The 71,849-nt window shown below is 48.4% G+C and overlaps 2 protein-coding genes across 2 annotated transcripts in view; one reads left to right on the top strand and one right to left on the bottom strand.

Moving 5' to 3' along the window:
* LOC120843054 overlaps positions 1-23,370 on the top strand; it is a 25,236-nt gene extending 1,866 nt beyond the window's left edge. The window contains exons 2-5 of the mRNA XM_040214261.1: positions 115-130; positions 2,164-2,305; positions 17,216-17,597; positions 23,092-23,370. Coding sequence (XP_040070195.1) covers positions 115-130; positions 2,164-2,305; positions 17,216-17,597; positions 23,092-23,370 — 819 coding nt within the window. The remainder of the gene's footprint in view (positions 1-114; positions 131-2,163; positions 2,306-17,215; positions 17,598-23,091) is intronic.
* Positions 23,371-29,072: 5,702 nt separating this feature from the next.
* Positions 29,073-69,750, bottom strand: LOC120843053 (fibrinogen-like protein 1). The gene is made up of 5 exons (XM_040214260.2): positions 69,563-69,750; positions 60,368-60,498; positions 33,027-33,132; positions 31,948-32,118; positions 29,073-29,509 (listed from the first exon to the last, which is right to left on the bottom strand). The coding sequence occupies exons 1-5, from the start codon at positions 69,738-69,740 to the stop codon at positions 29,202-29,204; spliced, it is 894 nt and encodes a 297-aa protein (XP_040070194.1). The 5' UTR covers positions 69,741-69,750; the 3' UTR covers positions 29,073-29,201.
* Positions 69,751-71,849: the final 2,099 nt, after the last annotated feature.

Raw genomic sequence — 71,849 nt, 5'->3', positions numbered from 1 at the left:
GTATTATTTTTTGGTTAGTTTCTCTTTTATAATAATTGTTATTCCGAACCCCACCAAAGTGTTTACTTTTAAATATTCAGTTGCCATTAAAACATGTATGTTTATCAATTTCAGGCTTCGAAAGTTGAAGGTGAGTCGAGGCTTCTTTTCATTTTTCATTCGCATACTATTTCAACGAAATAAAGTTCATAACTCAATTCAACTTTTATTTTTGCCTTTAATAAGTGGCACAAATCTACTTAATGATGCACCTTCAACTATTGCAATCAAGAAGTATCATGAAAAATTTTACAGTACAGTAACAGACAGCCCAAGAAAACACTAGGCGTGACCGATTATCTTCAAGCTTCTTGATTCGTGGTTTGTTGTCCAACGCTCTTGTATTTTTATGCCGCAACCTCATTGGCCTTTGGGCAATAACAGCGCACCCAGAACTTGCTACGCCTTATGTTTCTTAAGATGTCAGTGACGTACTGGACAACTAGTTTCATCGTGCCCTGCGGAGTGTTATATGTGAACACCCACACGAAGTGGCTGTACTCTCGCAGCACCCTGCTGGTGTCCGCAAGGAGCTTGGAAGTTCTTTGACAAATTTGCGAATCCCAAGCAAGATTGTTTTTTCTTCGGAAAGTTTTTTTTTTTTTATTTCATCAAGGTTAATTGTGAAGTTCTGTAAACATGTTAGGATTTAGGCGGCTGTACCGTTACGTTACGCAGCCCTATTGGATACTTAACGTGATGTTAAACGGGCTTGCTTATATTTTATGCTTTGTTTTAGCATCGGTGAGGGAACAGTCAAAGCATACGTGATACCATAGCCTCCTCTATACTCACAAAGCCTGTCAGTTCGATGACGGAGCCACAGAGTGCCCGGTCGCAGATTTGGAGCGCGCAGAGGATTTAGTAGCACAGAGCATTTCTCAGAGTCTGGTATCTAGCGCACAGCTTTTGCAGCGGCGAGGACCAGAAACATGGTTTTCAAACCCAACGACAAAAGAAGCGGTAGCCCTAGGAACGCGAGAAGCAGGAGCGGACATTCCATCGCTCGGGACAAGTGTGTTCCGGCGTCTCGCCGCAGCGGGGCGCCCGTTACGTTAATCTTGTCTGCCGCTCTACCTTTTCACTTTCGGCGGCCGCGTCTCGTGACGATCTGCCAGGCTTTGCCAGTATAGAGGAGGCTATTGTGATAGACATGACCACACGAGTAAGAAAAAGCGCATCGTCACGGCATATCCACCACGCTTTACTGGTTTAGCGGGGAGTGACATACGCAGAGAAGAAAGACAAACGCCGTGACGTTGCGTTTTAGATCCTTCTTCATTGGACTCTGTCTCGTAGCACTCGCATATAGGGTTAAGCGCAGTGTAGTATTCGAAAATATTCATAAACGCTCTGCGAATAAAAAAGAAGTAAAAAAAATAATAAAGGACAGAACTATGTGCTGACAACTGAAGTTTATTCAGAAAATAAAATAGATACGCACGCATCACTTCTAACACAAATAAGCGTTATACATTCCTAAGGTCATTGTCAACATCAGGAACGCAGGACGTGTCGAGTGCAGATCATGTCAATATCGCTTCGCAACCTATGGAATTTGTGACGTTAACTGATAACAACTCCAAAAGACCAATCACGACGCCGTAAACATAATATAACACGTCCTACATTTCTTAACCTGTCGCTGACTATAGTACATGGTACAATGACATTATTATTTAATTCTCATTTCCGAGCTCGAGACCCCACTAACAAAACGAACACCGGAAAAAAAATGACAAAGAACGTAAAATGTATTTTAAAGAATGTCATCTCGTTTTTTAGCGGAACTATAGAAGTTTGGCTTACACAAGGGGATTCCTTCTTTTTTATATAATACGCGTCAACTAGCTTTCTTGATGATGGGTTTCTGTTTTAAATGTAGATCCATGTCGCTTGCTCATGCCATCTCTCTACCTTTGTCCTAGTTTCTATTCGGGTTGCTTTTACCATGAACGGTCAGCAACCGGCCCAACATTACTTTCTGGTATGAATAATGAATTTAATTTATTTTCATTTTCCCTTCTCTTCTGGATAAAGGTATTCTATATTAGGAAACATTTGGGAGTTTTATGAATAAGAACACTTCGGCCTGCTTAAATGCTTTGATTCTCTCTTCAGCAGAGGACACAGCGAAGGTCTTCACTCTCGAGGAAGCAATGAATAAGTTTGTTGATGTGTTTCAAAAAGCCTACGGTGTCGGTGTGTCGTGGACTGATATGAAGTCGGAGCATCAAGAAATGAAAAAACTCTTCGCTACTAAAAAGTAACTAAAACTCAGCCTTAACTCTCACGGAATTTGAAGTATATTAGTGCATTTTTCTTCTACGTCAAGTCTTTTTTTAGAACTTGTTTTTGCAACACGGTGTTATCCATATAGTGTAAGAACAGGTCGTTTTGCTCCTATCTGATATTCACATTGGGGGATTCGGCCGCAAAATCCAGGCATACGATTTTTGTACCTTATGGGGTATCCACACGAAGGAGAAATCCGCTCCTTTCCTCCGCGGAGCGCGCATCACGTGAGACATACGCCATCCCTTTCTGACGCCTCGCGGCGCCGTTCTCCCGTTCTCCTCCGTGGCGGAGCCGCGGAGGCTTCGTAGTTTTAGCATGAGAGCTCCGCAGGTGCGCGCGGCGGAGCCGGGGACGGAGTTTCCCGGGTTGTTGACGTCACGACATCCGACCGCGGAGTTCTCCTTCGTGTGAATACCCCTTTACTGGAGCAACAAGATATATATATATATATATATGTAAAGTCGCAGCTTTTAATACCTGGCTTACACAAAAATAAATATTTCACGCTCTAAATCAAAACAATGAGTGCGCCACAGAACCGAGCACAGCGAGCCCGAGTTGTTCGTGCAGACTCTCGCTCTGGCTCGGTCAGTGGATCTCGGGAGCCGGTGCGACAAAAATAAAAAGAAGACGAGATGCCTTTCGCCTAAGCTCCGTGCCGGACGTCTCAAATTCGTTTCCGGCAACTTCGAACACCGCCCGACATATATATATATATATATATATATATATATATATATATATATATATATATATATATATATATATATATATATATATATTAATATTGTAAGAAAGACAAAGTGGAGATAAAAAAGACCGGCTTTACTGGCCGAGCCCTGGAGCAATTCTGCCCCGCGAGCTCCAGCATGAGACACACACCGCCCGTGCAGGCGGTGCGCTGTTGTAGATGGTAATGATAGTGTGGATGTTGATGGTGATGAAGTTGCGCTGTTACAATATCCTCCCCGTAGAGGAAGATGGAGGCCTCCTGGCCGACCTTTAGGTTGGTGATGAAGTTGCGCCATGGTCGGAGCGCTGGACGAAGGGCTTCATCCGGGATACATGAACGTTTTGTAGCGCTCGGCAGCGCCGATCGGTTGACGGCGTTAGCGGGGTCACGGAGTAATTGACTGGAGATGTTTGATGAAGGACAGTATATGGTCCGAGATATTTGTGGAGAAGTTTCTCGGAGAGCCCTGGCGTGCGTACGGGTGTCCAAACCAAGACAAGGTCACCTGGATGGTATATTACGGAAGTGCGATCTTGGTCGTAACGCTGCTTTTGTTGTTGTCGGTTGTCATTGGTGCGAAGGCGAGCAAGTTGACGGCATTCTTCGGCTCGGCAAACTGTTTCTGCCACGAAGGAGTTTTGAAAGTTGCTGTCAGTGTACGGAAAAAGGCTGTCTATGGTGCAGGACACTTCCCGACCGTAAACAAGAAAGAACGGAGAGAATCCCGTTGTCGATTGGATAGAAGTGTTGTAGGCGAAGCTGAGGAAGGGAAGAATGAAGTGCCAATTCTTATGGTCGTTGGAGATATACGTGCTAAGCATTTGTGATAGGGTTCGATTGAACCGTTCGGTAAGACCGTTTGTTTGCGGGTGGTACGTGGATGTGAATTGATGAATAACCCTAGAAGCAGCAAGAACCTCTGTTACGAGAGCGGACAAAAACGCGGTGCCACGGTCGCTGAGGAGATATCGTGGCGCACCATGGCGTAAAACTATGTTGGTAAGAAAAAACTGCAATTTCTTGTGCAGTACCTGAGATGAGAGGAGCCATCTCGACATACCTCGTAAGGTGGTCTATGGCTACCACGATCCACCGGTGGCCAGCCGAACTCTTCGGTAGTGGTCCATAAAGGTCGATACCGACTCGGTCGAAAGGCCTCTCGGGACAAGGTAGGGGCATCAACTGTCCATCTGACGCGTGTCGCGACGGTTTGCGGTGTTGGCAAGGAACGCACGATTGCACATACTTCTCGGTCGTCCGATACATGCCTGGCCAGAAGTAACGGGACCGGAGGCGGGCGTAGGTCTTGTAAGTGCCCAGGTGACCCGCTGTGGGATGGTCATGGAAAGTTGCGAGGACGGTATGTCGTAACTGTTTCGGGATTACAAGTAGGTGCCGCGCGCCATCAGGGAGGTAACTGCGTTTGTAGAGGAGACCATTGAGGAGGACGAAGTTGCGTATTTTTTGGAGGAACTTGGTGTCTTGAACTGGGCTAGTGAGGGTACGAATTATCTTAGCACTCCAAGGATCTTCTGTTTGGGCAGAGATGAGATTCGTTGGTGTTAGGGAACTGACGCTAGGCAAATCGTCGTCGATGTCGTCGGTACGGGAACTCAGTGGAAGAGGGCAACGAGACAGTCCGTCGGCATCCAAGTGTTTCTTTCCACTTTTGTGAACGATAGTGAACTGATATTCTTGTAGGCGGAGGATCCACCTGGCTAGACGTCCAGATAAGTTTTTCATTGAGGATAGCCAACATAGGGCATGATGGTCGGTGACAATCGTGAACGGACGACCGTACAAATAGGGTCTGAATCGTCCGATGGCCCATACTATTGCCAAGCACTCTTGTTCAGTCACAGTGTAATTTCTTTCAGGTCTGGTTAGGGTACGACTCGCGTAAGCGATGACGTGAGAGTCACGGCTGGAGGGATGTTTTTGGAGGAGTACAGCACCCAACCCGGTTCCACTGGCATCCGTGTGAAGTTCAGTTGCTGCGTTATCGTCGAAGTGACTCAGTACCGGATCAGAAGTCAACGCGTTTCGAAGGGCGTTGAAGGATAATTCGCAGTCGGTAGTCCATGTATATGGGACACGGGGAGAAAGAAGATTATGTAATGGAGAAGCAATATGTGCAAAGCCACGGATAAAACGACGGAAATAAGAACATAGACCCAAAAAGCTTTTAAGCTGCTTTGTGTTTGCAGGGTGGGGAAACGAAGAGACAGCTCTAATTTTTTCAGGGTCCGGTCTTATGCCTTCGTGGGAAATAAGATGTCCTAAAACTTTGATTTGAGTCGCTGCAAAATTGCATTTCTTTGCATTGAGTTGTAAGCCCGCATTGGTAATACAAGATAAAACTTCTGACAACCGGACGAGGTGTTCTTCAAATGTGGACGAAAAAATAATAACATCATCAAGATAACAAAGACAAGTACGCCATTTTAAGCCACGTAGGATGGAGTCGATTGTTCTTTCAAAGGTCGCCGGCGCGTTACAGAGGCCAAATGGCATGACGTTAAACTCAAATAGACCGTCAGGTGTCACGAAGGCTGTTTTTTGTTTGTCTGATTCAGACATCGGTATCTGCCAGTATCCGGATCTTAGGTCCAACGAGGAATAATATTTTGCTCCCTGCAGAGTGTCTAGGGCGTCATCAATACGAGGCATTGGATAGCTGTCCTTTCGAGTGACGTTGTTGAGTTTTCGGTAATCTACACAGAAACGGACCGACCCATCTTTCTTTCTAACCAAAACAACAGGGGAAGACCAGGAACTGTTGGAAGGACGTATGACATTTCGTTTCAACATTTCTGGTATACCTCAGTTTCTATCTTGCTCCTTTCGACAGGAGCTATACGGTAAGGTCGATGCCGTATGGGGAAAGCGTCGCCGGTATCTATCGTGTGGTAAATAGAGTGAGCCCTGCCAAGAACGTCCGTCTGTGAGTCAAATGCGTGTCGGAATGACTCGATAAGAGAAAGGACACGTGCTTTTTGATCGTCAGGAAGAGCAGGATTGATAGTAAAGTCTAATTCAGTAGTGCTGCTGTTAGCTCGTTGTTCAGCAGGATGGTCAAGGGCAGAAACATCCAAGAGGTTGAAACCTGTCGACGGAGTGGCTATAGCAACCACCATAGACTGCGGAACTACGATGTCCAAATTTGTTACGTTTACCGCTAACACGTCAGTACCAAAAGGGCCAAAAGTTGCCATACAAGAAGGCACGACAATACCCTTTTTCCAGATAATGTCAGGCGCAGATTCTACGAGAGCATCTCCAGTGTAGGCGTATTCGGGTGCAATGGCCATAATCACAGCCGTTCTTGCTGGCACCAGGGTGTCTCTGGTTATAGTGCAACGTTGACTTGGCTTTGTGTTATATGGTTCGACAAAACTCTCAGTCTCTAATGACAGCTCGGGCGTGGCACAGTCTATAAAAGCATTGTTTGCGGCAAGAAAATCCCAGCCAAGAATAATGTCATGACTGCATGAAGGCAAAATAATAAATTGAACGTGATGGTGCTTGCCCTGAATATTAATACGAGCTGTGCACATTGCTGAAGGGGAAATTACTCGTCCCGATGCACTTTTTAAGTGAATGCCAGTATACGGTGTGGATACTTTCTTGAGTTTGCGGCAAATATTTTGCCCCATGACTGACACTGCGGCTCCCGTGTCAATTAAAGCCCTTAGAGAAAGACCCTCTACTTCAATATCGATTACATTTTGCGGAGGCATAGGAGGACTTGAAACGATGGAAGCGGACGCAGTTGTGCCCCCGGGAACTGCGCTTACCAGTTTCCCCCAGAGCGTCGGGTTTCTCCGTTATGAGCAGGAATCATAGGAGACAGAGATCTCCCTCGGGGAGATGGTGATCTACGAGTAGTGGGTCGTGACGTGTTCGGCTGGGGACGCTCGTCCAATCCCGGGGACGGTGAGCGAAGCTCTGGACGTGAATGAAAAGTGCGGCGAGGAGCCCAGTGTGATGAGGAGAAGTGATCGGTGGGTGCCTGCTCTTGGCGGCGCCGACGGCAGTTCCGCTGGACGTGCCCAGGGATGCCGCAGTAGTAGCAGACTGGGCGGTTGTTGGCAAAAGCGGCCGGTCGGTGATGGCCCCATTCAGGCACGAATTGAGAGGGGGTCGGAGAAAATGGTGCAAGGCCCTGGTTGTGCCAAGGTGACTGCACAGGCGCACGTGCGGCGACCTCGGCGTACGTTGGTCGAGGTGGTGGCAGAAGTTGCATTGCTGCCACGACTTCTGCTTGGATCATTTGTTTGAGTGAAGAGGACTCCGTAGGCTTGGCTTGAGAGGATGCTGTGATGGAGGCGATTTCTTCGCGCACAATCTCGCGAATGAGATTTCTAAGGCTCTCTGCATTGGTCGACGTTAACGTTGCAATGCTATGAGCGTCGTTGCTTGTGACTTCGGGAAAGGGGGATGTAACGCGACGTGTCTTCGCTTCTTGAAGTCGAAGGCACTCATCCGAGAATTGTGTTAATGTGCTTGGTTTGATGACAAGAAGAACACGAAAGGCCTCTTCGTCGATGCCTTTGAGGAGATGTTGCAGTTTGTCCCGTTCTTGCATGTCTTTGTCAGCAAGCTTGATGAGGGACAGGACATCCTCGATATAGGAGGTGTAGGTTTCTCCTTTTTGTTGCACTCTTAGAGCAAGCTTGCGTTCAGCGACATGTTTGCGTGCTGCAGACTTGCCGAATACTTCCAACATGCGCGTTTTGAATGTGGTCCAGGTGTCGAATTCGAGCTCATGGTTAATGAACCACGTGTGGGCTACGTTTGTCAGGTAGAAAATGACGTTAGAGAGCTTTAGATGGTCGTCCCAGCGGTTGTGACGACTAGCTCACTCGAAGGAATCAATCCAGTCGCTCACGTCGTCGGCTCCGACACCAGCGAAAACGCTGGGGTCGCGTTGGCGGGACGTCACAGTCAAGGCAGGTACCGGTGGAGTGCCGGTTGTCTGAGTTGCGCTGGTAGTCATCGTTGCGCTGTCCGAGGAAACCACGGGGTTGGATTTGGCAGCGGTGACGGTTATGTTGCGGTGACGAAGCTCCAGGATTTCAAATGAGGAGAGGGGCGGGAAGACCGTTGCCGACCTCCACCATGTGTAAGAAAGACAAAGTGGAGATAAAAAAGACCGGCTTTACTGGCCGAGCCCTGGAGCAAATCTGCCCCGTGAGCTCCAGCATGAGACACACACCGCCCGTGCAGGCGGTGCGCTGTTGTAGATGGTAATGATAGTGTGGATGTTGATGGTGATGAAGTTGCGCTGTTACAATATATATATATATATATATATATATACATACTAGAGCTCCCTAGAATGGAGAGAGATAATAGATTACGGGAAAGAATCATTCGGCTGGACGAAAGAAAGGCGGCAGAAAGAGCTTAAAGACGGAGAGACGTGCACCTCAGAACACGCTGTGTTGCTACAGACCGCTGAAAAACGAGATTAAGCAGTTACCGATGAGAAAATTATTCCGTGCCGATATTCCCACGGTGAAACGCACCCCAGTTTGCTCTTGCCCAACACTGTATTGCTAGCGAGAGTATGATACCTAAACGTTCACTGATCAACGGTTTATTAATCCCTTCCTTAGTTCGAAAACGTATACAGTTTCTGACAAAGTGAAAATAGCAAGCGTGTCTCTTCCGAATATCCGGCCTCCTGTACGAGCTTCGGGACTTCCACCGTGCTTTGGCTACGTGTGCGTGCTCGAGGTGCACGAATTGCCGAAGCATAGTCGAAGGTAGGAAGCTCGCACAGGAAGCAGGACAACTGAAGCTCCTCCCTACCCTAAGTAGGACTGTTCTTAGGTCCGAAATTCTGTTTTTGTCCCGACCATTTAGGCCTTAAAGCCCTAAAGAAAAGGTGGAGCCAAAATGACCCTCTTTGGCCGGAGTCTGCGTTTCACGACTTCAATTCTCCAAACAAGTGCACGAGTGAAGGCCCGTTGACACACTTGCAACCGAGTACGACCGAGAGAGACGAGATCTGTGGAAACCTTTTAAAATTGCTTGGGACGAGTCAGTCAGTCAGTCAGTAAAACGTTTATTATTTGGCCGAAAAAAAGAAAGAGAAAGGATAGAATGCAGCGGTGGCCGGACGCCTGGCTGCTAGGCCGTGAGGGAAGTCAGATAGGCGCTTGCAGTCCCGCCTCGAACACGAAGTCGAGGAGGGTCCGCAGCACACGCTTACGTGCACCCTCTGTTCCTGGAGGGTGCGTCCAGCTTTCGAGCTGGATGATTTCGAGTGGCCGGTGGCGGGATCGTATTGCTGCCAGGTCCGGGCAGGACCAGGCAATGTGGGCGAAGGTAGCCCGGGCTTCGAGTTTGCAGCGCTGGCACAAGTCCGAGGACTTGTTTTGGCTACATGTTGCTATTCGTGCTGGATCGACCGTTGTGTCCGTTCTGATGCGCAGAAGGAGGACTCTTGCTCGACGACCCAACCCCGACGGAAGAGGGTCCGGGTCCTCGGGCAGAAGTTCCTCGAGCCGAATGCGACATTCGTTTCTGATGAGAGTGCGGTGCTCGTCCGGGTCCAGTTCCGCATGATCGTTGAGGGCGGTGGACTGGCGGTTGTAGGTTCGGAGACAAGAAGCGCGATCACGCTGCGTCGCGTATCCGTGTTCTGATTGATGTGAGGGACTCGTCTCCTCGCCCGAGAGGAAGAGTGCGGCACGGGCGATTCGATGAGCCTCTTCATTTCCAGGAATCCCGGCGTGGCCAGGTACCCATTCGATCTTGACGTGAACTCCCTGGCCACGAAGTTGCGAAGCGAGGTTTTTAATTTTTCGCACTAGCTTTGAAGGGCTGGCTCTAGCCTTGCATTTTTTGATTGCTTCCTGTGAATCTGAAAAGATGCGAAGGTTCGCAGGGAGGGCGGATGTGGAGGAGGACATAGCTTCCTGGGCTGATGCTAAAGCCAGGCAAATGGCGTGGAGTTCTCCCTGTTTGGTCGAGGAGGAGGGAGGGATGACATCGTGGTATGCAGCCTTGCTCATGGGGAAGAACGCCGCAATTGTCTTCCTTGGTTGTGGACCTTCGAGACAGGCGACGTCAGTGTATACGGCAGCGAAAAAGGCGGGGTCCCAGCTGTTGACCGTTTTTATGTGTGCGCGACCTCGACGGGCGAGCTGTTCAGCATCACCCTTTCGGGGCAGTGGGCGGGTGGTGGTTATGTCAGCCAGATCTTCCCATGGAGGGAGTGTGGCTGGATAGCGGTGAAGTTTGGTGGTCGTCTTGTCCAAAAGGGACAAAATGCCTCGGCCTGAAGGGGTGAGTTGTAGTCGCTTTTCGTGAGCGCTCATTCTCGTCTCGACGACATCCCGAAGGTCGTTTATTCCAGATGTTGCTCTCAGAGTGCTGAGGGGGGTGAAGCGTGGAAGTCCGGTGATTACGCGCCGAGCACGGTTGTTGAGAGTTTCTAATTTGGTCCAATGTGCCTTAGAGAGCCAAAAATGACGTGCTCCATAGCAAACTCGCGATACCACGAGTGCTTTGTACAGTCGTTTGGCGACGGTATCGGAAGCACCCCCTCCAGAGCTGCAAATTCGGCGGATGACGTTGAGTTACAAGTTTCTATTGTCTCTTCAAGCCAGGAATCGGCAGCAGCGTCCTCTCGAATTGCTATGCCGAGCACTCGCACAGAAGGGGAGGGGCTAATGCGTCGTCCGGCCAAGACGAGATGAAGTCGCTCCGCTACTTGAGCATCACGATACTTTTTGGACGCGACACAGACGTAAGTGGTCTTCTCGGGGGAGGCACGAAGTCCCACCCGGAAAAGATGTGACTCGACGACGTCCAGTGCATGTTGTAGAACCTTTTCCTGTTTTTCTAAGCTGCAGGTGTGAGAAGCCCAGATCGTCAGGTCGTCGGCATATAGGGTGAAGCCGATATCGGAAATCTCGGCTAAGGCGTGCGGCAGGGCGGCCATCACGATATTAAAAAGTGTCGGGGATAGAACAGAGCCTTGAGGCACTCCCAGCCGATTCGGTTTGGGCTGGGTTTGTTCTGCTTCTCGGCCAGTGGCTACTGAAAACGTGCGGTTGGCCAAAAAGCTACGAATAAAATTGAGTGCTCGGCCAGAGATGCCAAGACTGACCGCAGCTGTCATGATAGAGGAGTGCGGGACGGAGTCGAAAGCTCGACTGACATCTACGGCGACGAAGGTGCAGGCGTGATTCTGCCGTCGACCTTTGGTGCGGATGATATGGTGGGAAATGAGAGCCAGACTGTCCTGCGCACCTAGGCCGGTCCGAAAGCCGGTCTGTGCAGGGTGAAATGCGTTGCTGTTTTCGAGGTACCAATCTAGTCTGGCGAGAACCATTCGCTCCATGGTCTTGCACACGCAGGAAGTGAGCGAGATTGGGCGGAAGTTTTTAATGGTGTTGCGGGCCTTGTTCCCCTTGGGGATGGGCACGACGATCGAGTGCTTCCATGCTTGGGGGAGCTCTCCAGATACCCAGATTGCGTTAATCCAGTCAAGGAGCTGCAAGCGGGTCTCGTCAGGGAGGTTCCGAAGCGTGGCAGGGGTGACGTTGTCCGGCCCGGGTGCGGATCGCGTCTTGCTTTTGTGAATCGCCCAATTTAATTCCCCAAGGGAAAACGGCCGGTCCATACCGTGGTTGGGCACAACGATTTCGGGGGAGTAGACGGGGTCTTTTAATACGGGCTGAGTGGCTGGCTGTGGGAAGAACGCGTCTCCGGCCAAATTCGCAAGTTCAGGTCCCGTCAGGCCCAGCTGGAGGGCGAGAGTTTGGGATGCCGTCTTGCTTTTCTTTTTGCCCATGAGAGCTCGACTTGTGGCCCAAAGCTGCCTAATTGACGTTCTCTCGGATAGCGACGAACTGTAATCGAGCCATCGGGTCGTTTCAAGGCGTTTCGCGTATTCCTTGGCCACGACGGTGGCTCGGGTGACGGCTTGTCGAGCCGCAGGGGTTTTTCGGCCTCTGCGATAACGTTGAAGTAGTTGAAGGCGTTTTGCCCAGAGGCAAGCCAGGTGAAGATCGGGTGTGGGAGCGTCCTCGTCCGTGTTGACGGAAATAGTGGCAGTTTTTAGTGCGTTCTGGATTGAGGATGTAAAGTCGATTTCTTCAGAGTTTGATCTGTTGACCAGCTCTTGGCGAAATCGATCCCAGTGAGTAATGTGAACCTTGCGTTTGGCACCGAGTGTGTGGCAGGGCTTTCGGGTGGGGGAAAATTGTATTTCGATTGGAAAGTGGTCGCTGCCACGGGTATCGGGCAGACATTTCCAGACGTGATGTTGGTAGAAGACGTTGGAGGTCCACGTAAGATCGGGAGAAGTGTCCCCCTGGCCTACGCAGGCTGCCATGCGGGTCTTAGTCCCGGCCACGTTCATGAGATGGAGATTACACATCGTCATTCTTTCCATTAGCTGCTCCGCCTCTTTTGTTTGTCGTGTATATCCCCAGGCTGGATGATGCAGGTTGAAATCGCCTCCATACAACTTCTGTTCTTGGGGGTAGGTTTGATGAATGTAAGAGATCCAATCGTGATCGATTGTCCGCTTTGCCCCAGGACGAAGATATGCCGAGACGAAGATCACGTTATTGTTCTTAATGGTCGTGGCACGAACCGCGACTATTTCTTGACTGTCGTTGCAGTGTTGGGCGAGATCAATTTGATGTTGCGGCCAGTCGGTACGAACGTACACTAGCGCGTAGCCTGGTTTCACGCAAAGGGTAGAACGAGGGCCACTTTGATATTTTGGGATAGAGGGGCACGCATAGGAGGTAAAGCCTCTAATTTTAATGGCAACAGAATTGGCTTCTTGGATTAGAAGTACGTCAGGGCGTTGATCAGGACGTTCGAGGAATCGGGTGCGGAGCTCCGCCGCTCGTTGACCGAGTCCGCGGAAATTCCATTGAAGGATCCTGATCATTTGGCGACGAGCTGGGGGAGGTTAATGACGGACCGGATTTGGTTGAAAAAACCTTGGTGTTGCTGCTGTTGCTGTTGCTGCTGTTGTAACCGTTTGTTAAACTCTTGCTCGGCAAGGAGGGCCGCGTCCATACGAGCGTTCAGAGCTGTCGAAACTCTTTCGATTTCGTCTTTCAGAGCCCTGAACATATTGCGGATTTCTTGCATGTCGGTGACTCTTGAATCCCAAGGTAATTTAGGATTTGTTTGGTCGAGATGAGGCTGGGTTGCCCACTTGTTGTGTGCTGCAATGGTTCTTTCCAGGCTCTGCGAAGAGGGGAGCTGCGGGTATTCAAAAAGAGATGTAGGTGGGGGCCGTTTATCCTGTTGCAGCAGCTGTTGATGTTGTTTGTGCTGTTCCTTATACCTTTGTACTTCTTCGCGCATTTTTTTGTTGGTTTGTAGCCAGGTAGGGCATAGACGGTCTGTGCCCAGGTGGTCCGTCTTTTTGCACCCCTGGCAATAGGGTACCTCAGACGGACAATCAGGGCCTTGGCCAGACGTGGCTGAAGTAGAGTGGGTTGTGCCGCAACGCGGGCAAACGGCTGGGTAAGGACATATGTCCTGCTTGTGTCCGAGGCGGTGACATTTGCCGCAGGTGACCGCTTTTGGCTTGTGTGGGTAAACTCTCATGAAGCGTCGTCCATATAATACGGAGCGCGGGAGCTTCAGGCCGTCGAATGTGAGGACGGCCGTGTTAGATTTCCCTAATCGTCGTGCAGAGACTAGGCGTATTTTGTCACTTTCAAGGTCCGAGTTGAGTATCTCGTCTTTCGGGTCTTCTTCCAGTGGGAAGATGTCGTAAATGACCCCCTTCGTGTATGTGGCGCCGAAGGTCCGGAAGACCTGGGCAGGGACTTGCTAGGAGTTGAGGGAAAAATGAGTAACTTGCTCCACGGCTTCCGCCACGTTCTTGCAGTTCGTACGAAGCGAGATTATGTTACTCTTCTCGATCAGGTGTAGTGTAAAGTCCTTTGAGATTGGAGTAAGCTGCATATGGAGCAGATGTAAGACTGGTTTGATAGATGTTTGGGAGTGCGTAAGACGTATTTTGTACTCGAACTCCCAGCGATTGGGCTGCTTTGCTCTCGCCCGCGGGTTGCCCCCGGTGTTGAGGGAGTCAGGGGGAACTAAAGATTCCTTCCGCCTTCTTTTCTTTTTGTACGCAACCGTGTGCCAGTCTTCGCCGTTTGTGTCGGGGTCGAGTTGCACCGGTTCTGCGTCATCTGGTGTGGACTTATCTGTGGGGTATGCCTCCATAGAGGTGTCTAGCACTGTTGCCTGGACGAGCGGCACATTTGCTGTCGTTTTGTCGTGCCCGCCAGGGAGGGTGGTCACTCTTTTCTGAGTCTTGCGTTTTTTGTCTAACGATTGTTCGGCCAGACGTTTTGATGGTGTCTCTTTTAGACGGACTTGAATGTAAAATCGTTCCCCAATAGCGGATTGGAGGGCTTGGATTTGCAGATCTTGAGGTAGATCCGCGAGGGCGTTACGCACAAGCTGCGAGGTTTGATTTAGTTGTTCTGCGGAGGGGGGAGAACCGCCTCCACACTTGATGTTGCCCACCTGAAAGCCCGGCGGGCCAGTGAAGTTTAGGGTGGTGATTTCGGGCTGCTTGCTCGGCAGAGCCGGGGTCGCCACGGGGGCGACTATGGGGGTGAGGTGAGCCTGGGTGGTCTCCATGTCCTCCGTTGAGGGCACGGAACCCGAAATGTTGTTCGGATGTAGCATTTTGAACGAAGCTGAGCGGAGCGCTGCGAGGACACGTCTTCCTCAGCGAACCATCATCTTCTTCCTCACTTGGGACGAGAGGACACACTGGCACACTGGCGCCATCTATGCGGTGACCCTGGAACCGCATTTCACAAGAGTCAAGGTTTCGCGGGATTTCCGAGGTCAAATGTGCGTAATACCTATGAGAACGGATCGTTTATGACGTTGACAAGAGTTTTTCGAGCCAAGAAAGAAAGGATACTGCGCGAGAGAAATAGAAAACATGCCGGACCGCCCAGTTTTTACTGCTGCCCAGTAGATGGCGCCAGTGTGTCCTCTCGTCTAATGTCCCTGAATAAGAAAAGTAGCGACATCTTCTCCTTCCTTCTTTGACGCGCACACCTTTTATCTTTATGTTTTGCTTTTTCGCACCCGTGCGTCGAATGTAGCGCCGCCTGGATCGCTCCAATATAGCAGACGGCCTTCCTATACTTGAGTCAGAGCGCAGTCAAAGGCTTGAAGACACGGAATTACATGGACACAGGTTAAAAGCGCGCTGTCACGGTCTGCCAGCCGCACAGAATGTGCTCAAAGAAAGGCAATGAAAGCCGTGACGTTGCACAGTCGGCGTTATTTGATTGGCGGCATGAGCTCGTAGCATGCACTGCACTCCGAGAGAATAGGCATCCCTTCTCCCTCCTCGTCCTTCATGCACACTTCTATTGTTATCTTTTGCTTTTTCGCGCTCGCGCGTCGACGGTAGCGCCGCCTGGATCGCTCCAAGATAGCAGGCGGCATGCTTCAAAGGATGTCGCTACTTTTCCGTATACAGGGGCTTTACTCTCGTCGTAAGAGATATTAACAGGTTCCAAGGCACTCGGTTTCAAGAGGTCGCAATTGTGTGAACGGGCCTTTAGACTTCATTGTCGGTAGTTCGGCTGTCATCTGGCACCTTTGGCCCTACATCGACAACAAGTGGCAGGGGCTTAACTTCTAATTGTTGGTTTTAGAGCGCAGCGCCTAGGCGCCCGTTTCCGGCTTGAGCGGCGTCGCCGTCGTCGTAGGCGTCGGCGTAACCCCGAATGTTGCATTATGGGAATAATTCAAGCGGGCGTATCCGCGCTTTGTATTATGGGAAAATTTCCTTGCTAAATGGGAGGGGAGCAGGAGAGGAAGAGTGGAGGGTGCGGAGGGGAAGGGGAGCATACCCTCCCCCCATACCTTCTCCTTATCCTCCTCAAGAGCTGCTCTCTAATTCGGCATTACAGAGAATTGTAAACGTCTTTAATTTTTTTATGTGGCAACTTTGGGCCTAGAATTCCATATCAGTGCCAGATTTTGGCTTCACTGCTGGTTCTTTGGTTTATATGTGGCGACTTCTGGTTCAAGTCTGGCATTTGGGCCGCAGTTATGTGGCGAGCCAGAAAAAAGCCATATAAACTCCGAAGAAAAAAAAATGAAAGACGTTTACAACCAGGGCCGTACCCAGAAAAAAATTTCGGGGGGGGGGGGGGGGGGGGGGGGGGTTTCGGGGACAACGGCGGCCATTTTGAAAGTGTCTATTGTCTTATTTTCGCCTATGAATCATGTGCATCGGTGGCATATAATGGAGAGTTACAGCAAACCGGAGAACCGGTCCCGGTTTGGTACCCGGTAGCCGACCGGCGCCACTGCGCGTGCGCAGAGGTGGAGATTAAAATCAACTGGCTGCCAGTGCACCGACCAGGGCCGTACTCAGAAAAATATTTCGGGGGGGGGGGGGGTCAGAACCCCCTATCCCCCCCCTGGTTACGGCCCTGTTTACAACACCATGTAAAGCCGAATCAGAGCGCAGCTCTTGAGGAGGAGGAGGGGAGGGTACGGACAGGAGGGTATGCACTTCCTCCCCCTCCGTACCCTCTCCTCCTGCTCCTCTATTCCTGCCCCCCTCCTCCCCCTCCCTTCTTCTCCCCTCCTCCTCCCTTCCTCCCCTCCTCAATGTTCCTCCTCTCTTTCTCTTCCCCTCCTCCTCCCCCACCTCCTCCCCTCCCCTCCCTCCCTCCTCCCTCGTGACGTCACTCGTGAAGACCTCGTGATCCTGACCTTCGCGTGACCTTCACTGTGAGTATCGTGACCTTCCTTGTGACCTTTACGAGTCACCTCCGTGACGTCACTCGCGACCCAAGGGACCCGCGTGACGTAACACGTGACGTCACGTGTGACGTCATTATTGGAAATGTCCCATAATGCAACGCGCGGTTACGCCGACGGCGACGCCGTTGTCGCTGAAGCCGGAAACGGACGCCTAAGAGCTGCGCTCTAAAATGGTCTCGCGTTAACATCGCCTTTGACCAAAGCCGCACAAGGCCCAAGCTAGGCCCCTGAGATTGCCAAGCTTGTGCCAAATTTGTCGTTTTCTGACGTGCTACAGGATGCCGTTTTTACCTTGTGAATGACTAAAGTTGGATCATCGTCCCTTTTATTTCAAAGATTTCAGGTAAAAGTTGAAAGGGGCCCTATAAAGATTGGTGAGACAAAAACAAGCAGCAGTACCCGCACTCTTCTGTACGCCAATCTCTATGACAATCAAGCGGATGCAAGTCAAACGTATACCGTCACACACTCTACTATTCGCAAAGAAAAATCGTCTTACACGGTGAAACAAGGATTCAGCCTTGGCTTTGAGGTGTCGGGAGGTGTGACATTCAAAGAAACACTCGGGCTGAGTGGCAGCGTCGGACTTAAGTACGACAAAGAAACTGCCAAAACAGACACTGAGACGAAACTCAAGACGTTCACCGTCGCCACAGGTGTCAGCGTTCCTCCTAATAGGACCGTTCAAGTGGAATGGTACGCCACAACCACTAAGAAGGTACGTAATTTGCTATTTTCCTTCACAGTAACACTGTCCACTATATATTGTCAGAGAGGGTAGAAATTTATTTCTGACTTTGCATTATATTTTTTTCTTGTCGTGGCCACTTTGTTTTCCTTTTCTTATATAGTAGTATGGTGCCATGGAGCGCGTCTCCGACCGGTGTGTTTAGCGTCCTATGCTGCCCATACATCAAAAGTGGTACCGAAGTGGCAACAAATGACGTGGAAAGATGTATCATCGGGTGAACGGGTGTCCGGTGCAAAGCCCGGTTATTAATGCAAGTGCATTAACTGTCTCACGGAGCGAGCTGACGCCATCAGTTTGAAGCGCGAAAACGGAACCTAGTTTCCCTCGGTTCCATTGGCTGGCGCGCGTCGACGGGGCTCCCATTGGCCGCTGCGCTTGTCAGTTTCCACGACCACTCACCCCATGGCGCTGCGTGTACATCAGCGCGGCGTTAACACGGAGCGTCTAAGGTCACCAGGGGAGCACACGCGCTAACCGAAGACGGAAAATACGCAGCAGACGAAAAAGGGGCGGACGAGCGGCTTGCATGCTTTCGCATTCACAACTCATAAGGAATGCTATAGGTGTACCTCGATCTTTTTGTCAGTGTTGCCAATCTTGTTATGGAGTATATTGAAGAGAAAGTGCTAAAAAAGAGTTGCATTTTCTGTGAAATTTTACCGCTGGCATGTGGATGACACTTTCGTCATTTTAGATAGAGCTCGTGCTAGCTATTTTCACCGAGAGTTAAACAGTGTTCACCCCGCGATACAGTATACGTGCGAGGCAGAACAGCATGGGAATTTGCCCTTTCTAGATGTATGCGTAGTGAGGACAGGCGAACCGAACCACAGGATTGAAACGAGTGTGTACAGCAAACAATGTAAAACAGGTTTTTTTTTTCTTTTTTGTCTCATCACCCAGGGCAACACGAGAAATCTGTAATGCGATCGTTTGCAGTCAGACCAATTATTTTGCCATCTAACGGTCTTTATGGCGAAAGTGAGATGGCTCATTTACAGGAAGCTTTGAAGAATTGTCACTACCCAAAAAGTTTTGTTGACCAGGTCAACAACCAAATGAAACAAAAGCGAGTTTAAGAATTACGTGCGCGATTTCAGCGCACGCTAGCGCTAAATATAGCGCTCTAATTAGCGCACGCTACGCAAAAGAGTTTTGGAATAGTGTTTCTCCGCCGCGAAACAAAAGCCCAAACATCTCGCGCTTGCAACGCCACCAAGATACAATCAAAAGTTTTATTTCACACGCGAAATGCTGTAACTTGAGACAGAGTAACATTTTAAATTTGCTTAAACATGAGAATGCGACGCGAGCGGTCGACTGGTAGTGCCCGCTTGCGTCACCTCGGCAAGACAGGTCTCGTGTACTGACTTTCGCACGTACCGTACCTTAGCCGATAAATTTTCGCGTGTCACAAGCATCAAGTTGCCGGTGATCGTTGCCAAACCAAGTGTATTGTCGTCCTGTATTGAAAATTGCAGTCGTCGGCAGCGAGGAAGCTGCCGACGTGGCGCTCACGAAGCCGCCAAAGCTGCTTCAGACATGGTCTTGGGAGTTGCCATTTCTTAACTGTGCTCGTCTTGGCTTTAGCCAACTCCTTACCACAATCCACTTTGGAGGAGCGCAAAGTCTCTTTGCGTATGGACGCAATTTCCGAAAAAATAGTACACGCTAAAATAGCACACGCAAAGCGCAAAACGTGGTTAACGTTCGGCGTATGCGCAGTGGCGACGACGCTATTTTTTGCATACGTAAAGCCTAAACGTGCGTTATTCTAAAACTCCGTGAAATTTGCAACCGTACGAAAGAGAGAGAGAAGGATATAGTGTGCATCCCCTTTGTTAAAGGAGTCTCCGAACCTCTGAGCCGCGCTTCGAGGCAGCCTGGCATTCGAACTATTTACAAACCATACAGATTTATTGGGAATTCCGCTTGCAAACCAAAGGACCCAACCCCGCGAACGTCCGGAGATGCGCTATCTAAAAGATTCCCTGCAGTGACCGCCGGCGTCCTACATTATGAAACCGGACGGAAGAGAAAGACCAGACTCGTAGAACACAAGCATGACGTCACGTACGCATCCCACGCGACGCTACTGAAGACTAAACTTGTGGACCATGCGTGGACAATAGGTCATTCTTTTGACTTTGTGGCCGCCAAGACATTGGTGATTGAGGATAGAAGGGGGCCCCGAGAGCCAAATGCTACAAGCCGGCGTGTCTAATCGCGAGCCTGTTAGAAATCACGGGGTATATTTGCTCCGTCGTACATAATATTAGTGCGCCAAGACGAGTCATGGAAGGTGATTTTTTGCTGCATATCGAGCCCTCGCGGCGGCTCCGTCTGCTTGCCACTACTGAAGACTACTGAACGGATTAAATACCGCCTGGAAGCAATGGGGCGAACACAACCCAGGATCAGAACTAGTGTCCCTTAAGAAATGAAGATGAATCGAATGTTCGACACGGGAGCATATGTATGGACCGCGTGCGGAAGGGATGTACGGGTCCCGATATGTTTTACGTACACAGAGATTAGATTGGATTGGATTGTTATGGATAAGGCGAAACGACTTCATGTCAATGTTGCCTGCGCGCCCTCAAACTTCTCCAAAGAATTGACTTATTTACGAAATGTGGCATGAATCTTTATGAAGCTAAATACTATGTACATATCGCGACACTGTTAGCGCAACACGACATCGGCGCACTTTCGCATTTTACTTCGAAATAGTATTAGCGAGCACGAAACTTTATCGTTTGCATTATCGAACTAAATGAGCTCTTTCCGTAGCAATAATAACATGGATGACATTCCTTGGTTTCAGAGAGAAAAACTGGAAAAACCGGCGATCGCTTGTTCGCGCTAACAGTGTCGCGCTTTGTACCTTTACTTCACCAATATAAAATAGCGTACTACCACCACCAGGGAAGCATTTGCGTAAGATTAGTGCTCTTCGTGCTCGGCGTATCGGAATTTCTTCCGTGCACTCTTTCGCAATGCGGATGCAAGCTTTTCTGAGGGAGTGCTCTGCCCGCCAGCTTTTGGGCCCTAGTCCATCGTAGGGTGAGCCGGAGTATAGAACCGTGGTTCGTCTGCAGGGACAAATCTGTGTGCGACCAAACCGTGGCCCTCTCCAGGAAGCACGAACCTTCCTGATAAATAGAGCTAACGTAGGATGAACCTTGCATTTGCTTTGTAACTATACTGAAGATGCCTCCCACGAACCTACCAAAAGCTCAACGGACAGAGCTCACCGAACAGAAGCTTACCGGATAAAAGGTCACCTATTTTTTTCACAGACCAAGATATCAGCTCGCCAGACGAAAATTTCATGTTGGTCTTAATTAACACGCACGCGGACAACATAGGTGCTTGCGTGCGACAATAAAATGCAACGCTAAATTTAATGTGACACGGACACAGAGTGTTGACTAGAGTAGGAACGAGTTTATTTATCGGTTGGTGAATAGCGAAGGCAGTTCCCTACTGCCTCCAGCAGTCTTGGTAGATCTCGGTGTACCTGGAAACCCTCGCAAATAAATTCCAGACGGTTCCGACATACCTTGAGTCACCCAAGCTTGATCTTACCAGCTCCACTCAGTTTCGGTGACCTAAATATTGGTCCCAAATCTTTGCTTTTTTGCCTGTCCACACCGTACATTGGATAGGTTACCAGTTCTAAAATGGGTACAATGATCATCGAGTCCGCACTCCGCACTTTAGCCCAACCGGTGTTTCGCCCGCGTAGCAAAAAAAGAAAACAGAAAAAAACAGAAGGTGAGTTTTTTTTCCCAGTTATTGAAAAGCTTCTGTAGGCATTGGTCCGATGAGCTTATGTCCGGTGAGATTTTGTCCGTGAGCTTTAGCTGGTGAGCGCCTCTCGCATGGGAGGCGAAACGTCTAATGAAATTGTTTTGGAGCGCAGCTCTTAGGCGCCAGTTTCCGGGTTGAGAGGAGTCGTCGTCGGCGTAACCGCGCGCATTGCATTAGAAAGTTTTCGCAGATCATTTTCGCGTCCCGCACAGTCAAGGCCACCGGCGCGCATTTCTCAGTAGCGGCTGCTTCGTTGCAAAGGGCTGAACGGTGGGGGAAACGCGGTCCACGAAAACTCCCTATTATGAACAATTTTTAGCTCGAAATTTAGTGGGTAAATTTTTTCGCTAATTTTAGCGGTGAATTTCCCCGCTCTATTTAGCAGGAAACGATTCCCGCTATAGTTAGCATTGAAACTGACTTCAGGTGACCTCAACACCAATTAAGCTTCCCCGCTAACTTTAGCAGAAAACGTTTAGCTAAATTTCCCCGCTATATTTGGCAGAAACATTCTCCCAGTAAATTTAGCGGGGAAGTTTGACGCTAAACTTCGCAGGAAAAATTTCCCCGGTAAATTTAGCAGAAATATTAGCAACTTTTAGTTGACCGTGTTTCCCCCTCCGCTAAGGCCCTCCGCTACCCGGAACTCTACAGCCAAGGCCATCGGCGCGCAGGCGCAGTGGCGGTTACTTCGTAGCGGAGGGCTAGCGGAGGGGGAAACACGGTCTACTAAAACTCCCTATAGTCCCGCTAAATGTAGCGAGAAAATTTCTCTGCTGAATTTCGCGGGAAACGTTTTCCGCTAAATTTAGGATGGAAACTTTTCCGCTATATTTACAGGGGAAATTGGATTGGCGTTGCGCTCACGTGACGTTAATTTCCCCACTAATTATACCGTATAGGCGTTTCCCGCTATTCTTAGCGGGTAGAATTTTTCTAAATTTCCCGCTAAGTTTGGCGGGCATATTTTTGCTATATTTCCCACTAAATTTAGCCGGAAAATGTTCCCTAAATTTACCTCTATATTTAGCGCGAACATTCTCCTGCTAAGTTTAGCGGAGAAATTTTCGCCGAATTTAGCGGAAAAATGCAAAGAGGAGGGTAGGGGTAGGAGGGGCATACCCTCCCCTCCTCCTCCCCAAGAGCTGCGCTCTAATTCGGCGTTACGGGGAGTTGTAAAAGTCTTTAATTTTTTTTACGTTGTGTCAAGTCGGTGCACTTTTTTTAATTTGTGGTGAGACTGACGAATGGCGGCTACCCCTGATAAAATCCAAGATCGAAATTATTCGGTTTTTTATTCCCACGCGATCTTCTTCTTTCTCCAACGATGACTATCGACACAAATTATTCTTAGAAAGTGGGTAAGCTATAGATTATTATGTCTTGAACACAGAAAACAAATGTAACAATATTATCACTGCGTGTGTTGCTATGCCACTGCATATTTTAACTATGACTGGAAAACCTCCAGTAGACCAAGTACTTCTAAAAATTAACAAACAAACACTCCTTTTGCATTAATGTCATAGCGTGTACGGGTGGGAAAAAGGTCATGCGTTTTTAAAGATGCCGACATCTCTCTACGATGCAGCAAATAGCTTATATAAGCCTTATTGACTCTTCGAATGGTGCTCTGTCTTTTCAGGATTTTAAGTGGACCTGCAATGTGACCATCAGTGGTTACTTTGCTATGGGGCTCAAAACGCCGTTGGAAAACACCAACGTGCTCGTCATTCCAGCGTATTACCTCGCTTTTGCCAACAAGGAACTTCAAATAGTGGGCCCCCGGCACGCGCGCTTCGAGGCTTCTGGTCTGTTCACTGCAATCACGGTACCGGAATCCGACATCTACACAACTGACGTGACGGACACTTTGAAGGACAAAATAACGATGATTTCTGGAAGGTCTCACATTGTTGGCTAAATGTTAGAAGCAGGCGGGCGCTTTTGACATATTAAAGCGGCGGTCCAACGTCCGCAACGAGAGTACTGGTGGCGTCTGTGCTCAGCATCGCGATCCAAATAAGAAGTCTAGGCGAGTGTCAAGATTTTTGTTTTGCATTCAAAAGCTTTTTTTGTGTGTGTGCGCAGACTGCAATATGTATCTTTCAAAACTTAGCTCGCAGTAAAGAAAACATAAAGTGCTAGTTTGATATTATTAAAGATGACATGCTCCCACGCAATCTTCGTTTCTGGATTTGTTATACAAACCAGTGGCATTCGCGATTTATCTTAAAGTAGAAGAAAGAAACGTTCAGTTTTTTGTTGACGTCCTTTCTTTCGAATTGTTGTATGTATATCTTGCCATATTTATTTGAAAATTTTTTTAATGAGAATTCGAAGTGCTGTAACTCATGTTTAACATGGTGACTCAGCAACAAAGTTTTAATACAGATTCCCGGTGGAACTAAAAGCTCAACAAAAAATAATATAAAAAGTGAAACGCATGCCGCTTCTTCGTAAAAAGTATGTTAGTACAATAAAGGTTTAAGAATGGCTATGGCTACGATATTTGCAATGTTGTTCTATTTTTTCAGACAGCTGTCGACCAGTTAGTTTTCCTTTTGTATTGACTGTATGCTAGAGTAACTAGGTTGGCTTTGTAAGGAACATTTTTATTGGTATTTAAACCTTTTTAAATATGTTGACATAATCCAATATTATTGTTAAGCTTAACTCTGAACATGGAAAACGCGTTCCCGAGAGAAACAGAGTTGTGAAGAAAGGTGTATTGTTATGAGAGCTGTAACAGTTGTTGGGCTGGCAGCTTAGAGCGATGGGAACGCCCTCCTTACCCTTGTACTTATACTCGAGTTTTTGCGTCAACTCGTCGCTTCGCTCCCACGCGCTGGTCTTGTTGCACCCTTGCTAGTGTTCCTAGATTTCAGAGAGTTTCCAACTGCTGTATAAGGGTCACGTGGTGTATGGGCCGCGTTTACAATACGAGGTGCGAGGAGGTGTCGGAAGCGTTAATCGTCTGCAAACTTCTCCGCCTTTTCACATGCTTTCGTCCTCGCCACGCTACAACGCAGCGCATGCGCATTAGGAACCAATCTGAGCAGGAGGCGTTAGCCATTAAATTGCAAACGATCTCCATGACTCGACTTGCTCTCTCGCTTAAGCCTAGGCTCTCCTCATCCTTGCTCGTCACGTGGTGTCCAAAGTGAAGGAAGGATGGCCGAGTCGTAAGCGCTTCTAAGGCAGCCTCGATCATGAAGGGGTTGAAAGCACCAGAGCCGCTCTTCTTTATAGGCAACACTGTTGAAAACTGTAAACCTTTTGAAGGCCGAGTGAAAATATCTGCGTAACAGCAACAGAACCAGTTACCAAATGAGAGGACGGACAGAAGATTACGATGCTGTTGCTGTAGCGTACGTCGCCGGAGATCAGATCTTTGGAGTTCACGCGTATTTCAACCTGAATGAAGAGGAAACATAGCCCGCCGTCCTAGGGAATTTTCAAAGATATCGCTTTCCCGAGAAGAAGGAAAGTTTTGAGCGTTCCGTATTCGGAATGCGGGAGCAAGCATGAAAGTAAGCCGCTTGAGCAATGGCCCTCTTCCAAGTAGAGTTGTGCGCATGCTCGCGTTCTCGTCAAACAGTGGTGACATTCTTATTCATACTCCGTTTCACATTAGGTCCGACCGTAGCGAACGCTATGGACCGGTGGAGCTGATCAAGCAGCACCAAGCGTGTAAGCACCTTTTCTACAAGGGCGCAGCCATCTTGAACGTTGTTACTTCTGGTGGGGTAAAACATGCTTTTGATCTCTCCACGCCGCTGGAAGGCGTTTACGAAAAATGCGTTATTGTCACAAACTCTTGTTTGGCCTCACCCTTTCCGCATTTCCACAATGGCAGATTCACCTTTACCATACTAACGGCGGCAATGAACCTGTAACCTCCAGAATTGTATCGGGCGTCGTCACTTTCGTAAGTCAACGGCAAACGAGAATGTGCTCTTCAGTGTACACTTCTATCTCGATCTCTCTCTGTGTCGATGTCCACAGAGATGCGACCAGTGAAAACGAAGTGCCAACCCACACATACGTCTTGAAAAAGCGTTTTAAATCAAGGGACTTTGAAGCCGATTGTGTGCTACGAACAGATTGACCAGTCTCGAGTTAGAAATGAACGATTACTCAGCTCTTGCATTCAATCCCTGCTTCGCAAAGTGCTAACGTCTCGAATCAATAGGCCTCGAATTATCAGCTTGGGAGCATTTTCAACTTCTTCCGTCATAACTAAACAGAAGGCCGCCATTAATACGGCACATATATCATTTCTTAGATGATGATAGTGATAAAAGTGCCCAGATTGAATTTCGGAGAACGTCTATAGCAGACGGACGAAGGCGAAAATGGACGCCGACGCACAGCTTTCATGTCCGCGTCTGGGCATTGCAGACGACTATACCCATTTTCCTCTAAAGAAAAAAGCAAGTTTATCGCATTGTCCATACGCGGCGCAGTAGTTCTCACAAGATTTGGTTGTCAGAGGAAGAAGTGATGTTTTTGGTGTTTGAAATGTGTACGTCTTGTTAAGACAACATATATCTAATCAAATATGCACCTACATATATCTCAGTCCTCCACATAAATGGGAAATTAGCAATTCTCCGCGTGGGGCCGGACTTTTTTTTATTATGGTTCTTGATGTGAAAATAAGAATAGAGCCCCGTATATCCGCGGATTACCCGCAGATCATCCGCGGATATGTCCAGTCAACTGGCGGATGCGGATAAAAGTGATTGAGAATTGGCGGATTGCGAATCGGATGCGTGTGCCAGGTGTTGCGGATGCGAATCGAATGCGGATATCCTATCGTACAGCTTTACATTTTTGCCGAGCTGGCCCGAAAACCTCTGTAACCGCAGAGTGTAGAGTAAACAAGTGAATGAAACTATGATGTGCATCATTAAATGTTTTGCGGGAGCTTAATACTCTCCTATAAAAAGGGTGCCAATCAATTTGAAAATTGTTCTTTGGGCCAAAAAATACCTGGTTCTAACCAAAGATCCCTTTAGAGCGATCTATCTCGCCAAAAATGCTGTTCATAGACAAAGTAAGGAATGAAACAGTCGTCCCGGGAACGCGTTTTCTTCTTTGGCAGGAAAAGAGCAGAACACGTTCTTCGGGCATAATAAACCCAAAACGTACAAGTCACAAGAAAGAATAATCCTTCTACCGCGAGAGCGAGGAGTTCCTGTACCTCACTGCTGTTACCCAGTTCGTGGATACCACCCCAGCATCAAGTGCACCAGCGGAGAGAAACTTCTCATGAGCGGGCCTTGTAATTCAAGAGAGGGAAAATTGTAGGAATTCGTCCATCGTTGACGATTTTCTGTGTTTACACAGCAACCTCTACAGGTGAAACGTGGCATGTGCATGCGTTTTCTTTCCTTTACAGTTGTCAAGTTTCTGTTAAGTATGATGTTCAGAGCACGAAATTTCGGGTTCATTTTTAAAGCTAAAACTAATACGTGTTGCCATTATTGAATATTTTGATATTTTGCAAGTGGTGTGCTCGCGTCATACCGTGTAATTTGCTGCGATGAGTAACCGCTTTTCACAATTAACTTTTTCATCGTTTTACCTGAATAAAATTACACAGTGTAATTAGTGAGTTTTTGTAACGCTTCATGCTTGTAAAATACGGGTATTCTTAAAATGGGTGCTAAAAAGGAAAAAAAAAGAATGTTTTTTAGCGCATTTTCTGGGCAGTGTGTCGCAGACTTTCAAGACATTTCATAACAGCGATCATATTTCCAGCAACGCGAAGTGACTCCGGAACACATGTGGCATAAATGCAATTACTATAATTTAATTACTGTAAATAAATTACTTCCTAGAATAATTTGTAATGTATCTCATTACTTTCTGATGTAGATATTTTTTGTAATGTAATGAATTACCCTAGTGGCGGTAATCTTAATTAAATTCGCAGTTAATATTTGGGTTTTCAGGCATATGTTTTTTTGTTTGCCCGGAAATGGTTACAAAAAGAAGCAGTTCTTGCACGTGCACAAAAAATAAGGAGTCTTTAAGAAATAACGAACAGAAACGACAAATGTTGTTTTCGTCTCTGGGCGCTGGTTCGTGTGATGGTCGGACTAGAGGGTCGTGCCACCTAAATCCTCCTGGGTTTATGTTGCTTTGACCAGGAATAGGCTTCCCCGAGCGTGGCTTTTGTCCCCCTTGAAGATTACCTGGCCCCGAAATTGACACAAAGAAAACAGTGTCGCGTTGGGCCCCGGTGCGAGCTGACGACGCTAGGCAGAGTCACGCTAAGGCATCGGAAACCAACCAAAAAGCGTCCCTTCCTTTATTCGTCTTCCTTCAAAATATTCACACGGGGGCCTGACAACAGGCCGCGATCTTTCTCGAACACGACGCCATAGTTAGTCGTTCCGATCAGGCCTCGGTATACTCTGACTTCGGCATCCGCCCGCTGGCGGACACGAAACACCGTGAGACTTGAGGCGGATGCATCCTGTCGGTAACACCACACACAGCCCACAGGAACACTCAATAGCAAGGCAATCCGATATCAGGCGCATCCAGGATCAACCGCAAGCGTAGTAAGTATTTCGGGAAGACGTGAACCCACAAAACTGACAGACAAGGTCAAGTCCGTTTGGTTAGGGCGCGCATGTTGGTATCTCTCTATGGTTTTACACACTGGCTAGGTGTAGAGTTGACGGCTGTTACTTTGCAAATGTAGAGTAAGTTCCTTCGTTCGGTTTAGCTTCCGTTTTAACACTGGACTACCGTCGTTGGCGGCCGCTGAGAGATTGTTCAGCATGGCTACAGACACGTTTTCCTTCAAAAGAGGATCTTTCTCCGGCGAAAGTTTCGAAGCTCAGCTGGTCCCAAGATGTAACAAGAATTTCTAGTTGGCTCTCCTTGATAGTAACTAACGTTTGATTAAATGTTTGTATGATATTGAATTTTGTATACATTTTCTTTAAAGATTATGAAAGAGTAATTTGAAAGTATTTTAATTACTTTTTGCGGTAACTTGTAGTTGTAATTCATTACTTTTGTGTTGTAGTAATTTGCAATTGTAATTCATTACTTTTGTGTTGTGGCAATTTGTAATATCATTTAGATACATTTCAGCCGGCTTGAGCCAAGTAATTATTAATGTAAAGAATTAACGCTTATAATATAAATACGATAAAATAAAATAAAATGGCTTTCATTGTATTCTGACTCAAAGCTTTTTGTTATCTTTTTTTGTTTAAAAAGATATGCAAACGGCATAAAATGTACCATCCAGATGCTTTTTTTTTTTTTTTTTTTTTTAAGGCGAAAGCCTTATACGTTTTATCGTTCAGTCAACCTTTAAAGTCCTTGAGCGAAAACACGTCGGCGACACAGAAACGACGAAAATACGCCAGAAGTGAGTCAAAAATCCGTCGTCAGAGGGCGCGCTGTCTTCGGAGGGTCGCTGTCACGTTTACGTGACCACCCAGGCGAATTAGAGTTAATGAAATCAAGAAGGATGACAAAGCGAATTGAAAGGAATCGAAATGAATTAAGTAAATCATGTATTTGTCTTTAATGCATCGGCGCTTGTTCTTTCCCCTTTAAGTCGTTTTAGGAATATTAAAAGAGACACTGTGGCTTTTTCTTTCTTTTTAATGTGGGCAGATACAATTTATAAAAATCGAAAAACTCACGGAGTATAGTGAATGGACACTTCGTCTCGAATTGGTGCTTTTTGCACTAATGCAGACATCAGGAATAAGAGAACTATGTTGAAATTCGGCCCATACAGAGTTCAAAATCGACATCCCTGACCTTCATCTCCACACTTTTGTAGCCGTTTCGGTAGGAATCAAAATCGCCTGTTTTGTACCAGGTAATACCAAAGCCCATGTTATTTTTGGGAATATTACCTTTAAGTTTACGCCCATTAAGATTCGAAAAGCTGCAGCCAAAAGGTGGAAACCACCAGCCACCAGTTTTCAGCGATCCAGAGCAAGGGTCAACCCGATCGGTTTTTTTCGCGACGGAAAACGTGGTTTGGTCGTGGAACGCCAACCCGTCGTAATCGGTACCTGCGCAAGCAAAGTGTGGAGGAATCAATGACGTTGACCACTCCAACATTCTTATACAGGGTGTTTGAAATAAGTTTTACACATTTAACAGCAACAATAAAAAGCCGTGAACACTGCACTATTGCGGTCTGTGTAGGTGAGTTACGCTCCCAGGGGGACATAAAGTAGGGGACTAATCGTCAAGAAGTCGGGTAATTAACTAAAATTTGTTGATTACATTTTTAAATGCTAAATATAAACGTATGGTTTCAGTCAGAAACTTGCTGAGTGTCATAAAAATTCACTAAATCAGTCGATTTTAGAAATACTTTAAGCACGTGGGAATCGGGGGGATGCGCTACATTTACCCGCTCGTGCAACAGGTGCAAGGCAGCGCGGTGCGCGGGTGGAAAGATTGACATCTGCCTGTTCTAAGTGTACAAATGAATCCGTGTTTATTTTCACAAAATAAAAAAAAATGCAGTAACAAATATTAGTTTTCCGATTTTTCGTGACAATTAGTGACAGGCACTACTGTTATATATCATTATTCTAGAAACAAAAATTGAATAAAATTGCACAAACCCGCCATATTTAGGGCATGCCTTTCCTCAATGATCAAGGCTAAACAATTTTAGGAGAATTATGCCTTTTTTTTCTTCATACTAATCAAATGCCTCAAGATTGATCCTGAATGGCCCAAGGAACGAATCAATTAGTGAAAGGAAACCATTCACGCTCGAACTATTTGCGAGAGGAGATGCAACTACTAGCTTGCTCGTCTAAGCTACATAGCCCATGTTTTCGCTTCTTCGGATAAGCGACTTCTGCGAAATCATCGGCGGCACCTAGCGGCTAGAATAGGAAGCTGTGGCGGCTCGCAAGACTTCTTGAGGGAATCAAATATTGACAGAGTCTGTCGGTCTAAAGACGAAGCGTGAAAGTAAGTAAAAAAATACGCGATGAAAATCGCCAATAATCGTAGACAACTTTTTGTGGCATTTCAGAGGATGTGAGGAGTGCACGTGCAAAGCTTTGATTGGCGTTGTAGGTGCTCGGGCGCCCATGCGCCAAAAGCTTTAACTGCACTACCAAAAAAAAAAAAACTATATATATATATATATATATATATATATATATATACAGGGTGTCACAAAAGAAAATTTACATGGTCTTTTTTTACCGCAAAAATAAACTAGGCATCGCCGAACGCTCATTCTCCGCCCAAAGATAGCGCTAGAGGTCACAACCAGATGCCGAAGTTTCAGCCCGATCCGATAACTTAATCAAAAGTTATAACTGATTTTCTGAAAATTTCTATGGGAAAATGGCGGCCGACGGAGTTTTCGAACACATGGGGCTCTATGGCACCAGAAACCGAAAACGGGCAAAAGTGGGCTCCATTTTCCCATTGAAATATTCAGAAACTCTTCTGAGGATTCTGGGATTTAAATACAGAAAAATGTACATGGAAGGAATCAAAGAAAAGACAAACGGTAATTAAAATATATGTCGGGATTACTTTGGTGCGTAAGGTTAGATTTAAATAGTCACTGCGGAACTGATCTGATTTAAATTACGATATGCATCGTGATTCAGATCATCTTTATTTTCCTTTTCCACACTGAGAAGTACAAATTACTATTCCGATGTCTTAGCTAATATTAGTAATTACCGCGTTTACTGCTGTAGTGCATTTGAGGTGAAACAGTTAGAAGAGAGGTAGTGACGGTCATAGAGGGCTATTAACGGCCGCAGTTACTATCTTTTTGCTAACTTGTTTTTCTAACAGCGTGCGAGTACGTATATTTTTATCATTGTAGAGATTTGAGGTCGCAACTGGCCCGACAATCCGCATCTGGTTGTGATTCTCGAAGAGCGTAATGAGCTTTCCTTTTAGTGGAGTCAGCGCCTGCTCAGAGAAGGTGATAACAAGCGTCTTTTCCCGTTACCATTTAGTTACAGTGATTAAGAGAAAACTCGAAAAGTCTCCGCGGCAACGCATCCACAAATGCTGCGAGGTGGCAAGTCAATGTATTCAAACCCCTCGCAATGTAACTTGAACTAAACGAAATTGCATTAGACGAAAGCTCTGCCTCCTTGTTTAATTAACTGGGGCTATATTTAAAAACATTGAAATAATAGTTCTTCCTCCTCTACTTCCAGGGATTGGGCCATCGGCTGCAGCCTGCTTACCCCCCCCCCCCCCCTTTCCCTTAATCCAGCGCTGTGAAAGACACGGTTCACACTGAATTTTCTAGAGTTCACACAAACGATCATAAAAAACCCTGTATGATGCTGGCCGTCACATGCTGAGTAAAAGTTTAAATTTCTGAAGTTTGTTTCTAACCTCATGTGAAGAGCGTCTTTTAAAAGTTCCAGCACCCACTGACTAACGCAGCGCTGCAGGCGACGCGAGAGCAGAGTGCAAGAGGCAGGGTAAAAGCGACGATATTTACCATTAGGGCTCGTGTAATCGCCGATGGTCAGTCGGTAGCCGTCTTTTTTGGGACCGACTTTAAATTTACCATACTGTACAATAATTGTTTCGTCCCTTAGTGTTGTCAGTTCAATCCTGAGAACTTGATCGCTACTTGGATGGCTCGTGAGGGCACGAATATTGTTGAGCCCTTTAGTGGAATGTAAGAAATACATTCAGGATTAAAACACCAATACATCCTGCAAAGTAAGACTAACTCATAAATGTTTTTTAAAATTGATTATTTTATGATTGAGGTAAGGCGTAAGCTTACCCCTAACATAAGCTGAAGGAATGAGCATCAGATTTTAAACCTGAAAGCCAGCAAAGTGTTTGTAAAGACTCGCTGACTTTACTGACCTGGCGTCAGTAAAGTGAACAAAACTGCAGAAATTAGCATCCTGTTTTAAATATAAATGCCCGCAATCGTAGGCAAAGTCTCACTGACTTTATTCACTTTACTGACCTGTTGTTTACTAGCAAGAAGCATAGAACAAACCAATCTAAAGATAGTGCATTGAAAAGAAAAATATATTTGAGTAAAATAATAACGTTTCACACATTTCTTTAATTCACGATGTTTTACATATAATTATGTGCACCCATAGCAGTGGGAGCATATAACAGTTCAATAAGTATAGTTCTATAATTGTTTCCCCTCGTGATCACGATGAAATGTAGGCCAATAACGATTCCACATTTTGTTGTTTTCTGTGTAATGCAAGAATCAGTTTTACGGATCTTTTTTCTTCACGCAATAATACATTTTTATGAAGATGTTTTTGGTGTCTTTTTTTCATTTGATTGGGGGTAATTGTAGATAAATATGTAACGTCACTGACAGATATGACTTGATGAGCGTTTTATGTTCACCATTAAATCTAGCGGGAAGGGTTACCACGTCGCGTGACGTTACCATGTGATGTGACGTCACGATGGCACGTGACACCTGTAAACGTATTCTCCGTTCAGATGAGTTTGGCGGGATCCTAGGCATGCTTTTCTTATCATTTCTGGTTGAATTTTCTAAGTGAATGCACAAGGATTGGTATAACTTGCCTATCCAGTATGAAGACGCGCCTCCGCGAAATCCTTCTTCATAGTCTTTTTCAGATTTCTCGAAGCCATTGCTCTCAAGTTCGTCCCAGGACCGACGTTGGATCACCTGGATGTCGATTGAGGAGTAAGCACGAAATCAAGCTTGTTTCTGACTTCTTTATGCTTATGCGAAGTAATGATATTTATACCCCAAAGTACCCGATCCTCTACCGCCTGGTTCGGGGAACCGCACAGACACGTTGAAGACGTCTGGCAAGGGCGGTCTTGGGGCCCGGGGCGCCCACCTTGACGTATTCATATTTTCCCGAGCGACATATTGCCGAAAGCGCAGCTAGCTGAGTAGGAAACGCCCCCGTGGCAGAATAAAGAAAAGAAAAACGCGCCCGTGGCAGAATGGTTATGGAGCTCGGCTCCCACGCAAAGAGCATAGGTTCGATGCCTGGGAGCGGACGTACCTTTTTGTTATTTCTGTAAATGTCGCGTTTTGGTGTATTCGAGAATTTGGTTACTTATTCGAGGTCGGATTATCCTACACAGTAAAAGTTTTTACACCCTTAAGGGTGTAGATCAGTTTCTCCCAGAGCTAACACCCTTGGGGTGTTCAGGCAAGCACCCTTTATAGTGGGTGCTTGCTCAGCACCCTTGGCGAAGGGTGCTTGGCATGGAATGGGCGCCCGCTGTGGTGGCCCAGTGGATGCTGGGCCACCCCAGCCAAGCCAGCGCCGGGAGAGTATCACGCGACGTTTTGGTTGTTCAAGGTCACATGATGCTCTCTTGAAGCTGGATTGGCCGGGATGGCTGGTAGATTCCGCCGCCCTCGGAGGAAAGGTGAAATGAAGTACAAGCCCAAGTGAAAATTTTATAAGAATGTGTCCAATACACATATCAGAACTTGTAAATTGTACAAAAATTATAAAAGGTATTCATATTCTTATATTATTGTTATATGAATTACAGCTTATGTTTACTTTTAGGCCCGCTTCAGACAGGGCAATTTCGCCCAGCAACTTGACGTCGCAACTCCAGCAACACGGGCCGCCCGCGTTCACACGCAGCAACCGAATTGCTCCGACTTGCCATCGTCATCATTAAATTTGATTCTTCTTTTACTATTTAGATGTCCAGCTACGCGGTAAAAAAGCGTTCTTATATCTTTGAACGGCGTTGAGAATACTAACTCATTTTTCTGAAACTGTTTATTTCCGAAAACGATCCATTCCAAACCAGAACTAAGTTTTTAGCTGTCATCATCACCACCACAGGGGTGTCACGTGAAAATATCGCGTCTCTGATTGGCTGCAGCCGCTTCAACCGTTTTCGAATTGCTCCGAGTTGCTCGCTTGTTCGAGCCGGACCCGATCTCAGCAATTCGTGTCGATCTAGGGAAAGTTAGGGAACAACCCGCCAGCAACCTTAAAATTGCTGGAAAAGTTGCCCCGTCTGAAGCGGGCCTTACAGTTTCCACTTAGGGGGATCGCAACTTGACCATATACGAGGCACGTGATAAAGAAATAATGAGTCACACTGAGCAGAACTCACCTCATGAAGAAGTATTACAAAAGAGCTCCTTGCAAGCCACATCATAACCCCGAGGGCAACTGGGTAGTGCTACGGCGTCCCCCTTTCTCGAACTCTAAGTGAGCAAGCAGTGGCCCCAAACATCGTACTGCACGGCTGAACCATTGCAAGCATCACGGGCTGCCACAAACGAAGCACGTGGAGCTTTTCTAGTTGGATAACACGTGACATGTTTTGTTTGTCTCAGAGGATTGCAGGAAACAAGCTTCGCTTATCACTTGTCCCCTTATGCGCATCAGTTTACTAATTGAAGGCATGGTAGAGGGGGTGGTCTAGCTTTGACTGAACCAGAGCAGTATTTCAGTAAGTGAAGCCCACTACATCAATGAGAATGTGTTAAATTTAACATTTATTGAACCGTAAGAGACAAATGAAAAATACAATGCATGCCATTCCATGACATAAAGAATGCTATCTGCAAACATTTAATGAAAAATATCACAGAATGAACTCGCACTTTACGTCAAAAAAGCGAATGTTTCAGAAGACGACGCTATCCTCTTGCTCATGTACAAGTAAAATTATAAAATTCTGGAAGACGACTATGGATGAGGAACTTGTACAGCTAAATATTAAAGCACCTCACCTACAGGAGGTCAGCATAAGCTATCACAGAAAGTGCCCGACGTTTGAAGTTAGAAAAAGAAACATACCTTTCATAAACCCTTCTATCATTCGTTCTGTAAGTAAAATAAAATTAACCTGATAATCCTGACGAAAAAAGTGCTTTATACACTTTCAAAACGGCTCACCAAAATATCTCTTCAACCACACACCTGTCTGCATACTTTGTTCAAAAATTTAATTACGACTGCCCTTCGAGTTGTGTCACTCAAGCCAAAAAAAAAAAATCCTCTCCAGAGCAACCGCGTGCTGAAGGCCTTGCGTTCGTACTGGATGCTGAACAGCCAATATACTGCCAACAACATGCACAGCCCCTCTCAGCATTAAAAACGGAGAACAAGCGCTCACGACCCACAACAAGGTGAAGAAAGTCTGCACCGTCCAGCTCTTGCTTGTTGTAGAGGACACATGGTGCCGGTGGAATGTTCTCGTCCTGCGTTAGGTAAAAGAAAAAAAGACAAATGCATTTTAATGTAGAAGGCCAAAACATGTTTGCTCTTATCAACTGCTATTATTTGCTGCAGTTAAGGCCATGAGCATCAGCCTCCACACAGGCATGGAGTGCTTATGTGTGAACAAGTAACCGGCGTCTGCAGCAATGTAAAACGAATGAAGAATTACAATCCGGATAACATCTCGACATGAAAGTATTGCGATATAATCTTAGGGACACTTTTGAGTATCTATTTCTGTACCAAGATGCATTTGGGAAATCTATTTGTATTTCAGTAGTGAAATACTTTTCCGATGTACATTATGATACGCTGCTAGACTGATGTATTTTGCTACATTTATTGCTGAGAATGAGCTGACAGGTTTGGAGATAAAAATATGGAATCCACGCCACAAATCCGACGCATCACTGGTTCATTTTCGCAATGAGTGATTTTTTTTGCTTTGCTATCAGATTTTGCTTCTACAGCGGCCGCTTTTCTTTTTGCAAACAGCGGCCTCCCTGTGAAAATTTGAGGTTATTGTTTGGATAAGAGGACACCAACAAATGCACAGATGAGAAGCAATATGTCCAAAAGGGTGAGAAAACAAAGAGCAGGGATGTTTGGGCAGACACGCTTTGTCAGGCGGTCTCATCGGTCGCCAGCGTTCTTTGGGTGCGATAATGGGTTCTTATCGGTATCAGCGAACATGGCCAAGGGAAGGCAAGTTTCAAGAACAAAACGGGACAAACACCAACAGAAGGCAGGGAGCTCAGGTGTTACAATATATGTCGGCCACGAACACACTTTTTTCACCTCGCCTCCCTACATTTAAGAACCGTATAGGGCTGCCGACTGACCATAATTGTACATGCTGATATTTGTCCCTTGGCTAGTGTTAATTTTGCTTTCTCCTCTACAATCAGCAAATAAAGATGAGGGTTGCAGAAAACAGCAAACATAATAATGTCTCGTATGTACCCGTAAAAAATAATTTTCATGAGCTACATTTTATGTACAGACACCAGCCATATTGCCGCGCGCAGGGCTGAGAAAGCAACGCTCGGTCACGGACCCCCAGAAAGTTCTCGCCTATTCATGTACCGCCCGTAACTTCTATCATTTATTCCTGCTTTTGTTTTCTAGAAAGTGCGTGTTCATTCTCGCCCCGATCACACGACGCTCGAGCCGCTTTCGCCGAATCTTCGAGATAGCAACGCACTCTAGATAAGAGGCCGCCCGCGACCTTGTCGAGGCAGTTTCGCTTCAGCGTACGACTCTGCTGCCACGCCGACTTCGACGCCCGCGACGCTCTATTATTATCTTTTGTACTCTTTTATTTTTGGCACAAGTTCGCCACGTTAAACGTTTATTTCTTCCTGTTTATTTGTTATTTTTGGTCACCACCCGTGACATTTTGGTGGAGGTGCGGGGTAACGCATGCCCCTGCCGCGTACCCCTCCGAGGGACCGCAGTGCAAGTCCGACGCCAAGCCCACGAAGAACCAACGAAGGCACTACCGAGATCCGGTTCAGTCGTCGCACCCAAGGCCTACACCCGGAATTCGGACTTCTGCCGCCCAGGACCAAGCAGCCAACGAAGCCGACGATGGCCAACCAGTCGCCGACCCCCGCCGCTCCTGCCGTCGTCTACCTGCCCGTCGCCCCTCGTACGCCGACTCCCTTCCACGGCGAGATCCATGAGGATGTCGAAGACTGGATCAAGCACTACGAGCGTGTGGCGCGGCACAACGGATGGACTGCGGAGCAGTGCCTCCAGAACCTCTACTTTTCGCTGGAGGGTACTGTGAGGTATTGGTTCGAGAATCACGAGGCTTCGCTTACGTCGTGGGACATCTGTGTAGCCGAGTTGCAGCGGACGTTCGCCACCCTACACCAACGGGAGAAGGCAGAAGATCTCCTCCGAATTCGAACGCAGGGCCCCGACGAAAGCGTCACAAGCTTCGTAGAAGATGTCCTCCGCCTGAGCGCCCGTGCCGACCCACGAGCTACAGACGACAAGAAGCTGCGGGTCCTCATGCGCGGGGTGAGAGACGACATCTTTGGAGGCCTCGTGCGCAACCCGCCGGGCACCGTCGAAGCCTTCGTCACCGAGGCGACAAACATCGAGCGCGCCCTCCAAGCGCGCGCTTCCCACTACCAGCGACATCCAAGTGTCGCTGCAACCGCGCTGCTTGGCGGTGAGAACGCTCCTGGTACGGACATCCGCGAAATTATCCGGGAGGTCGTCCGGGAGGAACTCCGCCAGTTGCTGCCAGCCGCAAGTCGACCAACGACGCTCTCCATTGCCGAGGCTGTGCGCGAGGAAGTACAACGGGCGCTCCAACCAGAGGTTCCCGTCACCACGGTGGCACCGGAGGAACCGACGTTGAGCTACGCTGCCGTAGCCCGACGACCGCCGCAAGCTCCCCGCCAAGCCGCGGCGCCACCCCGAAGAGACGCCCCAACGCCGCAGTATCCCCGACGACAGGAAGATCAGGCGCACGTTCACCCAGACCGACCTGCGCCGAGGAAGACAGACGTCCGGAGGACGGCCGACCGACGCCCGCTGTGTTACCACTGCGGGGAAGCTGACCATGTGTACCGCCGATGCCCATACCGACGACTCGGGCTGCGCGGATTCCACCCAAGCGACCCGCGCCCCAGGTATGGTGAACGCCCTCGGGAGATCGACGAGTATCTGCGACGACCCCAGTCCCCCGAGCCTGCGTCCCGCCGAGAGTTCCGATCGCCTTCACCACGACGTCCAGCTTCGCCGATGCACCGACCCCGACGTGAAAGCCTGTCGCCCCTCGCTCCACGCCGGGGAAACTAGGCGCGGCAACCCCTGGAGGTGGAGTTGCCGAAGACGACCGACGCCAAGATCCTCCACGAACGTCGGAGGGCCCCCACTCGAATGCTACCGGAGACCGAAACGACGCTCCTGAAACGGTGTCCAACAACCTAAACGTCATCATCGACGGCCACGACGCATCGGCACTGGTGGACACCGGAGCAGACTACTCAGTCTTGAGTGGGAGGCTCTCCCGCCACCTTCGAAAAGTCACGACGCCGTGGGATGGACCGCAGATACGAACCGCCGGAGGACACCTCATCACGCCTGTTGGAAGGTGCACCGCTCGCGTCGAAATTCACGGCGAGACGTGTCCTGTGAAATTCGTCATTCTACAAGACTGTTCCAGAGACGTCATTCTCGGCATGGACTTTTTGTTTGAATACGGCGCCGTCATCGACCTTGGAGAAAACAGATTGACGCTGCGGACACCTGTTCCGCCTTCAGAGAAACTCCAAACTGCGTCAGCCGCCGTCCGAGTCGCTGCCGACCACGTGAATCTGCCGCCGCGATCAAGTGTTGTCGTACCCGTCGTGACCGATGCAGCTACCCGTAGCGAAGTTCTTCTGGAAGGCAACCTCCAGTTGCTCCTGGGAAGAGGAATAGGCGTCGCACGAGGAGTAGCCGAACTTCAGGATGGCCGCACTGTGGTCCTCGTGACGAACTTCCGGAATGAAACGCAACACCTCACAAAAGGTGCAGCCGTTGGCCACGTCGAGGATCTCCGAAACTCCGCCGAAATCGCCGCCATTACTGATGAATCCTCGCCACCTCAGCAAGACGGTACGTCGCCAGCGCAACTCGACATCGACCCTAAGCTTCCGGACCCGAAACGACGGCAGCTGATTAACCTCCTCGCCGAATACCGTGACTGCTTTGCGACGTCGTCGAAGGTACGCCAAACAGCCGTTGCGAAGCACCGCATCATTACCGAGGACGACGCGCGCCCTGTGCATAGATCGCCGTACAGAGTCTCCGTTAAAGAAAGGGAGGTGATTCAGGAGCAAGTTCAAGAGATGCTGAACGACGACATAATCCAGCCATCAAGCAGTCCGTGGGCCTCTCCAGTCGTACTGGTTAAGAAGAAGGACGGAACGCTTCGGTTCTGCGTGGACTACCGGCAGCTGAACGCGGTGACGAAGAAAGACGTCTACCCACTCCCCCGAATCGACGACACGTTAGACCGGCTGCGCCACTCTCGATACTTCTCATCGATGGACCTGAAGAGCGGCTACTGGCAGATCGAAGTCGACGAACGGGACCGAGAGAAGACAGCTTTCGTCACGCCAGATGGGCTGTACGAATTCAAGGTGATGCCCTTCGGACTGTGCACGGCTCCAGCAACTTTCCAGCGCGTTATGGACACCGTACTGGCAGGGCTGAAGTGGCAGAGCTGTCTAGTCTACCTCGATGACGTCGTGGTGTTTTCCAGCGACTTCGACGAGCACTTGCGACGACTCCGAGCTGTTCTTCAAGCCATACGGACCGCTGGACTCACCCTCAAACCGTCAAAGTGTCGGTTCGCCTATGACGAACTGAAGTTTCTAGGTCACGTGGTTAGCAACGAAGGCGTGCGCCCAGACCCTGAGAAGACTCGCGCCGTCGCGTCATTTCCAGCGCCGACAGACAAAAAGGCCGTACGAAGATTCCTTGGACTTTGCGCCTACTATCGTCGCTTCGTTCGGGATTTCGCACGGATTTCCGCACCGCTCACAAACCTCACGAAGGACGCCGAGAGGTTCGAATGGGCCGAGGAACAGCAGCAGGCATTCGACGAGCTGAAGCGACGACTGCAGACGCCTCCTGTTCTTGGACATTTCGACCAGGATGCGGAAACCAAGATTCACACGGACGCAAGTAACGCAGGACTTGGCGCGGTACTAGTTCAAGTACAAGAAGGCACCGAACGAGTCATCGCCTACGCAAGTCGGACACTGTCCAAGGCAGAGAGAAATTACTCCACGACTGAGAAAGAATGCCTTACGGTCGTCTGGGCAATCACGAAGTTTCGTCCGTACGGAAGCCCGTTCCGCGTAGTCACGGACCACCACTCGCTCTGCTGGCTTGCGAACCTCAAGGACCCGTCAGGACGCCTCGCTCGATGGAGCCTCCGGCTACAAGAGTTCAACATGACTGTGGTTTACAAGTCAGGACGCAAGCACAGCGACGCTGACTGCCTGTCCAGGGCCCCTGTCGAAACACCTTCGGGCAGCAGCGACGACGATGATGACGAGTGCTTTCTAGGGGCAGTGAACACCGATGACATGGCACGACGTCAACGAGACGATCCGGAGCTGCGAGCCTTAATCGAGCACCTAGAAGGGCGCGGCGGTACCGTACCCCGTGTTTTCTCACGAGCCGTGTCGACCTTCGCCATTCGACAAGGTGTACTCTACAAAGAGAACTTCGGGGACAACAACTCGCCGTGGCTGCTGGTAATCCCGACCGACCTTCGAGGGGACATCTTTCAAGCATGTCACGACGACCCGACATCCGGACACCTTGGATACAGCCGGACACTGGCCCGTATTCGTGAAAAGTATTACTGGCCCAAGCTCCCCAAGACCGTCCACCTGTACACACGATCATGCCACAAGTGCCAGCGACGCAAGAAACCTCCGACGAGGCCGGCCGGACTCCTGCAGCCTATTTCCCCTCCAACTGCACCCTTCCAGCAGATCGGAATGGATCTACTTGGTCCTTTTCCGCCTTCGACGTCGGGGAACCGCTGGATCATGGTCGCCACAGATTATCTCACACGGTACGCCGAAACGAAAGCTCTTCCTTCGGGGACTGCTGTAGAAGTTGCCAAGTTTTTCATTGAGTCCATCGTCCTCCGGCACGGCGCTCCAGAAGTTCTGATTACAGATCGCGGATCATCGTTCATGGCACAACTGACCCAAGAAATCCTCCGACTCAGTCATACCAGCCATCGTCGTACAACTGCGTACCACCCGCAGACCAACGGGCTGACGGAGCGACTCAACAAGACAATCGCCGATATGATCTCTATGTACGTCGACGTAGAGCACAAGACGTGGGACGAGGTGCTGCCCTACGTCACGTTCGCCTACAATACGGCGGTTCAAGAGACCACTGGATTCACCCCTTTCCAGCTGGTACATGGTCGGAAGGTAACGACCATGCTGGACGCCATGCTGCCCCATCAGCCATCTGACAACGAGAGCGACGACGCCCAGGCGGTTGCTCAACGCGCCGAAGAAGTTCGCCAGCTCGCCCGACTCCTGATTCAAGACCAGCAACGCGTCGACGCCGGCCGCTACAACCTTCGTCGCAGGGACGTCCACTTCCAGCCCGGAGATAGGGTGTGGGTATGGACGCCCATCCGTCGCCGCGGCCTCAGTGAGAAATTGCTGAAGCGCTACTTTGGGCCCTACAAGATCATCCGACGCCTCGGCGATCTGAACTACGAAGTTCTATCCGACGGAACGCGCCCATCTGCAAGACGTCAGCCGCGACCCGAGGTGGTGCATGTCGTCCGGCTGAAGCCGTATTACGAACGATAGGACTCTCCACTCTCGTCGACGAGTGAAGTGTGGACTCTGAACTCCGGCTAGCAATTCTGCTGTCCTTTTGTTTTTTTGTTTTCCGTTTTTGTGCTGCATCGGGACGATGCACTTTTAAAGGGGGGGATAATGCCGCGCGCAGGGCTGAGAAAGCAATGCTCGGTCACGGACCCCCAGAAAGTTCTCGTCTATTCATGTACCGCCCGTAACTTCTATCATTTATTCCTGCTTTTGTTTTCTAGAAAGTGCGTGTTCATTCTCGCCCCGATCACACGACGCTCGAGCCGCTTTCGCCGAATCTTCGAGATAGCGACGCACTCTAGATAAGAGGCCGCCCGCGACCTTGTCGAGGCAGTTTCGCTTCAGCGTACGACTCTGCTGCCACGCCGACTTCGACGCCCGCGACGCTCTAGTATTATCTTTTGTACTCTTTTATTTTTGGCACAAGTTCGCCACATTAAACGTTTATTTCTTCCTGTTTATTTGTTATTTTTGGTCACCACCCGTGACAATATGAGCTCCCCCGTCCGAACACCAACCGGTGCAGCGAAAATCCAGCATGCAGCGCGTCAAGCGTGGCAAGGTTGACGGCTGTGATTTTCAACGGTGGAGGGGGTGATTGCACAGAAACAGGTGCTCGTGATAATATATTTCTACAGCTCCCTATGAGACATTGTTGTGTTTGCACCTTGCTGTACCCCTCAAATTCGTGACAGACGAAGGTGTTCTGAAAAAATATACAATGAGCTGTAATATTGTTGAAATTTGGGCTAGTTGGTGAAACATGTTTACGGGTAAAACAGCACGAACAAGGACATTCTACAGAGAAGATGTACGTAGACGGAGCGCTGACTGTCAACTGTTCATTTTTAAAGAAACGCCCAACGGCGTGGTCACACCAAACAAAAATTATACCACGACACATGATCGTCACAAGTTAAAACCCCTCAAAAATGCCAACTCACAATCACAAAGATCTATCGAAGGCACGCTGACACAGTTGTCTTTGAACTTGGAATCGTAAAAGGCCTCAGTTATCTCTCTAGTTCGTTGCTGACTGTGTCTTCCCAGGACCGCGGTATCTTCCAAAACCGCAGAACAACCACATCTGTCGCAGTGAACCGCCATATTCCCTGACGGAGATGCCGTAATCGAACACGCGTGTCCACATAATCTATCATTAATGCAGCGACCAGTCTGGCCGATGTAACTTTTTTATAAGTCAGGGGATTACTTGTTTTTATGCTTCTTATCATATGCGGCCCTGACAACCGATCCCCTCTCCACCCTCACACACAAACGTCCCAGCTTGGCCGGTGCTGAGAAAACGACAGGACCATCGTCGCGTTGCGCTACTTTCTTTAACCTATGAGCCACCTTATGGATTTCTGCGTAGAATTCCTACCCATAACTACCTCCGGGTTTCTCACCCTCCTCAAGAGGCACCCAGCCACACCTACCAGGAAATTGCCAGGATAGCCGCCCTCCAAACGTTTGTTATGGGTAGGAAGTCTACCCAGAAACCGGTGGTGGTGCCTATATCCATAAGGTGGCACATAGGTTAAAGAAAGCGCAACGCCACAATCTTCCGGTTGTTTTCTCAGCACCGCCTAAGCTGAGATGTTTATGTGTGAGGGTGGAGAGGGGACCGGTTGTCAGGGCCGCACGTGATAAGAAGCATGAAAACAAGTTTGTCCCTTGCGGGGGTGTGTGTGTGTGTGTGGGGGGGGGGGGGGGGGGGTCTACAGTAATTCCCTGACTTGCAAAAAAGTTTACATCGGCCAGACCGGTCGCTGCATTAATGATAGATTATGTGAAGACGCGTGTTCGATTAGGGCACCTCCGTCAGGGAATATGGCGGTTCACTGTGACAGATGTGGTTATTCTCCGGTTTTGGAAGATACCACGGTCCCGGGAAGACACAGTCACCAACGATAACGGAGGCCTTTTACATTTCCAAGTTCAAAGACAGCTGTGTCAGCGTGCCTTCGATAGATCTTTATGATTGTGAGTTGGCATTTTTGAGGGACTTTAACTTGTGACGATCATGTGACGGTCATGTGTCGTGATGTAATTGTTGTTTGGTCCGACCACGCCGTTGGGCATTTCTTTAAAATAAACAGTTGAAAGTCAGCGCTCTGTCTGTGTACATCTTCTCTGTCCTGTGTCCTTGTTCGCACTGTTTAAACCGTAAACATATAATGATCTGTCTGCGCCAAGAGAAGAGCAATTTCGGTGGCCCAAAAAGTGACCTGCGGCTGCTGGATGACTTGATGTAAACGGACCCAGAATTCGCAAGCTTGTAGAGAGGTGCAGAAACAATGTGATATCAAACTGAAAAGTTAATCATCTCAAATCATTATCCAATTTAAGCCCAAATTCTATGATTCGCAAATGCCTATTATTTTCAGTACGAAGCCAAAGACAAACCAAGTAGAAGTCCGTTAAATTTATTGCCGAATAGAATATATTTTGAGTACAAAACTGGATGCTTTGCTTATGTTCGAAAGGTTGCGATAGAAAATGCAATACTTTAATTGGGTGAAAAGCAAAGCTTTGTAACAATTATGTGCATGATTACATTCTACAAGTCGTTTTACATGTAGACAGCATTCAATTTGAAATCTAACAGAATTTTTAAAAAAAGGCCGTGAAAGTTATGTCAATGTCTTCTTCACTGTGTGTTCGTGGGACTCGGCGGACATTAGTAAAGGGGATAACCGTCACAGTATGCTGACTAATTGACCGAAATCTGTTAGCTTTGTAATTAATGGCTTTATGGGCCACGTTGCAACTGCAGTGTTAAAAGTCAGTCAATATTAAAGGCTATCCCGATTTAAACAATTCACAAAAAGTCAAGCGGCTTCGAGATATTCATTGTCCAACTTTTGCGTTTTTAATGTCAGATGCAGAAACCGAGCTCAGTTTGAGCTCAAGAATTGGTGCCTTTAATGGTGGGTAGAAGAATGACCGTCCTACCAGGCACGTCGTCACTATCTCGACAGTGTGTCCTTGGTGGATGCATCAGCGTCATACTTCCAAGATAGTGGAGGTGCGTTCGAAGCCACGCCATCCTCCTGAGCTCTTCTGAGCGCAAGGTTTTAGAATTCGGTGACGAAAAGGCAGATTTTTAGCATTAAATATCTCGAAACTTGTTGCCATTCGCAAATTGTGTCAATCGATTGAGTCTTTAATATTCACTGCCTTTGAAACTAGAATTGAAACATGCCCCATAAAATTATTAATTAAAAATATGAAGACATTTTGGTATATTAGTTATGATTAACATATTGTGACGGTTATCCGCTTGTCTGATGTCCTCCGAGCCCCATAAACACACAGTGAAGGTCGCATCCAAGTACCAATCACGCTGTTTTAAAATTTTGTTCCAATCAAAATATAAAGTTTTGTATATATGTATATATAAATACCGGGTGCATGTGCATGCAGCCGGGCATCACACTACTATAGAGATCCGCCTTTTTCCTTACGTAAAACTGGATCAAGCTGGACAAGGCCAGTTTTACATTAACCTCCAGCACGGCATGTACCAAGGACTGCCAGAAAAGATTGCTCGCCTCATAAAACACTCTGTACGGCTTGAAGAGAGTGGCTTGCAGTCTGTGACGCTTAGGTATACCCACTTGGTTCAGCTGGGACCTGGAATTAATTTTGATACAGCTTGCCAAATACCACAAAGTAACAAAGAGAAAGCCAGTAATATATAAGCCTACAGCACGACAGGTCCCAAGGACTGCTAGAAATTCTCGCTCACCTCATAGAACACTTCATGCGACAAAACCCTGCATTAACGACCGATTGAACTTAGTATAAATGTTGCAGAAAAATAAGGATCTGTATTCAGCTGCATCAAAACACGTGATCTAATGTAATAATTCTGTGTTCTTATAGAACACTACGGAAATAATTTTGACTAAACAGGATGACCACAACTTAAGTATATACTGAAAGAATCAATAACAATGATGAAACCTAGGAATCTGCTGAATGCCTTCCCTGTGTTTCGCCATCGAGTGGAAAACGTTTCTTGGCCTATATTTATTTTAGAAACAGGCATGATATCCGTATGTATTTTTTTAATCTTAATGTTCCGCATGATATTTTCTATATTCTAGGTTGAACGCTCAAGGGCATTCTCTGTTGTTTGTTTAATCAAATTTACCCAGATGTTAGTAAGTTGCTTCTATGCGTTTACTGTCCTTGGGTATACTAGTGGTTGTCAACAGTATAACACTGTGAGGTCCAGGAAGAAATTCCCTTTGTAGAGGGGTGGTAAACAGAAGAGTAATTGTAAAGAGCGATTTCATGTCTTCCCCTCCGTTTCCTCTTTTGGGTCGCCTATTCCTTTTTTGTATATTAAAACTCAGCTCTGTTTAGCACTTTTCTGCGTTTGTGTCATCCTTCAGAGAACCAGTCTTAAATACATTTTTCGTGTTTAGCCTGTATAGCTAGCTTGGACCCTCGTTTTTGTTTCTGCTCATTAATCAATGACTGTAGGATTCAACTGTAAGCACAGTGTTCATGCATACAAATAAATAGCCGCATACTTTTGTTGACTAGGGGTGCTAATAATTGGACCAGTTGGTAGCCAATAATTAAAAAGAAATCATGAAGAATATGGAAACAGAGGACACGAACGGAACACAGCACTGTGTTGATCTCCTCCTTGTCCGTGCGATTCACACTCCGTGTTCCTAATAATACATTTTTTTAAATATTTTCTGCTTGGTATCATCTGTATAGGGGTTCACTGAACGACTGACCTGCCATTGCATTCACTTTAGGGCAGCTCCCCCTTCCTCATGGTGCCATCGTTGAGGAAGTGCTTGACGGGCGTCACTGCCACTCTTGTGGTGCATTTCCCTAGGCTCCCGTAGGTTCCAAGCTGCTAGCCAAACTGAGTCAGCCCTGCCAGTCCTGCAGGAAATGTCAATTCCACTCAATTAGACGTAGACACCCACATTTTGCGTGTAGCTGAAAGAAGCTCTAACAGAAAGGAAACAATATGACTGGCCCTTTTGGAATGCATTCTTTTCTTTCGCTGAGAATATACATACAAGTCATACGCTATTGTACATGCAGTGGTGCGGCTTAATTTATGAAGAGCACGTTTTTATATAACGTCGAGCTTTTTAAGAAAAGATTCAATATAATAGGTCGGACATAAATGGCTGCTATGAACTGTCTTATGCATTTACAAATCATCTGATATCATAAAAAAAACAATAGAGCAGGGTACGGCTGTACTGCATCAATTACAAATTTGTAACCAATTAATAGCTGGCATTTATTTATTTATTTATTACTATTGGCTATCAAACTTTGACAGAAAAAATATCCGGGCGAGTTGGCACGGTGGTAGTCTTTCAACTCGATCGAATATTCAGGTTTGACATTAGCGTTTCAGTTAATTTTTTTCCACCTTTTTCATGCTTTTTCTAGCTGCTCTGCTTTTTGTGAGGGCTTTCGCCACCACTCTACTCTGTTTCATACATAGCGTGCAACGCTGTCAAAGGTACAGAAATGGTGCGCATAAAAAACAGAAAAAAATGTGTTACTCCACGCGTTTCGTGGACGAGTGGTACAAGGCGCTGCTCTGGCGATACCGACGTCTCGGTAGCGGTGGTTCAAACCCACTTAACGCGCAAAATTTTTTTTTTTCGTTTTTAGACATACCTTTTATGGAAGATTGTGCGCATTGCCAAACTGCATATTTCAATTCCTCCTTTCTTCTTGCTTTTTTATTTATAGATCGCCGAGAGGCCCCATTTCTACCATCTGCTCTGCCGCTTTGCAAGTGTTATTTGCCTCCAGCTCCGAGTTATATTTTTCATTCGTGCAGCGTGGAATGAGGAATCGCACTGATAGCAGCCTTGTCCCAAAATTTATCTTAAGACGTTACTCGACAATAGTTGTGGCCTCTACAATCAGAATGCAATTAAATGCAAAGGTGCCAGCGCGCTTGTCCTTCGTCCCTCTTGTTCCCCTTCTCCGTGGATTATTTTCGTTGACTTGTACAGTTTATTTTGAAATAGCAGTCAAGGGTAGGAATCTCCCTCTCGGGGTACTTGCGATGCACCTTCAGGCGAATGGTATTGTATGTAAACTCGTCATGCTTGACGGTCCCCGTGTTCGAAACTTCTACGTTGCGAGGTCTTTGCTTCGGGGACGCCACCTTGCCAGATAGACGCTGCGCCTTGCACTTCGCGACAGTACGGGCGCACACTCCGGTGTTGTTACTGACCGTCGCCAGGACTTCACGACCGATCCAGGAAAGGCGTTCTTGTACTCGCGTACGCGTTGGTGATCACCTGCTTGCACTCTTTCGAGATCTTCGCACAACGAATCTCCGAAAATATCCGAGCAGGAGAGGTACTTGAGCTTGCTGCATAAGACGCCATCTTCTCAAAACCAGCCAGTGCCACACAACCCGAAAACCCGCAGCGGCTGCCGCACGGACTAAAGCAATTTAAAATAGTTTACATTATTTTTTTTTATTGAAGAATATTTGCGCTCTGTCGAAATTATAACGCCACCTATCAGTTACTAGCTCCGAAAAAACACATTTTTCAACTTTTATTTATATATATATATATATATTTTTTTTTTTTTTTTTTTTTTTTTTTTTTTTTTGCAGGGGACGCACTATTTTATGGGGCGAACGTAGACACGGTCGGCGATGCAAAGCGCTGCGCTAGCTTTGAGTGCGTTGCAGGCTATGTATGAAACGGAGTATAAAAAACGTAACATTCAAATTTTCTTTTTTTTACATTACACTATTGTGAACTTTGAAAGTGTGCCGGTTCGGCGAACGCGAAGAGACCGCACGTCTCCACGGCACAGGCATTAACTTAGGCAAAAAAATCATGCTGCTCGCTCTTGTAAAGTTTTTCTCGCTCCCGCGCTATGAAACAAATCGGTGGCGAGCGGCTGTTGGGACAAGACGTCAGAACTAGTATGACCTGTGATTAACACTTTGGGACGGTGATTGAATGCTTGAACGTCCATCAGACGGCACTTGAACGCTCCGCAAAAGCGTCGTCGGAGGAGCGTCGTTGGACGGCGCCCAGAACGTGCCCACGGTTCCGCCGCATGGGAATCCTTCTCGCACTGCGGAGCGAGACACAGGCTTGTAAGAAGATACGCTCTACAGCGGGGCTTGGGTTGCCGGCTGGACGCCGCGAAGCGGCGTGTACTGGTTAACTTTTCTAAATAGCAGCCGCATACTGTCGCCGCGAAGCGGCGTGAACGCAGGCGCGGGGCTGTGTTAACGAGCTCCCCAGTGATACACGCGCAGTTCGAAAAAGGGTGGCCCGGGCGGCATGAGCTCTCCGCGTAGTGCGTATAGCAATTTCCGGCCAAAGTGCACTACGTAGTGCATATAGCATCGCTCTAGTTAAAATGAAGCATAGCTTAGAAAGCACACGGTACACGACAAGGTTTGAAACAGCAGCCCACTTCGCAGAAACAAAGAAAGTTGCTTACCGGCGTTTGCACGAGTCGTCCATGCTGTCCTGAACTTACGGGCGTTGGCAAGACGCAGCGTCTCACAGCTCTCAGTCATTGCTAGCTATTCTTGGACACCGTATTCATAAGGAAGATATTTAAAATATCCGCTAAAACGTCTATAACGTAAAAAGGAAAGAGATTCCCGAAGCCTCTGAAACTCCAACGGCCATGAAGTTCGGCAACTCAACGAAAGCTGATTGCATTAGCAATGGTCTTGCGCAGTCTTCAAGAGTCTCTTTTCCTTTTTATTTATTTATTTATTTTTTGAACGATACTAAGCAAATTATTATTATATTAGTAACAATAAGAATTTCACTACAATAATAATGTAAAACATTACAAAAAGTGAGTAAATCTTGGGTTTTCTTTAAACGTTAGGTTGTTTCTTTTGTGTAAACCGAAACCGAAACTAGCTCAAGCAACGTTTCCTTCGCCGTATTGGTTGGCGTGTGTGTGCGTGTTTGTACGCGCGAGTGTGGATGCGTCCGCGCGCATGTGTGTGTGCGTCTCTGTTTGTGCGTGCGTGCGCGCCTGCGCGCGGGCGTGCGTTTGCGCGTGTGCATCCGTGCGTAGGTGCAAGCGCGCGTGTATGTGTGTGACTGCGAGCGCGCAAGCGTCTGTCTGTGCGTTCTATTGCGCTGCGCCAGCAAGAAGACCAATTGGATGTCCCTGGACACTGTTAAAACACTAACTTATTGATTATTATTATTCTTATTGTTGTTATTGAAACATAGCCCTGAGACTTTAGACACAGGGCCATAGGATTTCCTATAGGTGGGTAGAGAAAATGTATTGGTTCCCAGTCTTTAGAGTCGGAATCATCGAATTTTCTATAGACGAGAAAATAAAATTGATTGGTTCCCAGTCTTCAGACACAGGGCCCTAAACTTTTCTATAGCTGGCTGTAACTGTATTTATAAATTTCTAAGGCCGACCTTGTAAAGATACAGGGGGTGATAGCCTGCCATTGAAGTTTCCATAGACGACCATAGACCATTTTTGTGTGGGATGTCTCGGACTGGTTTATAATGGGTTTTTCCTCTTTATTCGTGTGAGTTCTTGTGCATCTCATCATATTCTCAAATGAATAGTTTACCCAGGTTGACATGGTCATGTGACAGGTTTTAGCGGCATGTCATGGATATTTGTCAAACATTTTCACTATATTTTGATTGAATGTTGTCAGATATAAACTCGAGACTAACTGATTTTCTTACTGTACACTTCCATATATAAATATTTGTAAAAAATGCTAGTATTGAGCATTTCACCCTAGTTTCCAATTTCTGAGCATGGAGTGATTCGTAAGAAAATTAAATATGAACTCATATATAAAATCTTCTTTGCAAACATAAAAATTGTATGCAAAAGAGACGCTTTATTATCAGCTATTTGCATGAATTACAACTGCCATTATAAAAATTAGACTGCTAACAACTGTTATGATTATAATGCAATTAAATGCAAAGGTGCAAGCGAGCTGGACAGTAATGATGAAAATAATCCCTGGAGAAGGGGAACAAGGGGTCAAAGGACAAACCAGTTACCTAGCTGTGTTTGGAGATTTATGTTTGTCCTTTGTCCCCCTTGTTCCCCTTCTCCAGGGATTATTTTCATCATAACAACTGTTGCCTTTCAAGAAGAAATCTTACCTGTACATTATGGACAGAGCCATATATAAGCTTTCCAAAACCATTTCATATTATTTATTTAGCACCCTCTTTTAGACCCTTCTCACAACCTTCACTAAATGTAGGATGTAACACAAAACAGCACCCCTTTCGGTAAAATTATGAGGGTGTATACCTAGATTTTAGGGTGTGAAAAGGGTGTAGCCGAGGGTTAAGTTGCTAAACCACCCCTTTTACACCCTTAAAGGTGTAAAAACTTTTACTGTGTACGCACCGAAACTTCTACACCGATGGTTCTAGGAGACAACGCGTGTATACGCAAGGGGATCCGCGTGGTGACCAGGGTCAGTGTTTCTCCGGCGTTCGATACAGCTGCTACGCCGCCTTCGATGCCCGCGACGCCTATACCTCTATTTTTTCTTTGTTGTTTGGGGGAGGGTGGGGGGGGGGGGGGGGGGAAGGGGGGGGCACAAGTTGGCCCCTTAATAAAGGTTTAGTTTTTCCAGTTACTCGCCGCTTCATCGTTTGTCACTCGTGACATTTTAACGGAGGTGCTGGTAACGCGCCCCTGAATTGTTCCCCTCCGAGGCCGCGCAGTGCAAGCCCAGTCCCCGACTCAAGAAGACCGACGGTGGAAATGACCGTGGCCAGGGAAAGCCGCAGTGTTCAAAGTTTTTCCCCGGAATTTGGTCAACTGTTGAAGAAGACCGACCAGTCGACGAATCCGACGATGAGCAACCAATCGTCCCGAACCCCTGCCGCCGCCCCCGTCGTCTACCTGCCCGTTGCCCCTCGGACAGCTGTTTCGTTCCGCGGTGATATTCGTGAAGACGTTGACGACTGGATCCAGCTGTACGAACGAGTGGCTCGTCATAATGGATGGAAGCCGGACCAGTGCCAGCAGAACAGATATTTTTCTCTTGAGGGAACGGCGCGACACCGATACGAAAACCACAAAACGACGATCACTTTTTGAGAGCTGCTCAAAGGGAGTCTCCGACGGACATTTTCAAATCAACATCCATGGGAGAGTGCCGAATAGCTGCTGCGCTCAAAACCTCGAGGCTCGAATGAGACAGTCACTAGCCTCGTAGAAGAGGCCCTGCGCCTGAGTTTCTGCGTCCACCCTCAGGCCACAGAAGCAAAGAAGCTACAAGTCCTAAAGTATAAATCACATGTAAGCGATTTGGCAAGCGACGAGACAAGCGACGGCAACCCGCTCCGCTGTCACTCGGTAAGTAGCGCGACGAGGCGAACCGCATGAAAGCGACGGGAACAAGCGACGAAGGCGACGAGCGAAGTTTTCGAGAAGTTCAAAAACCGAGCGACGCGACGAACGACAGTGAGAAATCTTCGTCGCTCGTCGCTGACTCTCGTCGCTGTCGCCGTCGCTCCTATCGTCGATCGGTAAATCGCTTACATGCAGTTCAGCCTTAATGCGCGGCGTAAGGGTCGACATCTTCAGGGGCCTCGTCCGTAACCCCACGACGACGGCTGATAGGGTTGTCACCGAGGCAACCAACATTCAGCGAGCACTGGCGGCCCGAGCCCGCCATTCCCACTGACACGGCGACGCCTCAACCCTCGTACTGCCGCACGCTGAGCTCAGCACTCAAGAGCTAACACCAACAACTTCATCTGCAGCTGAACCACGCGTGACGCTGCGGCAGCAAGAACACTGGACCGGCATTCCTGTTCGCACCTCAGCGCGGTTGAGGCAACCATCCCGTCATCTGGGATTAGTCACGAACATTAAGCAGATCCCGCGATTCCTCAAGCCCGGCATTCCTTCTCGCTCAGTAAAGAAAGGGGGTGTATCGGGATATGCCAGCGCGAGATGTACATTGACTAGTAGGAGAAGACGATAAAGTTATATTCCACTGCTCGCCAAGATGGTCTCGATTAGTTGTTTCTGATACACGTATGATCACCGCCGGAAGGAGTCTGCTGACTAATTAAGCTAGAGTGAGTATGACTCACCACTAGTGGTCGTCTGCGGACTAAGTTTCATGCTGAACTATATAGGGCTCGCCCCCAGAGGCCCCCTGCGTACAAAGTATGTCGGCCTAGGTATCACTCGCCGCGGACAGTCACTTGCTAATGCAGGCAATCGTCAGCGACGAGCCAGACCTAGTCCGGCTGCTTGCGCTCTAATTCCCCTCATTGTTTCTGACGCCGTACCAAGACGTCGGACTGCGGATCACATTGTCCGAAGTTCGTTTCCTACTAAGTCCTGTGCATTTCATTGTTGGCGATTAATTGTTCCTAGTTTTGTATATGTATAACTTATGATTACTACAAAGTGAGCCCTCTGTATTTTTTGGATGCGTAGGTCTTGCTGATATGATTTATGAATAATTTATATTGCCTTGACCTGCGTTTAATGTTCTTTCTTCAAACTCGAAAGTTACACTTTTCGCGTGAAATGCAGCCCATAAACGCATCCTCTGTTAAAAATTACAGTCTAATGTGGCGATCATACACAACTCTTGCAAAGCCTGATTGCCTGGACTCTAACCTAAGCGTTTGATGAACTTCTAGGGAGTTCCTCACGGTAGAAGAAAAATATAACCTTGTTAAAACTAGCGAGCTAAATAGGCGCAGTATTCTAAGGTAACTGTATAATACACGAGTGGCACGTGGAATTTTACCTAGTAAACGTACAACAATTTTCAACGCGCGTATCAACAAAACTGGTACGAATTCATAATGAGACAAAGAGTCCGTAAACTGTGAGGAAGACAACGAGGGAACAAGGGAGATTGAAATCACGAGACGGGCCTTGTACAGTATGGCGGACGGAGTTATGCCCCCTCACCCTTATTTCTAATGTCTTGTAAATAAACACTTTATTCGTGTAAACAACATGGTGTAAGAAGCGAAGAAACCTAAGGCCAGCCAGTTCCAAGTGTGAGTAGCTCTAAGCAGTGAAAGCGAGTGACAACTCTCAAACGGTGCGGACTCCTTAGATCACACAGTCATTGAACGGGAATCCAACTTTGACGATTCCAACGTCGGGAGGAGTCCTCGCCAGCCTGCTACCACCCCCTAGGCCACTCGACATGTCTCCCGACTTTGAAGAGTCGTAAAAACCTGGTGGGGATGAGTTAAACTTGTTTTCAACCGCCACTGGACTCAAGTCACAAGACGCCGAGGTGCAGGCCGCAACATCTCTCGTGACCGTCGGAGAAGACGCAGGACGGGTTTACAAAACTTTCAGGTTTGAGAACCCAGGGGACGAGATGCGTGTCGAAAAGCTCGTGGAGCTGTTCGAGAGGCATTGCAAGACAGCAAACAACGTCAGCTACAGGAATTTCGTGTTTGGAACACGGAACCAGCGAGACAGTAAACGGTTCAACGACGGGCTTACCGACCTACGTACACTCGCAACCCAATGTAAGTTTGGCGAGATACACTTCCGCATGTTACGGAGTCGGATCATCCTCGAAATGATCAACAAGCGACTACAACAGTGCATAATTACAGAAGACCCAACGCTGGATTAAGTGATTAAATATATAGAACCCAAGAACGCGAAGCCCAGAAGTTCAAATATATTCAAGCTCGTGCGACACCCACCGTGGTACATGGATTACATTTGGAAGCATGCTCTCAGTATGGATACCTTAAACACACAAGCGAAGTTTGCCCAGGAAAGGATGCGAAATGCTAGCTGTGGTCGGAAACTATACTTTGCACGTGCGTGTCGCACACCACTCAAGTCAACCAACGCAGAAGGTACGCCACGAAGAAATGTACGCCAAGTAGAGCGGTGCAAGACACCCGATCTCGACTCGGACGATGAAACTTCGTCTGCAGGGTACACAATAGTGACGCTGACGAAGAGTTCTTGAGCACAGGTGTTAATATCGCAAGGAAGCAATTCGACTGCAGCATCAACACTGGAGCGAACTGTTCTGTCATGTCTGCGATGCAACTTACACGTGTCACGACTCAGAAGCCGCAAGTTCTCACTACTAGAACTGGCGTATTTTTTTTGGACACATCAGCAAAGCAGAAGGCCGCATCATCCTGTCAGTCCCAAACGGTAACAGGAGTACCGAAGTGAAATTCTACATCGTCCAACGGGGAGTACCCACCAGGATTAGTGATACCATTACGGAAAAACTGATCTTGATCAAGTGTGTGGCATCTGGTGGAAAAGTGCTGCAGCCAGGTGGTGAGACATGTGGGCGGTTCTTTAACGCCCCTTCCTCGGGTGGACACGTCACACGCTCTGGGTTAACTGTTTATTAACCCAACGTAATGCTTACTAGGCAAGCCTCACGTCAATGTCCGGGTAGTCGGCGGGCAGCGCGCAAACGTCGTCATAGGTCGGCTTCCCGATGGTCTAGAGGCGCGCAAACGTCGTCCATGGGAAGCTGTGGTTCCGGGCAAGTGCCCGCGTTGGTTTCGACGCGGCACAGCAGCATCAAGGGGCTCCGGGAAGGTCCCCGGCTTGCAGCGGCAATCCAGGCCCCGCAGTCTAGAAGCCAGGGAGTCGTCTTCCACGGGGGGGCCGCAGCTCCGGGCAGGTCGCCGGCTAGCGGCGGCAATCAAAGCCCCGCGCTCAAGAAGCCAGGCAGCCGTCCTCGTTCGTCCCGCACATCCGAGAGCCGTAACAGCCGTCTCTTCGTCCCTTTTCTAGCCTCGTCATCCTCAGGCAGCGCCGCTGTGGGCACGAGATTGTCCACCTCGGCGACGCCCCTTCGATGCTATCTCCACATGGCGTCAGCAGCGCACGATGTGGTGGGGAGGAACACGATGGGTTCCCACAAACAACGTGAAGATATGTTTCATGGACAGGGAGAAAAAAGCTCGAGGTACACCTAAGCACTTCTTATGAGTTGTGAATGTGAAAGCATGCGTGCCGTTCTTCTGCTCCCGTGTTTCATTTGCGGCATATTTGCGTCGGCCCTGCGCGTGCTCTTCCAGCTCTCCTCGCCCTCGTGTTACAGGCACGCTCGCGGCGCAGACACGCAGCGCCATGGGGCGGCGATCGTGGAAACTGACGCATGCAGCGGCCAATGTAAGCGTCGTCGACGTGTGCCAGCGAATGGGATCGAAGGCGACATCCATCAGCTTTACTTCATTCGTTTGTGATCGGTGAAACTAGGTGCCGCTGTCTAGGTTTTTCGCGTGGTTTCATAGCTGTGTGATGGCTTCACTTGAAGAAAGGATTTAAGGTGCCGTTTTCGCGCTTCAAACTGATGACGTCAGCTCGCTCCACGGGACAGTTAATGTTTTTGCATTAATAAAAGCCGTCAAATACTACATGCAACTCAAGCCAGATGCGCAAGGCGTGATCCAGCAACCACGTGTAGTCCCGGTCGACGTCAGGAACAAGCTCAAGAGACATTTGGAAGATCTTGTGCAACAAAAAGTGGTTGAGCCAGTAACGAACCAACGGTGTGGGTTCACCCTGTCTTGGTTCTACAAAAGAAAGACAAACTCCGACTCTGCCTTGATTCTCAAGAGCGCAACAAGGTGCTCATTCGGGAGACCTACTGTATGCCTGGTTTAGAGGACATTGCCACATGATTGGAAGAAGCCGAGTACTTCTCGACGCTAGACGCAGCTACAGGATGTTGGCAACTCAAGTCCGAGACTCCCAGCTCGCACTTGTGTACGTTTGCGACACCATTTGGGAGGTACAGATCCCTGCGAACGCCTTTTGGCATTTCGTCTGCTCTCGAGGTGTTTCAGAAGACACTGCATTTGGTATTTGAAGGCTTAGACGGAGTGGATATCATGATAAACAACATCCTCATCTGGGAAAAGACAACTGAGAAATATGACCGTAGGCTTCAGGCGGTACTAGAAAGGTGCCGAGAGATCATCCTACGACTGAATAAGAAGAAGTGCAAGTTTAGCATGATACAAATCAGGTACCTGGGTCACAATTTCTCAGCATAGGGACTCTTAATTGATCTGAATAAAGTGAAAGGCATCCTTGCTCTACTAAGACCGAACAATGTGGGCGAACTGAAGAGCTCCCTAGGAGTGGTAAACAACCTGGGAAGGTTCATCCCTATCATGTCGGACGTGAGTGTGTCGCTGTGGCAACTCCTAGAGAAGGAGACAGCCTGATCATGAACAAAAGAACAAAAGAAAGGTTTCACAGCCCTTCGGGCGGCTTTGACGGTTGCACCCACGCTACGGGTCTACGACAAAAAAAGGCAAGTAACGCTGTCAGTGGAAACAAGCTCCAGAAGAACAGGCGCAGTATTACTCAAGGAGGGACAGCCAGTGACCCATTCTTCAAGGTGCTTGAATGAAGCTCAGAAGAACTATGCACAAATTGAGAAGGAACTGTTATCGATCGTACACGGATGCAGTTGACTCCACCAATACATCTTCGGACATAGGGTTGTCATAGAGCCAGGTCTCAATCCGTTGGAGGCTATCTTCCGAAAGCCTCTCAACCAACGCCCTCAGGCTAAAGAGGACGAGATTGACCATTCAAAAATATCAACTTGAAGTAAAGTGCACCTCAGGAGGATAGTTATACATTGCCGACACTCTTTGTAGAAATTCATCGATGGAAGAAGTGTCAGAAGCTTTCGAGATGAACGTCTCGGAGTGTCTCTCAAGCAAACACGAAACCCTTCAAGAATGTCGGAAAGCGACAATTAAAGACAAATATATGACCACCATGCTACAGTGTGCAAGAGGTGAGTGGACAGTCAACACAAGACGTAGCAAATACTCTTAAGCAGTATTTGTCATACAGAGATGAGATACATCAAGAGTATGACTTGCTGTCCAGGTCAAATAGACTCATGATTCCGGAACAACTTAACAGTAAAATACTAGCAGAGTTGCACAGTGCACACAGCGGTGTAGAGAAGACACTTCATTGTGTCAATAAACTTCTCTACTAGCCTATTATGGAGAAGGACATCGAGTATAAAGTAGACAGTTCCATAGTGTGCAAAGACATGCCATGATAACAGAAAGAGCCTCTCATTAACCTCCCTGTGCCAACCGCACTATGGCAAGTTGTTGGAATAGACCTCTTCCAATACAACGGTCACCACTACATTGTGATAGTGGACTACTACTCGTTCTACTATGAAACTCGTCAGCTTGAGAGGACACTTGTCAATCACGTGACAAGTGCTGCCTAACAACGTTTGCTGTGCATGGACTGCCAGTCAAAATCGTATCAGACAACGGCCCACCCTTCGACAGCGCAGACTTTAAGGACTTTCTGCAGCGCCGAAGAATCTCCCACGTGACATCCAGCCCCTACTGCCCCAAATCCAATGGAATGGCTGAGACAGCGGTACAAGAAACCAAAAAGCTAGCTCATGAACAAATGGAGCTATATAACTACAGACTATTACCACGCTCTACTGGAGTGGCGCAACACACCCCGAGATGGATTCCTGGGATTTCCAGTCAAAAGCTTATGAATAGGCACACAAGGACATAAATTCCTCCGCATACTTCGCTGCTTCAAAGCACGGAAACAAATCACACAGAGATCCAACAGTGGTTGAGAGACAAACAAATGAAACAACGACAACAATACGACAAAAATAGCATAGCGCTCCGCAGAAGCCAAAGAACGAAAAGAAAACCGGCTCGCTTCAGGGACACAAACTTCGTCGACAAGTAGGCGAAGGAAGAGAGATGTCGACTGGTACCAACTCCATTACGAGACAGAGATGCAGTAATCTGTTAGAAAGACGACAAAGGGATAGGGGGGGGGGGGGGGGGGGGTGGAGCTAGAACACTCGAGACGGGCCTTAGACAGCATGGCGGAGGGACCTATGCCACCTCACCCTTATTTTATACAACGCATTGTTAATAAACACTTCATTTCTGTAAGCTACAAGAGTCATATAATCTGTAAGAATGAAGAATGGTATTAATCTTTTGTGTGAAAAAAAAAAAAAAACAAGCCCAGTTTTTGCAGGATTAAAAGGTCGCCAGTTTATGCGACACTGAAGGGGAATGGTATTAACGCCTTTTTGCAATATTTCAGTAAACAGACGTGCGGATAGTACGATAAACGTTTACGTCATCAGGCAACTGAAGCATCTTAGTAGAGACAAAGTCGTCTACAAACATTTTGGAAAGCAAAGGCCCGAATACGACCCTGGTGAAACTCCGGCATTTAACACATAGTGATATGACCTGCATCATTACAAGGGAACACTATTCGAGCGATCAATCAGGTAGCTAGAAAAATAATCACAAATGCAATCAAGATAAACGACACCAAGGTGCCCACGTTAAACAATTTTAAGCAATGCGAACCTAAAAAAAAAGAAGAAAGTTACAAGATTAGTTAGAGCGGATCGTCCGCGAAAAATCTGTGATGATTTAAATTTATTGTAGGCTTAACACGGAAACTGAGGTTAACAAAAACACCTTTAAAAAAAAAAGAACCTTTTTATAAAGAACAGAGAGAAACGCAATTGGTTCGTAATTGTTGACGGACATAGTGCTCCCAGATTTGTGAACTGGTACAACCACCCTCTTCCTCACCCAAAGAAATGTACTCGTTATTAAAGGGAAATAAAAATATGCTTCAACAGAGACGCCAATATATTATAGTACTTTTTAACAGTACATTATCATTTGTCATTTTAAGAACCGACATAACACTGAAGTATCAAAGCGTGGGGCTGTAATAGTTGACAAATGTACTCGGAGATTTGCTATAGAAAAGTATTTAGCAAACATAATGCACATACCCAGACTGTGAGAGACTTAACATATCCGGCCTACAGAATGGCCTAATATATCTAATATGGGTCATGGCATAGTTCAGAAGGCAAATTAACGGACGACAAGGTTGATTATATTGAGCAAATATTAGAACAAACAGCTCATTCCCTGTAACTGCAGGAATCCTCTAAAGCGAGGTTGCTTTCGTAATCATCATCGCGGGTGCGGGTTCCGAAGTACTCAAAATGTTTAGTTTGCGACTGCACGGTAGAAGTGGTGTACTATTTTAGATTGAGATAGGAGGCTTTGACTTACTTTCTTTTACTAAGATAACTGAAATAAACCTAGTGCGCTACAGCTTCTTGTGATGTCGAAATTTTCGTACCGGCCCATTAATAACCTTTTTTTCTCAAAAGAAAGAACACAATAGCACTTCGTCTTCGCTGTGAATCGGGATAGCTCAAATAAGTGGTGAAACTTACTGTCCATCCGCCACCATTGGTGTCCATGTCACACCTCACAGAGAAATTTGTGTCAGGAGTTATAAAATAATCACCGGTCTCGTTATTTCCTTCCATTTTTAACTGGGCACAGCTCACTGTTCGGTTGCCAGCTGCAAAAAGAGAACCGTGAAGCAAACGTCGCTTATCAATGTTGCAAAAAAAACAAAAAAAATCGACTGTGCCCGAACCGGCAGGTGGAGCAGCCAGCGATGCGCCACAGTGATCGCTTACGCCACAAATGGTAAGAGGTGCCAGTGGAATACTCGCCGGTAAGAGGCGAGTATTCGAAAGGTCTATAGACCTTTCCAGCGCCTATCATCCGGGCCTTAAATGCGGAGTCACGTGGCTGATAAAGCATGCGCAGCGTCTGATGTACCGCACAAAAGAGCTACAACGCGTGCTCGGAAGGGTTTCAACAGCCCAGCAGACAAAAATGTCAGCGCCCAGGCAGCGAGTATTGGAAAGGTCTATAGACCTTTCCAGCGCTTATCATCTGGGCCTTAAATGCGGAGTCACGAGGCTGTGGACTTATGGGCAGCGTATGATGTACCGCACAAGAGAGCTACAGCGCGTACTCGGAAAGGGTTAAACAGCCCAGCAGACAAAAATGTCACCGCCCAGACGGCGAGCATTGGAAAGGTCTATAGACCTTTCCAGCGGTTATCATCCGGGCCTTACATGCGGAGTCACATGGCTGTGGACGCATGCGCAGCGTCTGATGTACCGCACAAGAGAGCTGCAGTTCGTGCTCGAAAGGGGTTCCACTGCCCAGCAGACAAAAATGTCAGCGCCCAGACGGTGAGTATCGGAAAGGTCCATAGACCTTTCCAGCGGTTATCATCCGGGCCTTACATGCGGAGTCACATGGCTGTGGACGCATGCGCAGCGTCTGATGTACCGCACAAGAGAGCTGCAGTTCGTGCTCGGAAGGGGTTCCACAGCCCAGCAGACAAAAATGTCAGCGCCCAGACGGCGAGTGTTGGAAAGGTCTATAGACCTTTCCAGCGGTTATCATCCGGGCCTTACATGCGGAGTCACATGGCTGTGGACGCATGCGCAGCGTCTGATGTACCGCACAAGAGAGCTGCAGTTCGTGCTCGGAAGGGGTTCCACAGCCCAGCAGACAAAAATGTCAGCGCCCAGACGGCGAGTGTTGGAAAGGTCTATAGACCTTTCCAGCGGTTATCATCCGGACCTTACATACGGAATCACGGGGCTGTGGACGTATGTGCAGCGTCTGATGTACCGCACAAGAGAGCTACAGCTCGTGCTCGGAAGGGGTTCCACAGCCCAGTAGACAAAAATATCAGCGCCCAGTCGGCGAGTGTTGGAAAGGTCTATAGACCTTTCCAGCGCTTATCATCCGGGCCTTAATTGCGGAGTCACGGGGCTGTGGACGTATGTGCAGCGTCTGATGTAGCGCACAAGAGAGCTACAGCGCGTACTCGGAAAGGGTTCCACAACCCAGCAGACAAAAATGTCAGCGCCCAGACGCCGAGTATTGGAAAGGTCTATAGACCTTTCCAGCGGTTATCATCCGGGCCTTACATGCGGAGTCACGGCGCTGTGGACGAATGGGTAGCGTCTCATGTACCGCACAGGAGAGCTACAGGTCGTGCTCGGAAGAGGTTCCACATCTCTGCAGACAAAAATGTCAGCGCCCAGACGGCGAGTATTGGAAAGGTCTATAGACCTTTCCAGCGCTTATCATCCGGGCCTTACATGCGGAGTCACGGGGCTGTGGACGTATGTGCAGCGTCTGCTGTACCGCACAAGAGAGCTACAGCGCGTACTCGGAAGGGGTTCCACAGCCCAGCAGACAAAAATGTCAGCGCCGAGACGGCGAGTATTGGAATGGTCTATAGACCTTTCTAGCGGTTATCATCCGGGTCTTACATGCGGAGTCACGGGGCTGTGGACGCATGGGTAGCGTCTCATGTACCGCACAGGAGAGCTACAGGTCGTGCTCGGAAGAGGTTCCACATCCCTGCAGACAAAAATGTCAGCGCCGAGACGGCGAGTATTGGAAAGGTCTATAGACCTTTCCAGCGCTTATCATCCGGGCCTTACATGCGGAGTCACGGGGCTGTGGACGTATGTGCAGCGTCTGCTGTACCGCACAAGAGAGCTACAGCGCGTACTCGGAAGGGATTCCACAGCCCAGTAGACAAAATTGTCAGCCCCCAGACGGCGAGTATTGGAAAGGTTTATAGACCTTTCCAGCGGTTATCATCCGGGCCTTACATGCGGAGTCACGGGGCTGTGGATGTATGTGCAGCGTCTGCTGTACCGCACAAGAGAGCTACAGCGCGTACTCGGAAGGGATTCCACAGCCCAGTAGACAAAATTGTCAGCCCCCAGACGGCGAGTATTGGAAAGGTCTATAGACCTTTCCAGCGCTTATCATCCGGGGCTTACACGCGGAGTCACGGGGCTGTGGATGTATGTGCAGCGTCTGCTGTACCGCACAAGAGAGCTACAGCGCGTACTCGGAAGGGATTCCACAGCCCAGTAGACAAAATTGTCAGCCCCCAGACGGCGAGTATTGGAAAGGTTTATAGACCTTTCCAGCGGTTATCATCCGGGCCTTACATGCGGAGTCACGGGGCTGTGGATGTATGTGCAGCGTCTGCTGTACCGCACAAGAGAGCTACAGCGCGTACTCGGAAGGGATTCCACAGCCCAGTAGACAAAATTGTCAGCCCCCAGACGGCGAGTATTGGAAAGGTCTATAGACCTTTCCAGCGCTTATCATCCGGGGCTTACACGCGGAGTCACGGGGCTGTGGATGTATGTGCAGCGTCTGCTGTACCGCACAAGAGAGCTACAGCGCGTACTCGGAAGGGATTCCACAGCCCAGTAGACAAAATTGTCAGCCCCCAGACGGCGAGTATTGGAAAGGTTTATAGACCTTTCCAGCGGTTATCATCCGGGCCTTACATGCGGAGTCACGGGGCTGTGGATGTATGTGCAGCGTCTGCTGTACCGCACAAGAGAGCTACAGCGCGTACTCGGAAGGGATTCCACAGCCCAGTAGACAAAATTGTCAGCCCCCAGACGGCGAGTATTGGAAAGGTCTATAGACCTTTCCAGCGCTTATCATCCGGGCCTTACATGCGGAGTCACGGGGCTGTGGACGTATGTGCAGCGTCTGCTGTACCGCACAAGAGAGCTACAGCGCGTACTCGGAAGGGATTCCACAGCCCAGTAGACAAAATTGTCAGCCCCCAGACGGCGAGTATTGGAAAGGTTTATAGACCTTTCCAGCGGTTATCATCCGGGGCTTACACGCGGAGTCACGGGGCTGTGGATGTATGTGCAGCGTCTGCTGTACCGCACAAGAGAGCTACAGCGCGTACTCGGAAGGGATTCCACAGCCCAGTAGACAAAATTGTCAGCCCCCAGACGGCGAGTATTGGAAAGGTCTATAGACCTTTCCAGCGCTTATCATCCGGGCCTTACATGCGGAGTCACGGGGCTGTGGACGTATGTGCAGCGTCTGCTGTACCGCACAAGAGAGCTACAGCGCGTACTCGGAAGGGATTCCACAGCCCAGTAGACAAAATTGTCAGCCCCCAGACGGCGAGTATTGGAAAGGTTTATAGACCTTTCCAGCGGTTATCATCCGGGGCTTACACGCGGAGTCACGGGGCTGTGGACGTATGCGCAGCGTCTCATGTACCGCACAGGAGAGCTACAGCGCGTACTCGGAAGGGGTTCCACAGCCCAGTAGACAAAATTGTCAGCCCCTAGACGGCGAGTATTGGAAAGGTTTATAGACCTTTCCAGCGCTTATCATCCGGGCCTTACATGCGGAGTCACGGGGCTGTGGATGTATGTGCAGCGTCTGCTGTACCGCACAAGAGAGCTACAGCGCCTACTCGGAAGGGGTTCCACAGCCCAGTAGACAAAATTGTCAGCCCCTAGACGGCGAGTATTGGAAAGGTCTATAGACCTTTCCAGCGCTTATCATCCGGGCCTTACATGCGGAGTCACGGGGCTGTGGATGTATGTGCAGCGTCTGCTGTACCGCACAAGAGAGCTACAGCGCGTACTCGGAAGGGATTCCACAGCCCAGTAGACAAAATTGTCAGCCCCCAGACGGCGAGTATTGGAAAGGTTTATAGACCTTTCCAGCGGTTATCATCCGGGGCTTACACGCGGAGTCACGGGGCTGTGGACGCATGCGCAGCGTCTCATGTACCGCACAGGAGAGCTACAGTTCGTGCTCGTAAGGGATTCCACAACCCAGCAGACAAAAATGTCAGCGCCCAGACGGCGAGTATTGGAAAGGTCTATAGACCTTTCCAGCGCTTATCATCCGGGCCTTACATGCGGAGTCACGGGGCTGTGGACGTATGTGCAGCGTCTGCTGTACCGCACAAGAGAGCAACAGCGCGTACTCGGAAGGGATTCCACAGCCCAGTAGACAAAATTGTCAGCCCCCAGACGGCGAGTATTGGAAAGGTTTATAGACCTTTCCAGCGGTTATCATCCGGGGCTTACACGCGGAGTCACGGGGCTGTGGATGTATGGGCAGCGTCTGCTGTACCGCACAAGAGAGCTACAGCGCGTACTCGGAAGGGATTCCACAGCCCAGTAGACAAAATTGTCAGCCCCCAGACGGCGAGTATTGGAAAGGTTTATAGACCTTTCCAGCGCTTATCATCCGGGCCTTACATGCGGAGTCACGGGGCTGTGGACGTATGTGCAGCGTCTGCTGTACCGCACAAGAGAGCTACAGCGCGTACTCGGAAGGGATTCCACAGCCCAGTAGACAAAATTGTCAGCCCCTAGACGGCGAGTATTGGAAAGGTCTATAGACCTTTCCAGCGCTTATCATCCGGGCCTTACATGCGGAGTCACGGGGCTGTGGACGTATGTGCAGCGTCTGCTGTACCGCACAAGAGAGCTACAGCGCGTACTCGGAAGGGATTGCACAGCCCAGTAGACAAAATTGTCAGCCCCTAGACGGCGAGTATTGGAAAGGTCTATAGACCTTTCCAGCGCTTATCATCCGGGCCTTACATGCGGAGTCACGGGGCTGTGGACGTATGTGCAGCGTCTGCTGTACCGCACAAGAGAGCTACAGCGCGTACTCGGAAGGGATTCCACAGCCCAGTAGACAAAATTGTCAGCCCCTAGACGGCGAGTATTGGAAAGGTCTATAGACCTTTCCAGCGCTTATCATCCGGGCCTTACATGCGGAGTCACGGGGCTGTGGACGTATGTGCAGCGTCTGCTGTACCGCACAAGAGAGCTACAGCGCGTACTCGGAAGGGATTCCACAGCCCAGTAGACAAAATTGTCAGCCCCCAGACGGCGAGTATTGGAAAGGTTTATAGACCTTTCCAGCGGTTATCATCCGGGGCTTACACGCGGAGTCACGGGGCTGTGGACGCATGCGCAGCGTCTCATGTACCGCACAGGAGAGCTACAGTTCGTGCTCGTAAGGGATTCCACAACCCGGCAGACAAAAATGTCAGCGCCCAGACGGCGAGTATTGGAAAGGTCTATAGACCTTTCCAGCGCTTATCATCCGGGCCTTACATGCGGAGTCACGGGGCTGTGGATGTATGTGCAGCGTCTGCTGTACCGCACAAGAGAGCTACAGCGCGTACTCGGAAGGGGTTCCACAGCCCAGTAGACAAAATTGTCAGCCCCTAGACGGCGAGTATTGGAAAGGTTTATAGACCTTTCCAGCGCTTATCATCCGGGCCTTACATGCGGAGTCACGGGGCTGTGGATGTATGGGCAGCGTCTGCTGTACCGCACAAGAGAGCTACAGCGCGTACTCGGAAGGGGTTCCACAGCCCAGTAGACAAAATTGTCAGCCCCTAGACGGCGAGTATTGGAAAGGTCTATAGACCTTTCCAGCGCTTATCATCCGGGCCTTACATGCGGAGTCACGGGGCTGTGGATGTATGTGCAGCGTCTGCTGTACCGCACAAGAGAGCTACAGCGCGTACTCGGAAGGGGTTCCACAGCCCAGTAGACAAAATTGTCAGCCCCCAGACGGCGAGTATTGGAAAGGTTTATAGACCTTTCCAGCGCTTATCATCCGGGCCTTAAATGGGGAGTCACGTGGCTGTGGACGCATGCGCAGCGTCTGATGTACCACACAAGAGAGCTACAGTTCGTGCTCGGAAGGGGTTCCACTGCCCAGCAGACAAAAATGTCAGCGCCCAGACGGTGAGTATCGGAAAAGTCCATAGACCTTTCCAGCACTTATCATCCGGGCCTTACATACGGAATCACGGGGCTGTGGACGCATGCGCAGCGTCTGATGTACCGCACAAGAGAGCTACAGCTCGTGCTCGGAAGGGGTTCCACAGCCCAGCAGACAAAAATATCAGCGCCCAGTCGGCGAGTGTTGGAAAGGTCTATAGACCTTTTCAGCGCTTATCATCCGGGCCTTAATTGCGGAGTCACGGGGCTGTGGACGTATGTGCAGCGTCTGATGTAGCGCACAAGAGAGCTACAGCGTGTACTCGGAAAGGGTTCCACAGCCCAGCAGACAAAAATGTCAGCCCTCAGACGGCGAGTATTGGAAAGGTCTATAGACCTTTCGAGCGGTTATCATCCGGGCCTTACATGCGGAGTCACGGGGCTGTGGACGCATGCGCAGCGTCTCATGTACCGCACAGGAGAGCTACAGTTCGTGCTCGTAAGGGATTCCACAGCCCAGCAGACAAAAATGTCAGCGCCCAGACGCCGAGTATTGGAAAGGTCTATAGACCTTTCCAGCGGTTATCATCCGGGCCTTACATGCGGAGTCACGGGGCTGTGGACGTATGTGCACCGTCTGATGCCCCGCACATGAGAGCTACAGCGCGTACTCGGAAGGGGTTCCACATCCCTGCAGACAAAAATGTCAGCGCCCAGATAACAAGTATAGGAAAGGTCTATAGACCTTTCCAGCGCTTATCATCCGGGCCTTACATGCGGAGTCACGGGGCTGTGGACGTATGTGCAGCGTCTGCTGTACCGCACAAGAGCGCTACAGCCCGTACTCGGAAGGGGTTCCACAGCCCAGTAGACAAAATTGTCAGCCCCCAGACGGCGAGTATTGGAAAGGTCTATAGACCTTTCCAGCGGTTATCATCCGGGCCTTACATGCGGAGTCACGGGGCTGTGGACGCATGCGCAGCGTCTCATGTACCGCACAAGAGAGCTACAGTTCGTGCTCGTAAGGGATTCCACAACCCAGCAGACAAAAATGTCAGCGCCCAGACGGCGAGTATTGGAAAGGTCTATAGACCTTTCAAGCGGTTATCATCCGGGCCTTACATGCGGATTCACGGGGCTGTGGACGTATGTGCAGCGTGTGATGTACCGCACAAGAGAGGTACAATACATGCTCAGAAGGCGTTCCACAGCCCAATAAATAAAGATGGCAGCGCACAGAAGGCGAGTATTGGAACGGTCTGTACGACGTTCACCCTGAAATGGGCCTTCCAACGACTTTTTACTGGTATTTAATTTGCATAAAGTTTAGCGCATGGAACGTAGTAACTCAGTAAACCTTTTATTTTCCAGAAATTCGCTGTATTTTAAGTTATGTGCACCTCAACATGACAAAAACAAGCAAAAAGATAACCTCCTCTAGACGTCCTTGGTCCTCTGCCCCCCCTTTTCCCGCGCCGGACGATTTCCCTTGTCCGCGGTAAAGTGTTTACCCGCGGATCACGGTGACTGAGGAATGAAGGAATGGAGTGGAAGACAGAGGAAGGATGTGAGGCCGAAGATAGAGAGCTGCCCCGGAACGGGGCAGAACTAGGAAATAAAAACGAGTTGAGTTTGAAACTCTCACGTGACTTCTTCGCATACGCTGTTTCCCAACAGACACTCATCGTGCTCTTGCGATGACACAAATTCGTACTTTCGCTTTTTACAAAATGTGCCGCCGGCGTTCTGCGTCGTCTGCTAGGATCCGCCAAGCATGGCCTCCGATATCCCGAAGCGAGCGTGCTTCGGAATCATACGACGGGCGCCTGCGCCGCCTCTTTCACCGCTTGGTGGCGGGTATGTCGACAGGTCATCTCTTGTTTCCGTACTTTCTAAACTACATTTGTTTCTTTTCTTATCTAAAATACTGAACAAAAACTAGTTTATAAATACTTGAAACGGTTCCGGCCACTTACATTTTATATTTCTACTAAAAAAAAGCTTTTAGCGGTCCTGACCAGTCGTAAGGCAGGAGCCGACCAATACCAACAACGTCACGATGTCGTCACATGCCGCGCGCGTTCAGTACCACGGGGTGCCCTGATATAGGAAGGGGCGGATTCAGAGGGGGGGTCCCGATGTCCTGACCCCCTTCTTGAAGTCTGCATCTGTAAAAAGTTTGGGCGTGGAAACGGGAAAGGGGGTGGCAGGTCTTAAACATATGATACGTTGACCAGCACCTGACCCTCCCCCCCCCCCCCCCCCCTCAAGACATACCTGCGTCCGTCCCTGCATATAGGTAGAGGAGGCTGTCACGTTGTCCGGTTAAAATATGACGCACTGATATTTAGTTCCTCTCTCCGTGCCCGCTAGGTTGCACGAACCAGAAGAGACGTAGAAACCGCAAAAAATGTTGACGCTCGAAGAGGATTGCAGAGCCCCTCAAGCGTGGGCTAGAAGCTCGGTATTCAGCGCGAGCTTTCTCCCCTTACCAACACAAATGTGAACACGCAGACTTGCGCAACCAAATCACAGCGGAAGCCAGCGAGATAGCGCTGAAGGCAAAGCTTCTAGTCTCAGCTTAAGGGTGAATGGTGTATATATTCTGTTCACACTTTGGTGGAGACTGCAGCCAGTGCCGGAAGTATGAGAGCACGAGACCATAGATTTGAAAGGCTCTTCCCGAGTTCTCGCGCTAGAAACACATGTCTCAAAGCCAGGAGCGCGTTCTTGCTTGCGATTGTAACTTTGGTTGTACTCTCAGCTTGAAAGTGAACGGAGAATGATCACAGCGCAATCCTCGACTGCAAAAACGAAAATCATCATAAAAGAAAAACGTTCAGTCCCCTAGATACTGGCCCAATCTTTCAAATCCGACGCCGATATCGGCGCTATAATGTGTGCTACCGGAGACATAATGCCCGACGTGACGCTAGAACCAACCGCAGAGCTGCCGATTAAACACTGTTCGTTCTACGTGGTTAAATAAAAAAAAAATTGTCTTACGTTTGTTCATATTGCAGGGGTCAAATATCATGTAGGTTTTTACATATCCGCTTCTTTCAGTTATTTTCGGAAAGCTATGAAGGCTGCTTTCCATAAAGAGGTTCCCGGCTACGACCGGCAGAAAGAGTACTGCTACGAACATGTTGAGATCTTTAGTCAGCGGATCGGAGGTTCTCATAAGTCGTAACCAACGCTCTTTGGCCCGGTTTCTCGCGTCTTATATAGCTTGCGGAGTTAAATAGTAATAAATAAAATGCACGCAAGTCAGATCTAAAAAAAAAAATCTACTTGAAGAATACCGTTTGCTCATGTACGTATTGTTGCGACACAATGGAAAGTTTCAGCGGATTACTAACGTTTTCAACGGTAGACAAGGCAGCCGCTCCGAGTGCGCACCGGCTGTGATCTTAAAACACATCGTGGAAGATACTGCGCACTCTCAGAACGCGTTCAGCAGGCCAGTAGATAAAGATGTCAGCGCCCAGAGCGCGAGTGTTGGAAAGGCCTATACACCTGTCAAGGGCTTATCACCCGCATGATAAGTGCGGAGTCACGGAACTGTGGACGCATGCGCAGCGTCTCATGTACCGCACAAGAGAGCTACAGCGCATGCTCAGAAGGCCTACCGCAGCCCAGCTGACTCAGATGGAAGCGCGAAGGTGATTTTTGCAAAAAGATAGACTACTTTTTTTTTCGTGACAGAAGCCATGTTGACTTCGAAGCAGCTGATTTTGAGCAAAATAGCAGATCACTTTATTTGCCTATTGGAAGTCGCTAGAATGCAAGCTGTACGTGCCGATAGTTCTTTTTTTTTCATGGATTTACTTGTTTATTATATTTCTGCTGAAAAAAAATGTGTCGCCTAATCGAAGTACGTCATATGGGAACCGTAACACAAAACAAAAACAGTCTATAATCCGCTTCCCTTGAAGTCCGAACGCAGCCGAAGCTAGGATCCAAGGAAACTAATCAAGCCGCGCCGAAGGACATCGTCACGGTGATCGTTGTTTCTGTGTGTTCTTTGCCAACGCGTAGACCGGTCCCGCCCAAAAGAAAAGCGCAGGATCGAAGCGCTATTTCTGTGCGTAACAGACTTTTTTCCGATATTCAGTCTAGCCATTTTGATCAATATCTTCATCCGAGGAATGGCCTTTGCGCCGTTTTAATGGTGGCCTTCTGTTTGCTGGTGTTCGAAGTTTAAGGTGCACCGAGTGGTTGAAGCGGGGCCTTAACATTCAAGACGTTACTACGATGCGACGCGGGAATCCGAAGTAAAATCCGCGTAAGCGTTTTATTTCCAACTCGGGCCCAGTCAATCTGTTAGCGGCAAATAATTGCGCCTAAAGTCCTTCGTGGTATGCAATTTTATCACAGCGTCAATGTGGGTTGGGGCTACTTTCCTCTCTTGTTACAGTTACAGTTGTTACAGTCAAAACTTTTGTTACAGTCAAAACTGAGAGGTCCATCGTATGGTTCTAGCCATCCGGCTAGAACCGTACGAACCGTCCGACAGACCGACCGTGCGCCCGCAAAATCTGAACGCCAAGAAATGCCTCGCATTTAATAATGATCGCCCAACTTGGAGGTATGCGCCAGTTTTATTAACAGTGTGCTCTCTTACCAGTTTGGTTCGATTTTGCGTTGTTCGCTTAGCTCTTCTAGTTTTCTTGGAATAAACAATGGTCGGCACGACCCCTGGTAGCAACCAAATATTCTTTGTAGGAAGACCTAGGCTCCTGAAAACAATTGGTCGCCCTTCGTAGTCCTCATCGAGAAAATGGTCACCGTACAGGCGATCGATTTTGTACGGCGCCCCAGAAAACAACGGATGCGCAAGACGAATCCACACGCTTCGGAATTTCTCATCGTTCGGAAACCCGCGTGTCGGCGTCTCGCAGTTCAACACGCTGCTGCCGCAGCCCTCTGCCACGCAATAGCGCGGCATCCTGCACGCAAACGTGATGAATAAACATGGAAACAACTAGGCGGTACCAAAACAATTATCGCGGGCCGCGCGAGGCAACGTGATTGCGTTGACGGCTAGGGAGTGCAGTGTCCTGCCGAGGGTGGCGCCACTGCGGGAGGAGCAACAGGTCACGATCCCCGAACAAAGCTTCGGCACCCCAATCACCAGATGCGAGGGGAAAATCATTTTATTCATTTTAGAAATGCATTTCTCGCGTTTAAAGACGAAAGACAGGGCAGCGGCGTGTCGTTTGGTGCTGATGCTACGGGGTATATTTATACCTAAGCAATAAAATGAGCATACAATTTCGTTTCCGTACAC

The sequence above is a fragment of the Ixodes scapularis genome, unplaced genomic scaffold (genome assembly GCF_016920785.2).
Source record: "Ixodes scapularis isolate PalLabHiFi unplaced genomic scaffold, ASM1692078v2 PGA_scaffold13__105_contigs__length_92229423, whole genome shotgun sequence".
In the NCBI taxonomy this organism is placed as follows: Eukaryota; Metazoa; Arthropoda; class Arachnida; order Ixodida; family Ixodidae; genus Ixodes; species Ixodes scapularis.
This window is presented reverse-complemented; position numbering and strand designations above follow the sequence as displayed.

Bases quoted from the DNA above. Each gene is read 5' to 3' on its own strand.
- LOC120843053 (XM_040214260.2), bottom strand. From the start codon at position 69,740: ATGAGAACCTCCGATCCGCTGACTAAAGATCTCAACATGTTCGTAGCA. The intron at 60,499-69,562 runs GTAAGACAATTT...CTCTTTTTGCAG, and splicing joins CCCCTGCAATATGAACAAAC to CTGGCAACCGAACAGTGAGC. The intron at 33,133-60,367 runs GTAAGTTTCACC...ATCGACATCCAG, and splicing joins CCAATGGTGGCGGATGGACA to GTGATCCAACGTCGGTCCTG.